General features: G+C 32.1%; 3 protein-coding genes across 13 annotated transcripts; 2 read left to right on the forward strand and 1 right to left on the reverse strand.

Annotated features, from left to right (window-relative positions):
- Positions 1-8,803: 8,803 nt before the first annotated feature.
- Positions 8,804-18,827, forward strand: LOC123225017 (protein FAR1-RELATED SEQUENCE 3-like). 7 transcript variants are annotated; one of them, XM_044648850.1, is made up of 6 exons: positions 8,804-11,667; positions 11,742-11,831; positions 12,141-12,290; positions 14,488-14,604; positions 18,163-18,228; positions 18,582-18,827. In XM_044648850.1, exons 1-5 carry the CDS (start codon positions 9,421-9,423, stop codon positions 18,205-18,207), a joined length of 2,649 nt encoding a protein of 882 aa, XP_044504785.1. In that variant the 5' UTR covers positions 8,804-9,420; the 3' UTR covers positions 18,208-18,228; positions 18,582-18,827. The 7 variants fall into 7 exon arrangements, with proteins under 7 accessions (XP_044504785.1, XP_044504786.1, XP_044504787.1 ...); XM_044648851.1 differs by lacking the exon at positions 18,582-18,827 and adding an exon at positions 18,440-18,483; XM_044648852.1 differs by lacking the exon at positions 18,582-18,827 and having other exon boundaries at positions 8,804-9,037; positions 9,434-11,667; positions 18,163-18,483.
- A 176-nt stretch (positions 18,828-19,003) lies between these two features.
- Positions 19,004-30,602, reverse strand: LOC123225019 (ABSCISIC ACID-INSENSITIVE 5-like protein 2). Its single transcript, XM_044648857.1, has 4 exons — positions 30,506-30,602; positions 29,585-30,190; positions 29,434-29,505; positions 19,004-19,415 (listed from the first exon to the last, which is right to left on the reverse strand). Exons 2-4 carry the CDS (start codon positions 30,161-30,163, stop codon positions 19,335-19,337), a joined length of 732 nt encoding a protein of 243 aa, XP_044504792.1. The 5' UTR covers positions 30,164-30,190; positions 30,506-30,602; the 3' UTR covers positions 19,004-19,334.
- A 10,411-nt stretch (positions 30,603-41,013) lies between these two features.
- On the forward strand, positions 41,014-54,307 carry LOC123225777 (la-related protein 1A-like). Of its 5 annotated transcripts, XR_006504187.1 has the most exons (16): positions 41,014-41,517; positions 41,603-42,110; positions 42,935-43,097; positions 43,347-43,437; positions 43,608-43,679; positions 44,093-44,628; positions 45,955-46,024; positions 47,871-47,984; positions 48,108-48,445; positions 48,669-48,812; positions 48,892-48,955; positions 49,602-49,747; positions 49,910-50,014; positions 52,709-52,857; positions 52,975-53,283; positions 53,763-54,006. XR_006504187.1 is itself a non-coding variant. In XM_044650015.1 (14 exons), exons 1-14 carry the CDS (start codon positions 41,332-41,334, stop codon positions 53,911-53,913), a joined length of 2,685 nt encoding a protein of 894 aa, XP_044505950.1. In that variant the 5' UTR covers positions 41,015-41,331; the 3' UTR covers positions 53,914-54,307. The 5 variants fall into 5 exon arrangements, 3 of the variants coding, with proteins under 3 accessions (XP_044505950.1, XP_044505951.1, XP_044505949.1); XR_006504186.1 differs by having other exon boundaries at positions 52,709-53,283; XM_044650015.1 differs by lacking the exons at positions 52,709-52,857; positions 52,975-53,283 and having other exon boundaries at positions 41,015-41,517; positions 41,606-42,110; positions 53,763-54,307.
- The last annotated feature ends 17,782 nt before the right edge of the window (positions 54,308-72,089 follow it).

Below are 72,089 nucleotides of genomic sequence, written 5' to 3' on the forward strand. Positions count from 1 at the left end.
ATTTCACTTTTTATGAGATCTCACCAGAGAAGAAATTATTGATATTGTCTATTGCAAAAGTGAAGATCAAGTTGATGACAAATTTACAAAGGCCCTCAAACTGGATGCATTTCAGAAACTTAGGAAGTTACTTGGAGTTTGTCCAATTAAAATTTTAATTTAAGGGAGGGTTTGTTATGTTGAATTAAACATCAGTTTAAGGGAGAGATTGTTGGATAATAATTTAATAATTAATAGGTAGTTAATGTGTGCCAATAAAGTGTGTATTATGTGCTAAAATGTGGGTAAAATGTCCTAATTTTTAGGGAGTTATTTTTATATCTTTTAATAGTTTCAAAATTTTTCATAACCATCTCTCCATGTTTAAAATAGTAGGTTAGTTGCTATTTAAAGTTATTTACGTTTGTATAAAGTAGTGGGTTAGTGGCTATTTAAGGTTGTTTAAGGTAATAGGTTAGCTGTTCTTAAATTCTTGTCCATATTTTAGTATCAATTATAGTACAACCTATTTAAAGGCTTTTAGTTGATGAATAAATAATACATAAATTTTCTCTACTTTCTCCCATGTATTTTTTATTTTGGCTAACATTATTTGCTGAAAGTACAATTTTAAAATTTTAGTAGCATGTCATGTATCTTTTATTTTCTAAAAGTAAAGAAGAAAATAAGATCATGGGTGCATAAAAACCACTTACCCAAAGACTCGAAGTTGCTTGTTTGAGAAATGGGTTGAATCTCCCTTACAAATTCAATTTAAAACTAGAGTTTATTGATAGGAAATTAATTAAAATGTGTTTTCTAAATAGGAAGTTTGGGATTTATGATAAATATTTGAATTTTAATTAGTATATTAAAAGTTTTTTTAAGTAAAAATTAATTGTTAGATAATAAAAAATTATTTTTTCTTAGTTTATTAATTAATTAATTAAAATGAAACAACAATTTTGGTAGAAAATAAGACAATTACTACTTCTCACGTGTAATTATTGTACTAATTATTGTTCAATACATATTTTGGAGTTGGAGATTTTCGATGAAACGTAATCCTGCCTACTCATTATTTGTGACGCTTGTGTGAAGAATTGTTCTATCACATATTTTGGAGTTGGATATTTACAGTAAAACATAACTTTTTTATGGGAAATTAAATTAATTACCCATTTTGTCTCTTATTAAGCAAAAATGCATACTTTTCTTATTTTTAAGCAAAATACCTTAAATATTTTTTAAAATACCAAAACTATCTTTCACCACATCTGTATAAACACTCTTACTCTTACTCTCATTACATATATTTCTTGTATCACTCAAACACTCACTCTCACTCTCATTTTTACTTAATATCAATTACGACGGGTTCGTTCAAAAGGAAGAAGTTTATATTTTTGAATTTGAATCGAAAAAGGTTGATTTGTGAGAAAAAAGTATTTATTCGAATCATAACTCAAAACTTAATTTTATTTATTAAATCTAGTTTGTATATCATGTAAAGAGAGCATTTTGATATTTGATAATAATTTAGGGGCTAAATGAAATATTAGAAAAATATGGAGACATTTTGATATTACACAATGTATAAAGGATTTAAATAAAATGCTAGAAATTGATAAATATATTTTGATACAAGACAATATATGAGAGTGTTAAATGAAATACTAGATAATTATAGGGGTTAAATGAAATGTTAGAAAAATATGGAGGTATTTTGATATTAAACATTGTAAGAAGGTTTTTAATTAAATATTATGAATAGATATATGCATTTTGATACAGACAACATATAAATGTATTAAATGAAATGTTAGATTATTATAGAGAGTTAAATGAAATGTTAAAAAAATATAGGAGATATTTTGTTATTAAACATTGTAAGATGATTTTAAATGATATATTAAGAGTAGATAGATGTATTTCCATATAAGACAACATGTGTAGGTGTTAAATGAAATGTTAGATAATTATAGAGGGTTAAAGAACTATTAAAAAAAATATGGGGGTATTTTGATATTAAACATTGTAAGATGGTTTTAAATGACATGTTGAAGTATATAAATGCATTTCCATACAAGAAAACATATGAGAGTGTTAAATAAAATATTAGATAATTATATGGGGATAAATGAAATGTTAGAAAAATATGAGAGCATTTTGATATTAAACACTGTAACACAGTTTTAAATGATATGTTAAGAATAGATAGATACATTTACATACAAGACAACATATGAAGATGTTAAATGAAATGCTAGATTATTATAAAGGGTTAAATAAAATATTAAAAAAATATGAGAGCATTTTGATTTAAACATTGTAAGACGATTTTAAATTATATGTTAACAGTAGATAGATGTATTTTCATACAATACAATATGTAAAGGTGTTTAATGAAATGTTAGACAATTATAGGGGTTAAATGAAGTGTTAGAAAAATATGAGAGTATTTTGATATTAAACATTGTAAGACGGTTTTAAATGACATGTTAGGAGTGCATAGATGTATTTCCACACTAGACAATTTGTGAGGATGTTAAATGAAATGTTAGATAATTATAAGGGGATAAAAAAATATTGAGAAAATATTGAGGTATTTTGATATTAAACATTTTTAGACGATTAAATGATATGTTGGAAATAAGTAGAGACATTTTGAGAAATTAGAGGTGATATATATATATATATATATATATATATATATATATATATATATATATATATATATATATATATATATCAATAAATGGTTATTGTGGATTTTTTTCTTATAAATGTTCTATTTTCCCCAAAAAATTGGTCATTATAGGATTGATAATTAAAATGACTAGTTATGTATCTGTTCGTTTCCAAGGAGAATAGATTCAATGCGATGACAACATAATGAAGTATGTTGGATGATATAAACAATTGATTAGAATTCCCTCCGGAATAACATTTGAGGGATTTATTCAACTTTTGAGTGAGTATTGCGATCTTGATCTAATTAGAAATTACCTTCAACTATATATGAAACCAAGAAAAATTGAGTTCGACTGTTCGGTTCAGATCCAAAATGATAAAGATGTTCATGATCTTATTGACATGTCTCAATACTTCAAGGAATGCATTCCTATTTTTGTTATATGTACCCCGATAGAAGGACAAGAAGAAGAAGAAGAAGAAAGAATTTAAAAAGTGAAAAAAGAATATGATTTAGAAAACTTGATTGATTTTAGTAACGATATATTGTATATTTCAAATGAATAGGTTCTTAGAGAGAAAGATAGGATTCCTAACTGGGGTGACTTTGAAGGGATTGAGATGTTGATATTCTTGTTGATGAGGCAGATTTCAAGGATATGTCATCTGTTATCGAAGGCATAAATGGTATGCAACTTAAAAATCCTCTTATGGGTGACAGAAATTATTCATGGCCATTTTTTGACAATGTCCCCACTGATCCATTTAGGTGGCTTCCTTATTTTTCCCCATAGTCATTAACATTATCAAGTGGTACAGAATCGATCTGAGAGAGGAATACTGTAAAACTTCGTGATATTTTCCATAACAAACAACACTTGAAAGATGTTGTAAACCAATTTGTCCTAAAGAAAGGATTTTAATACAAGGTACAAAAGTCCTACCCAAGCGATGCAAGATTAGGTGTTATGATGAAAAATGCTACGAGTATCTATCTGCCACCCAACCCAAATCCAGTGAAGTCTTCCAAATCGATAAAATGAATTCAATCCATACATATTCAATTGATCAAATAATGGCATATCATCGACAAGCTAGGGCCTAGGCTTTAGGTTAATTAATGAGGTCAAAGTTTGTGTTGATTGATTGAATTTATCGGCCTGAAGAGATAATTGTCAACGTCACCACATAATTGACATTTTATATTCACAGGTTTGGCAGACAAAAAATTAGTTTTTAAATTCATTGAGGGGCTCATCAGAAGAATCATTTATACTTTTACTAGATTATTGCTATAATTTAAAGTATGCTAATCTGAGAACCGTGACCGCTATTGAAACGGACGATAAACATTGATTTAAGTATTTTTTCATAGCATTGGGATGTTTTGTTTGTGCATTTAGATAATATATTTGACATGTTATTTGCATTGACGTTGCTTTCCTTAAAGGTCGATATCTTGGTTATTTATTCCTTGTAGTGGGCCTCGATAGTAATAACCAGTTATACCCACTTGTTTTCAGTGTCGATAAAAAAAAAAAATCACGACATGTGGTGTTGGTTTCTAAGGAAGGTTAAGGAATACATCAATAAAATCCCCAAGTTGGTGATAATCTCGAATCGATATCATGTTATATACTCTGTAATGATTAAAGTCTTTCCAGATATCTATTATGGGTGTTGTTGCCATTATCTTCCGTGTAACATGTGATGAAAGTACAAACGCGACTCAAAGGTAACGTATTTAAATATGTATAAAATTTTTATTCTGTTTAACATTTTATAAATTTTGGTAATAAAGTTCTCATATTATTTATAACGTTGTAGGGTGTTTGTTCATATTGGAAAACCACAAAATCATATACAGAAGCAGATTTTGAGGCTATGATGAGATCTTTGGATGCGATGAATCCTCAAACTGGGGCTTACCTACATGAGGTGGGATTTCAGCGATGGAGTAAGACACATTTTTCGAGGCATTGATATGACATAATGATCACTAATATTGCGTAGTCATTTAATGCTCATGTCAGACATGCACAGGATAGAATGAGTGATGTAGTTAGTGGACACTCCTATAGGGCAGGATCGATATCATGGTCTTAAACCTTTGAAACGTGTGTGGTCTCGATGGCTGGGGTCTGAACAATAGGAAGACATAAAGGATGTTCTGTAACAGAGGGCTAAATAGACTCTTCAGATGTCTCAAGACTACCGATCGATAAATCTATAGGTAGCATCGTTGGAGAAACTCTATCTCTCATCGGGGGACAAAGATAATGAGGAGGAATATTGATCCGACATACCCGTGTATAGAATAATGTCTATATGCCATAGTCTAGCCTCCTTAATCGGTGACGGATGGAATGGGAAAATGACATCATCCTATTCATTCAAATATATAATTTAACATATTTGCAATAATCAAGGTATCAATTAACTTATTAATTAACGATTACATACTTTATCACCTATAAAAATAATACCCATATAACTCCAAGTAGGTACATCTTGCATACGCCACTTGAAAATTCGTGGAGACATATGGACATCAACCAAATCTATCCAATCATACAGGGTGTCTATCGTCTCATATATCCAATACTACAATATAAACTGTAATGGTTAAATTAAATCAATTTATGTTTTTGCCAATTAATATAGATAATCAAGAAATATAAACTTACCTGAAATGCAATGGGAAATCCGCATATGTCATATTTACGCATTTCGGGCATCTAACTAGAGCAAACTCTATCACTCGCCTAGGACATCGACTCATACGTCATCTGCCACACTAAAACACCTAGGAATAATAATTAAACTCACTCAAATGATCAACCAACTAGAGGTACTTTGTAGATATCTTATTTCGTCAGTCATTCCCTAACAACACCATATGAAGGCAATACAACAAGGCTATTTTCATAGCGTCGATATCGTCATCCCCTCATGGCCGAGCCAAGAAAACACACTCAATATCGTGATATTGCACTTTCTGACAACCCTAAAAGTAGGTATCTCTAATCTTATGTCTAGATGCATGGGGAATATATAATAAAAGTGTAGAGCCGGCTAAATGGTAACCTGTTATCAAAGTAAACTCAAATGGGCTGAATCTCACATCAACCCCATTAACCTTGAACCAAAACTCATCTCTGCTTAAACCCTGATATAACTGTTGTAGCAAAAATTAGTACATCAACACTCTAGAGAACTAGATATCTAGTAATTGAAAGAGATACCTGAAACAAATCCTCTCAAACAATCGAAGCTATTTTGGCATCAGTGTTGACCTAATCTTTAACATGGTGATGCGATGGACATGACATATCACCTCTGCTTAGAAGTGTCGTGACTCATTTGAGATTCGTAACTTGCCATCGACATGTTCTCTTTTATGAGAAGTATTCTGTAAAAAAATTTGAAAGTTTATGAGAATTTCATCAAAAATAGATATATAAACAAATATGAAAATGACAAATATAGAAAAAAACAGAGCTAAAATGCGAAAACTACATATTGGAATACTCTAGAAAGATGAAAACTAAAAACACGAAAAAACAGAACTGAAATTTGAAATCTATATGTTGAAATACCTTAAAATGTTAAAAACCGAAAAATCATGTGAAAATATAAAAATACGAATTGACATATCCTAAAATGACGAAAATAAAAAAAACAACCCTGAATTGTTAAAACTAACCACTAAAATACCTAAAATGACAAAAACTAAAAAATCGAACTGAAATTTGAAAATTACATGTCGAAATATCCAAAAATAATAACAATAAAAAAAATGAAATAAAATTTGAAAATGACATGTCTAAAAACCTAGAAATGAAAAATATTAAAAAAACAAAACTAAAATTCGAAATCTATACATTCAAATATCCTAGAATGTGAAAAATCAAAAAATCATTTGAAAATATAAAAAGTACAAGAAGAAATATCCCAAAATAACAATAATAAAAAAACTAAACAAAAATTTTTAAAATACACGTCCAAAAACCTAGAAATGGAAAATATTCAAAAACAAAACCAAATTTCGAAATCTACACGGTGAAATAACCTAGAATATCAAAAATCGAAAAATCGCTTGAAAATCTAAAAAGTACGAGTTGAAATATCCCAAATAATAACAATAAAAAAATTGGATGAAAATTTTAAAACTACATATTCAAAAACCTTAAAATGACAAAAATAAAAAAACAGAAATATAATTCAAATTTTATACATTGAAATACCCTAAAATGTCATCAATGGTGGCAATGGGGAGGGTGGAGGAGAGGATGTGGGAGGCAAGAACGTGAAAGAGGCGATGATGGTGTTGACAGAGGTTGAAAGGTCGTTAGAGAGCCTACTAAAGGACTTGGCAGCGGCGATCTGACATGGGAGAATCCCCGGGGTGGTCTTAATGAGGTATTTTGAACTTGAAAAGTCTGGGTTGTTTTGTTGGTTAATGCACTTTGGTGGGTTTAAAGAGAGGTTATTGGCTGATGATCTTTTCCTGGCTAATGTTTTTATTGAGTGTGGTGTTGGGATCTTCGCCAAGGTTTGTTTTCTTTTTTTCAACTTTATTGGTTGGGTGATTGTGGTTTTCAGACAATGCATGTTTGTTTGTGTTTTTGAATGAAATGGTTGTAAAGTCTTGGTTTATTATGAACTTGTATTGATGAAGGAATGAAATTTGTCATGGGTATTATAAACAAAGGATATTGGATGAAAATATGAAAAGTATGAGTCGATATATTCTAAAATGACCAAAAATAAAAAAAACGGATCTGAATTTCAAAAACTAAATATTGAAATAGCTTAAAAACGAAAAAACCGAACTATCAAACTGAAATTAGGAAATTACATAAGAAAACAACCATAGAAGCACAAAAATAATAAAACAGATATGAAATTCGAAAACGACATATCTAAGAACCCTAAATCAGGAAAAACATATATGACATTCAAAAACTGAACATTTAATTAGTTTAATATGACAAAAATCAAAAAATTGATTTGAAATTTCATAATTACAGCGTAAAACGGGCCTACAGAAGCACAAAAATCAAGAAACAACATTAAATTTGAAAACTACATATCAAAAAACCTTAAAACAGGAAAAAAAGATATGAAATTCGAAAACTACACGTCTAAAAACCTTATGTGTAGAAAATATAAATTTACCCTTTATAAATTTTCTCTTTATAAATTTTCTCTTCTCAATCAGATCCAATATTTTTCCTTTGCCCCTTTATCAATTTTCTATCTCCTACAACCCTTATAATTTAAAAAAAGTCAATTTCCTCCTAAACCCCTAGAGTCCCCGTCTTTCACAGATCAACCCAGGGGTTAATGTAAAATTTCCAACTAGCCCCCGTGGATTTGCCCTTCTTCTCCTAGGCCCTAATATTTCAAAAAAGCTTAATTTCTCCCCCATCTGATGGGCGATCGTTCCAGCCTATGATAGGTTTATTTTTCCCAGGGAATCCAAAGTCCCCTGTGACGGATCTCCAACCAATCTAACCCATTTTTCAACCAAAAATCATCATTGCAACCTCTAATTTTAACACAAATCAAATCTACACATCTTATAACACAATAACCCTAAAAAATTTCAAGCAAAACAACTAAGAATCAAAATATTTATACATTGTTCAAAATTAAAACCCTAAACATTCAACCTCAAAATCTTCATCAAATCTTTATGATCCTAATAATAAATTGATTCAAACAAGATTAGAGTTGATATATTAATTTTCTTTACTATTTTTGGTCGTCAAAAAATGTGAAAAGTTGACTAAAAAGACGAAAATTGCTACACCTGTAGGAGCCCATGATTTTCTTTGAATTTCAACAGTGTACCAAGAGAAATGTGGGAAGAGATAGGTAAAATTCTCTTGGTTTTTTTATAAGGGTAGTTTGGTCATTTCACAAAAAAGGTATTTTTGCGCAATCCTTATATTTTTGGATAATTTCATTTAACCCTTTTTGTTCTAAACAATTAATTTAATTTCCCTTTTGTTTATTATTTCAATTTAATTTATAGAGTGAGTTAATTAGTGGGAATTAAATTATTTTATTTTAATTAATTAATTAAAATTATTATTTATGTTCGTAAATTTAGAAAGTTAAAACTGCCAAAGTTAGGGTTTCTGAAAATTCTCTCGAAAATTAATGTGATCAAACCCTCACTTTCACTCTAATGCCTGCTGTTTGTACCACTGTGTGTTCCTTTCTAATGCCATATAATCCTACTTCAATACATCCCCAATAGGCACTCTCCCTCTGTTTCTCTACACTTGTTCATTTCACAGTGAATTAGATTTTTACATTCGGTTCAGCTTTACATGTGCCATTCACATATATGGTATTAGTTCGATTCCATAATCTCCAATTATTTTGTTGTAATTTTCATCTCAGTTCTATTTGCTTTGGTGACACAGTAGGGGAATTTTGGACATGCATCATGGAAAATGGATTGTGTTTCTTTTTGTATTTTCGTTTGGTGTTGGAATATAAACGCTTGGTTCTGTTCGCTGGAACAATTTAAGTTGATGAAATCAAATTGATTTTTTTTTCAAACTTGCCTTATTTTTCTAAGTAAGCTTCTGGTTGCTAATTTATAATTGTATTGCTTCATAACTAAAGTAGTTAATACTATTTTCAAACTGCACCAGTGGGAGTATAAAACATGTTTATTTTTAATTAATCGGTTCTCTATATGGTAATAAATTTAAAGACAGTCTTCATATGGATATTGAAGTAACTGAAGTTGAAGGTGAAATGGGTCCTCGTGGAGTGCCAGATGATGGCGATGGTGAACCCGATGAAGTTGGTGAAGCAAATACTTCAGAGAATTCCTCTGCTTGTGGTGATGATGATGGAATTATGGAGCCATATGTGGGGATGGAATTTGATACTGAAGATGCTGCCAAGACATTTTATGATCAGTATGCTAGACGTTTGGGCTTTAGTTCTAATGTCAGTCAACATAGCCATTCTATAGGTAATGGGTCAAATGTCGCCCGGGAGTTTGTATGTGGCAGAGAGGGTTTGAAAAGAGGGCATGCTGATAGTTGTGAAGCAATGCTTAGGATAGACTTAAAGGGTGAAGATAAATGGGTGGTTACAAAATTTATAAAGGATCATACCCATTCTATGGTGAGCCCTGGTAAAGTACATTACCTTCGGCCACGCAGACATTTTGCTGGTGCTGGAAAAACCATGCCTGAAGTTTATCAAGGAGTTGGAATTGTTCCTAGTGGTGTAATGTATGTGTCCATGGATGCAAACCGAGCTGTAGAAACAAATAATTGTGGATCTAGGGCTGCTCCTGCCATTGAGTCAAATTGCTCCATCAAAAATATTGGGGCAATGAATTATGTTGTCCGGCCTGCTAATAGAAAAAGGACATTAGGGAGAGATGCTCAAAACCTACTTGACTATTTCAAGAAAATGCAAGCTGAAAACCCTGGTTTCTTTTATGCAATACAACTTGATGATGATAATCGCATGGCTAATGTATTTTGGGCTGATTCAAGGTCAAGAGCAGCTTACAGCCATTTTGGTGATGCAGTTACACTGGAGACATTGTACAGAGTATATCAATATAAAGTACCTTTTGCTCCATTTACAGGAGTAAATCATCACGGTCAGCCTATCTTGTTTGGATGTGCTTTACTACTAGATGATTCTGAAGCTTCTTTTGTTTGGCTTTTTAAGACGTTTCTTGCAGCGATGAATGATCAGCAACCTGTCTCTATAACTACTGATCAAGACAAAGCCATACAGACGGCAGTTTTTCAGGTATTTCCAGAAGCACGCCACTGTATCAGTAAGTGGCATATCTTGAGAGAAGGCCGGGAAAAGCTGGCTCATGTATGTCATGTTCATCCAAGTCTTGAGGTAGAGCTTTACAATTGCATCAATATGACTGAAACTATAGAGGAGTTTGAATTGTCTTGGAATTCAATCCTTGATAAATATGATCTCAGGAGACATGATTGGCTTAATTCAATATATAATGCTCGTGCACTATGGGTACCTGTGTATTTTCGGGATTCCTTTTTGGCTGCTGTATCAATGAATCCAGGATATGAAGTTTCCTTCTTTGATGGTTATGTGAATCAACAGATGACAATTCCAATGTTCTTTAGGCACTATGAAAGAGCTTTAGAAAACTCATTTGAGAGAGAGATAGAAGCAGATTTTGATACAATTTGCACAACACCAGTCTTGAGGACACCATCACCTATGGAGATACAGGCTGCAAATTTTTATACAAGGGAAATATTTGCTAAATTTCAGGAAGAACTGGTGGAAACTTTTGTATATACTGCAAATAGAATTGAAGGTGATGCAACTATCAGCACATTCAGGGTTGCAAAATTTGAAGATGACAACAAGGCATACATTGTTACATTTAATCATCCTGAAATGAGAGCTAACTGTAGCTGGCAAATGTTTGAGTATTCCGGTATTCTTTGTAGACATGTTTTGACAGTTTTCACTGTCACAAATGTACTTACATTACCATCTCATTATATCTTGAGACGGTGGACAAGAAATGCAAAGACTGGGGCTGGAATAGATGGACTTAGTGGTGAACTACATGGCCAGGAGTCACTGACAATGCGGTACAACAATTTGTGTCGGGAGGCCATCAAATATGCAGAGGATGGGGCAATTGCTTTAGAGACCTATAATGTTGCAATGGCTACTCTTAGAGAAGGTGGGAAGAAGATTGCTGTTGTGAAGAAGAGTGTTGCCAAAGTTTCACCACCCAGTTCACATGTCAGTGGCACTGGTTATGAGGACAGGGGGACTGCTACATCAGCTTCAGACACTACTCCTTTGTTATGGCCTCGGCAAGATGAAATGACAAAACGGTTTAATCTGAATGATACTAGTCCTCAAATTCAACCTGCTTCTGATTTGAATTTGCCACGTTTGGCACCTGTGTCCCTTCACCGTGATGATGCTCCTTCTGATAACATGGTAAATTTTTTAAATCCTTGTTGTGCTTGTTTGTCTTATCTATTTATCATTTACATTTTAACTCTTTTGTGTAGGTGGTTCTTCCTTGTCTAAAGTCAATGACTTGGGTGATGGAGAATAAGAATTCATCACCAGGGAATAGTTTTGCAGTGATCAACCTGAAGGTATGTATAGAATGTTCTTAAATATTATAATAGCAAGTGGGAGTTTTGAGTTGTTGAGTCATGAGCCATCTCTAATTGGGAAGTGATTTATGTGACAATCAACAAAAACCAAGAGTTGCTATTTAAATATGCTGAAACTTTAATATATGTTAAAGTGATTGTTTGAACAAGCTCTTTTTGGTCTGACCACTCATACAATTTTCATTTGAACACTGGGTCACTGGAATGCCTTGATTGTTGTAATTCTCTTGCCATTGTTAGTTAAATGAGTGACTTGTATACATATATGTTTCTTTATCACCTCTGCAGTTGCAAGATTACAGCAAGACTCCATCTGCAGAATTGGAGGTTAAGTTTCAGCTCTCTCAGGTTACACTCAAACCCATGTTGAGATCTATGGCCTATATTAGTGAGCAGCTTTCAACCCCAGCTAATAGAGTTGCTGTCATCAATTTGAAGGTAAGAAATTGAGACATGAAGTTGACCTTTTTCATGCTGGATCTTCTACACTGCTATTCTTATTAACTTTTGTCTGGAAAATGGAAGAAAATGTATGGAATGCTTTAAATCTATGGAAACAAAATTAATACAAAATCATCACTCACACACATATGTATAATATCAACAAAATCTGCATACCTTGTTTTAAATGAGCAACTGGAAAGAACAAAATATTCTTGGACTTGACTCAGGGCCACCCCTGTCCAGCAGTCTTATATGTTTTCTTTCCTTTGATGTACTATCACAGTGGTAGTGCTTATGAAAATAAGAGTGGGATGGCATCTTGGGTTACTTTCAGGTGTTGAACACTTTATTCTTGCATCTTCATTTTATCTCTGTGTTTGATTTTACTGGAGGTATATTTTTATAAAATTTTCAATAACAGTGAGCAGAGAGGAGGTGTAGTAGTGACATTTTGAGATGATTCAGAACATATTGTTGTGCAAGCATTTCTGAGAAAGTTGTTGTTTGGTTTTGAATGGGACCTAATACTTTTAATTTTCACTTTCAATGTTCTGGAGATCTTCATGTTTGATGAATTAGATATTTTCTTCAAAATTCCCCTTGTTGCCTTTCTGTTTAGATCTGCCTTATAAATTCTTTTTTTTTTTCTACCCTTTTGAGACTAGGTGGTCCACAGTTTGGATTATCAAGAATGTTGGATAGAGGAATTTGTGCTTGTGCAATTGTGAATTTGTACACATTGAAGTAAAAATTATATCTCAAGATGATATATATATATTCTTATTTTAGGCTGTATATTAAGTGTCTCACAATTTCTAACATTTAGGATCAACTCTGTACTATTATGCATTTTTATTTCGTTTTTGTTCTTTTTTTTTGTTTTTCTTAAGTTTTAATTTCTGCAAATATTGTCATTGTTTTCATTTTTCTCCTTCCCCATGTGTAGAAGACAAATCAATAGATATTTTTATTAGCAACCATGAAAATATAAGTTGTGCTTCAATATATACACACAATGTGACATTTGATAAGAATGGAAGATCTGTGAGGTGGGGCACTGAGTGGTAGATCAGAATTAAAAGGACTTAAAAGTGGGTGAAGTAGGAATATGGTAGCTGATGGGAGTAGCATATTAGGCATGGTATTATGACTTGTGGATAGAGAAGGTGAAACTGAAATTACTGCATAGAACTCTATGTATTGTGACATTAAGCTAAATGAAATATTGATGATCATATTATAGTATGAGTTGAAAAGAGATGATTCAGGAGTAGGACTGGGAGGAAAAAACTAGTTACACTCTCCTTGTTAATCTGTTTCTCTAATCTCTGTTAAATCCTGTTTTGTTATAGCACTCAATTTGTTAATGACTAAATTAGTTTATGTTTCCTATTCTTTTGTAGTTATCTTGATATAGCCAAGGGATAATGTGAAATTGATTAATATTCATCTGTCAGTATTAATAGGTCTCTTACTATAGCTCCTCTGTACATGGGATAATATGAAAATGTTTTGTATATGTCAGTCAGTATTAGTAAATATTCTCTTTAACCTTTTCTTATCGATCAATACGAGCCTGTAATATGACCTAGGAAACAGTTGCAATTAATAGACTTAGCCATCTGATGTTTTTTTTCCCTGGTATTATGAACATTTAAGCTATTTCTTTGCTTTAATGCTTCTTCTTTTTTCTGTTTCTGGGAGTGTAAATAAATGACCATTATTCCTTGTAAGACAGGACGTTAGCTCTTGCTCCTTGTAAATTCACCTTGACTCTTCTTCTTCTCATCATTTCCTGAAAAGTAAACAAATGACTGTTGTTCTGTGTAAATCGAACACGGGATGTCATCCCTTGCTCCTTGTAATTTCACCTTGGATTGTTCAACAAAAATGAAGCAAGATTATAGATACTTTTTGCAAGTTATGGAGCTTCAGCATCAGGCACCATATCTGGCTTACGTTTTAGATGCCTCTGATTTGAAACTTCTATTCGTTATCAATTCTTTGACTTGAATAGGTTTAAAAATACGAATCATGAAATAACAATAAGGTTAAAAGAAGATAATTGTTTATATATATCACATCTCTCAGATATGGGCAGTTGCCATGCTGATGCCTTGTTTACTCTCTCTCATTTCTTTTCTTTTTATGTTTTTTTAATTTTTGGGAATATATATTTTTGTTTTTTCAGCTTCAAGACACTGAGACAACTTCTGGAGAGTCGGAGGTTAAATTTCAAGTTTCAAGAGATACTTTAGGTGCTATGTTGAGATCAATGGCTTACATCCGGGAGCAGCTTTCCAATGCTGTAAGCATTGTCTCTTTACCCTTGTTTTTGCTTTTGCTGTTGCATGACTGTTAGGATTTCACCCAAAACAGCCAACAACTGACAAATATATTTACATGGATAAAACTGATCAATTTGAGGAGCTGGAGCCTCTCAATTCAGGTCATTTGAGGCATCGGAGGCTCCCACAATCAGCCCTAAGGCTTCCCGCAACCCTATCATTACACAAAATTCCTAATTCTTCTCTCCACTTTTTTGTTCTGTGCTGAAATTGGGATATACTGTCATCTATCTTCTAATGTATTTTCTATTGTAAGTTCTTAGTAATACTGAAAGATTATTTTCTTCACATGATCTTGTCATCAAATCTAGTCTATAAATGTGAAAATGAAACTTACTTAGTGGATGATAGGGTTGACACTTCTTATGTTGCTCACTTGAAACATAATATCAAAGTAATTTCCATGCAGCTAAAACATGTCTGGTTCCTTTATTGGTTTTCATGGCTTTGCTTGTAAGTTTCTTTTTTCAAGGCAACATCTTGATCTTAGAAATAATATTGCTCTTATAGGGAAAAGATAATTGTTTTGAATTACATTTATTATAACTAGCTTTTTGCAGAGATGAAAAGCAGAGCTCAATTTAGTAAATGATTTAGTTGTTTCATAGAAAGGATTTTCCCTGGAATATTGATTATGCCTCAGTTATATTGATATGTTGAGAGATGAAAAATGCTATTTTGAGTTTGTCCAGTAGGTGAACCCTGCATTGTGCTTTTGTGGTTTGAACACAACTTTTTGAAAGCTTAGAACGAAACTTCTTGTGCACAATTTGATTGCATGCTGTTTGGGCTGGTAATTATGTTGAAACATAATCACTTTGAATGGGTTGAATGGTATTATGCTCAATTTCTAACCACTTTTAGTTAGAGGACCTAATGCTTTTGGGGCCACCTATCCTGGATATTATGCTCTATTGATTTTCTGACCACTAAAAGCTGTAGGGTCTGATTGAGTACCCATTTCAAATCCAGGGTTAGACTAGTGAAGTTGATGGATTTTTGGGTAATAAAGGAGAGGAAGAAGGCAAGATCATGTCAAAAACATGTATCATTTCTCATTCCTGAAGATTGTACTCAGAGAGTTTATGAGTGAACTAGGTGTTGGCATTCCTTGAGATTCTATCTGTTTTGGTAAAAGAGATTTGAGAGATAGTATAGGAAGATTCTTTGGCAGATTTATAAGATACAGATTAGGGGAAATTAGCAATTGTTAGACAATTGGAACGGGAAGCCTTTTAACCCATAACTTCTGTAGATCAACTACTGTACATATATCCGCTTCTTCCCCATGTTTCAGTTCCATGTGTTTAACCTGTGCAAAATTTACCCCCATTGGTGTTTTATGTGCAAAACTAATGCAACATCATATGACCATTTGTTTCTTCATTGTCCAATGGCTTCTTGGTTATGGGCTATAGTTTTAGAGAAACCCTATCATCAGTGGATTTTCTTAGACCTTGTTTTGATTCACCTAGGGAAAATTTGTGAATTTCTTTGGTGAAGGGACAGAGGCAAAGACTCTTAGAAAATGCATGGTTCATGCTCATTTGTGGGTGATTTTGGGTGGAATAAATAAAATTACATTTGAAGATGATGAAGGAGAAGAAATTGGTGTAAATAGAATGAAATCTACTTTTTGGCATCTCCTTAGGTTTGTTACTCATAAACCTTTAAATAAGCTTGTTTTCCTTTCATCCATCTTTAATTGGTTATTTTGGGTTTTTTTTTCTTGGGGTGGTTCAAGTTTTTGTAATCTCTCTTTTTTATTTGTTCTTTCTAATCCATGTTAGGTGGGTTCTTTTTGTTGTAGTGGATAATTATCTAATGTTGGTGTTTGTTTGTTTGATATCTTTACAGTATTACATACTTTTGTGTTTCCTATAAGAAATTCAAACAGATAAACCAGGTCAGAACATCACCTTAGCTGGGATTAGGCTTTAGGCTAATTTTGTCCGGTTTGCTTATTTTGGATCTGGGAATGCAATACTATGTTTGGTAGATTTTTTTCATTTCGTATAGAATTATGTTCCCCTTCTCTATTTTTTTTGGCTGTGTTTGTGACTGCCTAAGCCACTAATGTATCTATCTCAACCTCTCTTTAATATAGGTTAGCAGTTTCTTATTTTAAAAAAAAAAAAAAACATTTCAGAAGAGAAAAAGGAATGATATTCACGATGTTAAAATATGATGATAAATTCTTTTTAATAAATAATAAAGGAAAACAGATGGTTTCTTTGCTTTTGAAGTTCAGGCTTTCTTTTTGGCTTGGAGTGTTTTTGAAGATTGAATTAAAGAACCATCCCAATTTTAATCCATTGCCCAAAGAAGAATTAGTAAGATGGTATTCACTAAGAAGTGATCAGATTTTATTTTAGATCATCGCTTGTTGCAAAATTCATAGATGATTTGGTTAAGAAGGCAATCATATTTAATCCAAGATCCATTGCTCGTAGTAATATTACTAAGGATATTTTCTTTAAGAAGGTAATCAGATTTTCTAGTGGAGCTTTCGTTCCTCTGTGAAGTAAATTAAGCTCAGCCACTAAGTACTTACCGAGAAGAAATATTCTTTGATGTGGAGTTCAAAAATCCAGTTGATGATGAAAGATTTGACAGCCTTGACACTTTAGCTTGAACTTTGTCCTTACCCTGTGCTTTCTGGTTCTGCCTGAAAAATTGCAGGGCAATGATGTTAATTTGCTTGTTTAGGTATGTTTGTTTCCTTCAACCATTGTTATTACCATTATGTTTTTACCTCTGTTTGACTGCAAGAGTATTTTTACCATTAAAAAGCGAGCCCTTAATATATTTTGAGAAAAACCTCCAGCTCATTGAAAGCACTTCATATATATTTTCTTCCAATTAATTCATTTGCTCCATATTATTATTTTATTTTTCAAGATTGTTGCCCTGAATGCTTGGGCCAAATGGTTTAAGGATAGATGTTTCCAGAACAATTTTTGTTTTTCCATTTCTAAAATTTCTTATTCTGCTGTGCAATTTAGATTTTGGCATCATGCTCTAGATATTGCTGTATACTCTTATTAGGTGTGTATTATTGACAATAGCGGCTTCAGTTTGAAGTTTCCAATTGAACAAAGCACCAGTCATCAATGTTTTTTCTTATAGTAGGTACTGCTAACCGTTGATTCATTCTGCTTTATGAAAAGAGAAGAGCCATAAATTGGCCTACTCATAAGTTTTTTTTTTTTTTTTTTTAAAGCATTCTTCTAAATATTCATTAATGTGTAAATCAAATATAATCATGAGTAGAACCATGTTGCTTCTTTTCTATTTGATGTAGCCAGGTTGAACACTGCCCTTTTGACTGCAGTTGCTATTTTTGTGGCAACTTTGGAATTATAATCGATGTTACAATCATAGTTACTGTTTGTGTTCATTATCATCATATCAAATTTTAGCAACTGTAAACTTAGTATGATGGAGTTCTATGCTGCTAGAATTAACTATTGGATTTTAAAGTATTGTCTGCTCACTGGAAATTTATGTTTTGGCAGGCTGAACCCCATTCAGAGCCTCTGCAAAAGAAGCAGCGAAAGTAAACACATTAGTTTGTAATTCAGGTGTGTTCACTTGACTTGTTTCTGTGTATTAAATGCTTGTTCACCAAATTTTTGGTCACCACTCTCAATTAGCTGGAATCCTTTGTTTAGCTCTGACATAAATTAGCCTTCTTTTTTTCCAAATTTATATATATTCCTTTTTCTTTCATTTATTTGCCTTGACTTTGTGTAAGTTTGCTGTATACCATATATGTACATGTACTATATCCAGATTCAGAAATTGAAGGCATCAAAGAGCTTTGTTTGAAGGTTTAATCTGGTCCTCTGTTGATACTGTTTAGTTCATATCATTTCTGGCTTGTCGTTCATAGTAATTGTTCAAATATTCAATTTATTCTAATTGTTTTGAATAGGGTGAAATGAGACTGTTAGGATTTCATCTGTTGGTTTGAGCATACCAGGCCACTCTTTGAAGACATCGGGTAGTTTTGATCTCGGAATTATAGGATAGGTAGTCTTTATAAGGGAATCATAGAGTACGTTTGGTGCAACATATCAGAATGTACTATTTTTTATTTTTTCTTTTTGTTTGTGATTAGATGGAATTAGATTGTATTAAATATAATTGTCAGTGTATAAAAAATATGATTAAATAAATAAATCTTTAATATTTAATAAAAATAAAGAAGTTTGAAATTATAAATAAAAAACAATATATGGTGCATCTACAGATAGAATGGGCATTGATCTACTAGACAAAACGAGACCCATTGGCTATTTCTAAAACATTTTTAGTAACATTTAAATAAATTTGTTAAGATTAAAATAGTGGCCGTTACTCTAAACCCAGACATTTATTCATATATCACGACTTGTATAAACACTTGCTACACAAGGTGAAACTTTTAGAGTGCTTCAATTTAACCCTTTCTTGATCATGTTTTCCAGGAAACAAACAGTACCTAAGTTTATAAACATGGCACAATTGGTGCTGTTTGTGTTTGCTTTCCAACATCAACTAATCATAAATTTACATATGAACCATAACCTAATGGTTACAAGGGAAGAAGCACATCAGCAGCAGAAGCAACAAGCAGCTCACTTATATATCCAAGCACTGTAGTCTAACATTTAACAAACTACTAAGCTGTAATGCCAAATTCACATCAGAATAAAGATGAGCTCGTCCTCCGCAGTTGGCATTTTGGTTGGTTTAATGATTCAGATCCAAGCATATTATCAAATTCCTACAAACAAAAAATTTGCAAGAACATTGTTATGGGGAATAGTTTGAAGAGTAAGGATCTGCGGTTTGAACAATATAGAATGCACACTGTCGAAATATCGACTAATAATCGCTAAAAGTTATTTGTTCATTGCCAAAACAAGATGCATCACCACGCATACACTAGTTAAATTTTGATCACCCTGATACTGCCCCAATAAGATAAATGTGAATCTACTGACAACTGAAGAGATGTTACACAATAGTAAACTTTTCAATGACAACTTTATTCAGTTTTTATCTCATAATTGGCCCTGAATTAAGATTACAAAACAATGATTACACAAAAATGTGGTAAAATACTTAAAAGAGCTTATTTAACAACCCATAAGTTTGTTCTTAACTTGCAATCAACAACAGCAAAATTCTTGCAAAGAGCTTTTAACAGTGAAAGTTCTATTTACCACTAAATGAGCCATCTGATGGCACTTAACCAATTCAATGGTTTCACATCATGTTACATGTCTGTTGATTATTTTCGGAACCCGATCACAATCCAACAAAAAGTGAACTCTTGTTGCACTAGAGTGGTGAAATACAATTCAGCTCTTTTTAAAATATTCACTTTTTAACATGTTCAGCCTTGAAAAAAACTAACCAATAGTGGAAATGCCCCCAAGATGAAGTAACAAATTCCAGGAAGGACCTATGAATTCCTACCACACTACCCCACTGCAAAGGGATCCTAGGCCAATTGTAGGGGCTAGGACTGGGTGGGAAACTTTACCCCTGGTCCCAATGGTGGGGGAGGGGTTTCCCCTTGCAACCCCCAGGACCTGCACCGTGTTTTATGAATTGTTAATTTATTTATTTTATTTTTATTTAGACTTTATTCAACCTAGCAGCCCAATGCCTCAAAAACTATAAAATACCTGATGAATCATTAAAAGTAAAGCCCAGTGTTGATATCTTATGAGCCAAAATGAAACCTATATATATATATATATATATTAAACAGTGTGGAGAGGACCAGGTGCAGGGATGGGTTGTATTTCACTGTTTCCCCAGAGGAAATTACCTGCCCCCACCCAAGAAAATCTGTATTGGGGCAACAGTGAATATATTGCTCTGGACCAGAGTTAAGAGATGGCCCGGAGACTGCCAAATGAATCTAAATTTACCCAATTCATTAGTAACTGATTGCAACCGAATTGGCTTAAGCCCTTTTTTGCCTTTTTAATGCTTTGGACTATACAAGAAACAACATAAAACATTCTTTCACATCATGGAGACACTTTAAGCATGGAACATAACCATTACAAACCACTTGAGCTCAAAATGCAGTCAACCTGGCCAATAGAGGCAAGTTTTAACAAGCAAGTTGATTGGGACAATGCCCAAAAACTGGGCAGGTAAGATAATGCAGAAGGTGAATGACGGGACATATTAAATTCCTAGATTACAGGATATGATTTCAATATCAGTTTATGTAACTAATTAATTAAAATCTAACAATTAAGAGTGATAGAACGAATAAGAATGACACAAGGCCCTACAATATAAGAGGAAGAGATGACATTGGCAGAAGTCCCAATATGGGATTGAAGATAGATCAAACCCTTTGATTTAGGCCACTGAAAAAAAAAAGATTATATTGTACATCCATAGTTTGGTAAACAAAAACTAAGACAAACCCTTGCTTAAACAGACAGACAATATTTTGGGAATAAGTTTCCTAGTAGTTTATTCCGTCATTGATATACAAATTAAATAGTTATATCAAGCCATATACCTAATTTATAGTTATTGATGGACTAGGAGGTATTTGGACTCCATTTGATCTTCTCTAGATCCATAATAGTCATTAGGGCTGAATTAGAGTAATTATTAGCTAATCCTCAAATCTTACCACTAGATAAAGTGATTGAATCTGTATACCATCTATCTTTTTATTTAATATAGTTTTCAAGGATAATAAAACAATAAATTAAAAGTTTTAAGAAGTATGGAACCATGATTGTTCTTCCTCTAATTCTTCTTTTATATCCTTCTTCTATCTTCGTTTCTTATTCTTCTCCTTCAAGTTCATCTTATTGACATTCTGCCACATCTACTGTTTCAAGTTAGAGAATCTGATTCTTTGCAAACAATATCTCATTGAACGAATCCTTCATCAAACACAAACTACAAACAAAATCCATAATTTATCTGCTTCCTCTTAATAACTACCGAATCCTCATAACAAACCCACAAACATTGTTCTTACTCATTGAAACTTGAAATGAAAGCCTTTTTCCTCACTGCCAACTAATCTCTCCATTTATTATCACTTATTTCTTTCAAATAAACTACTTATTGTTTCATCCCCCATGAGATCAATGAAATATGAAATGCATCCACTTCCCCACCATACCTACACCCCCCATACCCCTACCCCATTATATCAAAAACCAGTAAAAGTATCAAACACCTCCCTATAAAATTTTCAAAAAATCCCTGATAAGGGGTGGTATGACTTAATTTTTTGTTACCTAGAAGAGGAAAGATTGAGAGGACAGATGGCACAAACAAGGGAAGAAGGACCACTAAACACGTGAAAATAAAAGGCAAGTAGTTAAAAATGAGAGAATATAAAGGAAGCAGTACCGAGGGCGGGGGCAAGAAATATCAGTGAAATATTGGCGATTGGGTTTTGGGGCAATTTTTGGCTAGAAGGGAGGTTTCCGACTCGAATTGCCAAAATTATCCATCTGTAGATTTTTTTGGTAGGGAGAAATTTGATTATAGTAGTGTCTAAATTGCTATCATGCTATAAATAAATCAAATATTTATTCATCATTTCCTCTGCTTTGTGTGCATTTAATTGTGGGTGGATTGTGTTATTATTGTGTATGATTGAGAATTGCAAATAATTTTTGACAAATTTGTATTAGCACAGTTACGATCTTTGAAAGTGGGAAGGATTGATTTAGCTAAGGATGAGATCAAGGAGAGTATACTTGTTTGGCAATTCACAAAAGAAGAAATTCAAATCTTTGACTATATTGGTAAAATGCGAGGACGGATTGGATGATGGCAACATCTTGATCAAAAGTAGGGTTTCGAGAAAGAATGATGTAGATAAGGATCCCTCTCTTACGAATGGAGAATCTTCAGCTGAGAACTAATGTGTTGGAAGCTTGATGATGGCCCAAAATGGTAAATCATAAGATTTTAATGACATCCCAAACTCAATTTTAGTCCAAAATATGGAACATAATTGTCCATCTCATGTGTTTACTTAAAATATTCATACTATAATACAAAGACATTTCTTTTTTCAATTTATATTAGAAACTTGTTAAGGACACTTGCAAATCCGTGGCCTTGACCTTGTCCCGGTGCCTTGACTATGCGTTTATGACCTATATTGGAAAGCTGAAGAAAAACATATAGCAATGTTTGCTAATAAGCAGTAAGAAATAATTAAGTGATGGTGAAGCCTACTTTATTCAATATCTTGCAACCATTAAATAGACTTGCAAACCAACAGCCCAATGAGAGAAAATTAAAAACCCACACCTGGGAATCATGGTTGGCCTAGTCTAAAGGAAAAAGATAATTTGAATGAAAACTAACTAAATAAAATAATAACTGAATGAGACCAAGTCTTTAGCCTAAATATCAAGAAAGTGATACCAAGTCTTCAGTGATAAATTCTAAGAGCAAAATACTACGTCCTCATGCATGCAGTCCACGTATGAGATCCCCCCCCCCCCCCCCCCCCCTTTTTAAGGAAGCCTTGTCCTCATGGCAATGGAAATGTGGGGTACTCGGGGTTGAATTCCTGTCAAGAAATCCAACAAACTTCAGATGGATCGCAACCTTGCCACTGGATTACCAAACTTTGTTTCCTTCTGCTGCCTCGAGTAGCTAAAATTGCTTCTAGTTGTTTGGGATTGTTGGATAATTCAATGCCAACTTCAAGGAGATTAGGAGTGACTTTTGTTCTGGCACCTAAATGTTGTTTGAGTAAGGATACATTAAAGATGCAATGGATGTGACTAAGTAACAATAGCTCTAGCTCGTATAAAACTTTGCCAATTTTTCCGATTACCTTGAAAGGACCATAGAAGCAAGCAGCAAGCTTTTGTGAGGTGCGTAAAATTACCGAAGCTTGTCATTAAGGCTTTAGCTTTACATAAACAAAGTCCACAACTTGAAATTCTCAGTCCACATATCAACAGTCGTAAACTTGTTTCATCTAGTTATGCACTTAATGAAGGTGATGTTAAAGCTCTTTAAGGATAACATCACGTTGAAAGAGTGAATCCTCTACTGCTTGTACTTTGGCAGTCCCTGGAGCATACAAAAGAATAGTAGGTGGAGGCCTTCCGTAGACTACTTCAAAGGGAGTAGTTTGGATCAAAGAATGTATGCTTGTATTGTAACAATATTGTACTCATGCTACCCATTTTGTCCATTCTTTTGGTCTTTTACTCGTGAAGCAATGGAGATTCATCTCGATAATATGATTCACCACTTTGGTTTGCCCATCCGTTTGGAGGTGATAGGCAAAACTAAAGTTAAAATGAGTCCCTTACAATTTGAAGGGCTCACACCAAAATGCACTTGTAAAAATGGGGTCCCTATCACAGACAATTGACTAGGGCATGTCATGTAACTTGAAAATATTATCAAAGAATACTTGAGTGACGATTATGGTTGTATAAAGATAAGATATATAAGTGAAATGTGTATACTTAGAGAGGCAGTCCACCACTACAATGAAAGTGGTTTTTCCTTTTGAAACTAGTAGACCATGAACCAAGTCCATGGAAATATTTGTTCACGCTTGTGTAGGAATTGGGAGGGGTTGTAGAAGTACGATTGGTCCTTGTAAATTAGCTTTGTGCCTTGGGCAAACATCGCATTCTTTGATATATTGTCGAATGGCATCTTTGATCCTTTTCCTATAAAAGACCTTTGGAAGACAAAGCAATGTCTTGAAGTAACCCTTATGGTTGCCGTTGTAAATTTCCCATGAGATGAGAGGAATTTAAGGGGAGTCGCCAAGGAGATAAAGTCTCCTTTTAAAGAATAGTATTTCATCCTTCAATTCCCAAGGTCCCATAACTTCATTGTCTTGTACTAAATGGTAGAGACTTTGGAGTTCATGGTTGTTTTAATTCTCCTCTCAGATGGACTCTAGCCATTGGGGAATGGGAGATGAGAGCTAGAATTTGTGAACTTTTTCAAGATAAGGCATCGGTTGCTAAGTTGGTTATTCCTAGCTTATATTCAATGTTCAAATCATACTCAAAAAGCTAGATAAGCCATTTCTATTGGGCCTCAGTTGATATCTTCTGTTCTCACAAATATTTGAGTCTGTGGTGATCAATTCTAACAATAAAGTGTCGTCCAAGGAGATAAGCACGCCTTTTTTGTACTGCCAAAATTAAAGTCATTAACTCCTTTTCATAAGTGGATAAGGTTGGAGCTAAAGTATGTAATGGATTGTTTGTTTGCATAAGGATTACACCAATGCTCGTATCTGAGGCGTCACACTCTACAATGAAAGGAATGTTAAAATTTGGTAAGACAAGGACTAGGGCTTTAGTCATAGACTCCTAGAGTTGATGGAAGGTTTTTTCTGCGGCTTCGCTCCATTGAAATGCATTCTTTTTCAACATGCCAGTCAATGGTCGGGCAATGATGTTAAATTCTGCTATGAACTAATAGTAGCAACAGATTATGCCGAGAAATCCCTTTTAACTCTTTCATGTTTTTAGGTTTTGGCTAGCTTGTCATAGTCTCAATCTTGTCCGAATCTGCCATTGCCCCATGAGCTCCAATCAAATGCTCCAAATAGTTAATTTGTTTTTTTAGTAAAATGACATTTTTCTTTCTTCACCACTAGCTAATTTTCTTTTAGAATTGATAAAACAATTTAGGCATGATTCAGATGCTCCTTCTACCCCTGACTATATATCAAAATATTGTCCAAGAATACTAGAATAAATTTGTCAAAGTATCTTTGAAAATTTGAATTAATAAGTGCTTGAAATGTCGAAAGGGAATTTGAGAGTCCAAAGGGCATTACCATGAATTCAAAGTGTCTATGGTGTGTTCGAAAGGTAGTTTTCGAAATGTCATCCTCATTCATTCGGATTTGGTGGTAAACAAATCGTAGATCAGGTTTAGTAAACTATTTGGCTCCATGCAGTTCATCTAAGAGTTCTTCAATTGCCAATATAAAAAATTGGCCTTTTATTGTGACTTGGTTAAGAGTCTGATGGTCGACATAAAATCACCAAGATCCATCATGTTTTTTTACTAAAAGGACAAGTGATGAAAAAAGGCTTCGACTTAGCCTAATAATCCCTTGCTCCAGCATGTTGGAAACTCATCACTCAATTTCGTGTTTTTGGAAATGCGGGTAGTGAAAAGGGTGAACACTTACTATACACTTCCGGGTTGAAGAGGTATGTGGTGGTCTTGTTTTCAGTGGGGTGACAAGCCTTTGGCAGCCTTGAAAACTTCAAGGAATTCTTGTTGAAGTTGTGCCCGTTCAATCGTCTCTAATTGTTCTTTTTGTGTTCTCACTTACTAGAGAAATTTGTAAAAGAATCCCACGACCACCATGTTGTAGAAAAGCTTTTTTGAAGGCTTTTTCTTTGATTAATTGAGCTTCGAGAGTCCCAATTTCTTGCAAAGTCACCACACCTTTATCTATTTTAAATTTCATAGTCATACTTTTTAAGTCCCATAGGATAGGTCCCAATGTTTGAAGCCATTGGGCCCCTAAGATAGCATCACATCCTTCCAAAACCAAGAGCAAAAAGCCTACAGAAAATGAGCTATCATGGAGAATAAGGGGTACGTCAAAGCATATTCATTTACTATTTAATGTCTCGTGCAATAAGTTATGGGTAGATCTCGAGTCCACTAGCACTGTGATGCTCATTCTGGCAACCTTGGCTCGAATGCACATCATCTGCAATGTAGGGACACTAACAAGAGCGTAGAGTGAAATTTCAATAGTTTTTGTCTCTTCAGCAACTAATGCCACTACTAGATCTTCATCATCGTCGGTATCAACAACTTTATTTGGGTTTAACTCAATTAAGAAAAGTTTTTTATAGTTATGCTTTGGTGTGAATGGTTCGTTGCAATAGAAGCAAAGGCCACAATGACACCTCTCTTGTAGCGTTGCTAGAGTAAAACGTTGGATAGTCGTGGTTGGTGCAAATGGTGGTGTGTTTGGGTTATTTAGGAAGCGCCTCCAAGGAAAAACGTTGTCACGAGCCTAGTCATTAAAGCTCCTTTGCTGAGGTTGAAATTGTCCTCCCACTTACGAGTTTAACTCCTTGCTAAATCGAGTATTATAAACCTTGGCTAAGCCAATTGCTTCATTTAAGTTACGAGGTCTATGAGCTTGAACATCTACACATAAGTGTTATTTCAATCCACTGAGATAAGCTCTAACCTCCTAAGCATCAGTGAGTGTCCCGGCTTTGGTGAATAGACGATCGAACTGGGTTTGGTATTCTTGGAGAGTGTCGGTTTGTTAAAATTACAAAGATCAACAGAAGCATTTTCAAATTCAAACGTGCCAAACCACTTGATCAATCCATCCTTTAGATCTTCCCATGCTAAGTTTTTGGCTATTTAACGAAATTGCTGAAACCATAGTTGAACATCTCCCTCTATGTGATATGCCGCCAATCATATCTGATCATCGAGTGAAGTATCTTTGAAATCAAAGAATTGCTTAGCGCGACAAATCCAAAGGGTTGGATCTTCTGAGCCGTTGTATTTTTGAAAGTCCAATTTCACCAACTTGGAGGCGACACTTTTAGTTATTATTTCCCCCTTTAAACCCCTTTGAACAGGCTTGTACCTGCTTGTTGAAGGTTCTTCTCTAATGTGGGACATTTCGGCCACCTGTTTCATAACCAGTTCTAGTCCAACACTCAAGCTTGCAATTTGTTGTTCCAGTTGGTGGAAATCAAAATTACGTTGGTTATCGGCCATGCTTGGCTCTGATACCAACCTATTAAGAGCACTAGCGGATCCATGACCTTGACCTTGACCTTGTCTTGATGCCTTGACTGTGCGTTTGCAAGCTATCTTAGAAAGCTAAAGAAAAACAAATGGCAAGGTTTGCTAATAAGCAATACGAAATAATTAAGTGATGGTGAATGGGAATCATGGTTGGCCTAGTCTAAAGGAAAATAATAATCTAAATGAAAACTAAATAAATAAAATAACAACTGAATGAGGCCAAGTTTTTGGCTTCAATATCAAGAAAGTGAGACCAAGTCTTCAATGAAAAATTCTGAGAGGAAAGAGCTAAGTCCTCATGCATGCAATCCACATTGAGATATTTGGATCGTAACAAAACTTTTGTATGATTATCCTCATTCGTTAACATATTTAAATGTGCACACGGATCTTAGGACACAAGCTAGCTTTCTTATATGGCAAAAAGAGATGCAGTGGCAATGCTTTAATTTTCTCAAGCAACACCTAGGTAAAAGGGTTTGTATATCACTTTTTCAACATCATATTGTCAAGACTAATGCACATTCGATACACAAAATATCAATGTCATAACCAAGGTCCATTCATGTTCATAGGTAAAGTTATTCAAATGCACAAGAACATAATTAAAAAAAATATAAGAATAGAAAATTATATTAAAAAAAAAAAAGCAACAGAAAGTGGAAAGGTATAATCCTTCTTTTGTAGAGACAGAACTCAAAAAGAATTACTATTTTATATTCATTCGCCACTTATACAAGAAATGACAACACAGCAACATAAACAGCGTTTTTTGCTCTAAAATCAAGAATGTATGTACAACTAACATTTTTAACAATTTGCTGAGTCTATAGCCAACTCAACTAAACTAAGCCTCATACTAAGAAATCAACTAGATCTACAAGTATCTTTCGGCTAACTCACTCTATGCAGAGCTATAAACGCTGCAACATTCTAGGCAACTTATCTTTGTAACTTCAACTCAATCATATTATTAATTAGGTAGGCCTGTAAGCACTAAACAAAAGATTAACTTGGAGCTATAACATCCAGTTTTTACACAAGGGAAAAAAAATCTTGCTTACCTAGGTTTAACATGAGATTATCGAATGATAATAGTTCACTGATTAAGCCTCATCTTGAAAAGACAAAGAATAACTTTAAAACTTTAAGACTTCCATACCCTCCAGGAGGGGAGCCTAAGCCATATATAATCATAAAAAAGGCTTTTGCTCTTTTCTCAGATTCTGGTAAGTCCAAATCAGAGAATGATTTCACTAGCTAACATAAGCTAATTACTTGAGGTAAGATCATTAGAATGGACTAAATATCTGTCTCACCTTATGAAGATTTTTCTTCCTTCAAAAAATACTACAATTTCGATGAAATCAAAAAATGGATCACCAAATTAACATTTACACAAAAATTTGTCTAACAGCAATAGGACATCAAGCAATGATTTCACTAACATACTAATTTTCTAAAATATTTCATTAACGTGTTAATAAAAAATCACTATCACTTTTGGGTTAGCTGAAACAAGTCCAAAACTCTTATGAGAATCGCACAAAATCACTGATCATCAAACTGCTCACAAGTATCATAGCACCAAAGTAAGTATGGTAACTTTTCAAGTTTACCTTCCTCGCATCAAAGTCCCATCATCAAAATTTAAAAATAAATACTGTAAACTAGTCAAGGAATTGTCAGGTATGTTCTATTTCTTGCTCATGCTATTCACAAATATGTCTCATTTTGATAAACCATTGGCCTGAACAAAAGCTTCTAGATGTTGTGTTATTTATAACCCACCCACAATTTTCACCAAAGTAAATAGCATATCACAAAAGAAGAAATGCATTCTACAAGTTGATCATTTAAAAAGCACAGATGCATCACAAAGGATTAAGTAACACATGTCAAAAAAGAAACAAACAACACGGACAAAAAATGCATTGCTTAATAGGAAAGAATAATATACTCAAGCATGAAAAACAAAGATCAAATATTTCTACCTTCTCTTTCTTGAGCTTTATATTGCTTTCTTCAAGACGTGAAACCTTGCTGACAAGCTCATTATGATAGGCCTGCACATTTACTCCAAGATTATTAGCTATCGTATGTAGACAAATCATTTTCAACAGAAAGGCATGGTAAAATTTAAACCTGTTTTCTAGCTCGTGAACGAGCAGCAGATTCCCTGTTTTTGATCTTCCGTCTCAGCCTCCTCTCAATACTCTTCTCAATTGCATTAGCATCAGCCTCTCGCTTTCGGGTTGGTGTTATTGTGTTTGACAAGGTAGGAATTGAAGGTGTCATAGCCATTGGTTGCGGAGAATCCAATTCCATGGAAGGACTAACTGTTGCTGCCTGTATCAAGAAATCCTCCAAAGTAACTTCCCCAAGTGACGGTTCCCTTTGACGACCAAACCTCTTCTCATAACCTTGTTGAATTTCTTTCCAAACTTGATCCACTGTCTTCCCACTCAACGCCCTTGCCAACATCATGCTCGTCTGACGTTGTTGCAAACAAGATGGTGATGAAGTGTTCTCAATTTCATCAGACTCAGAGGTCCATACATTCTTAAGAAGCTCATCCATATTCATACTTCCCAAGGGTTTCTCTAAAATCCCTAATTGATTCTCAACTTCATTCAATGTTAAATTATACCATGAGTTTTGTCTAGAGGGCTGTAGATGTGACTGTTGCCCATTACTTTGACTTCCCATTGTTTGAATCCCCATTCATCCAAATATAATGATCTCAAACCCCTAAAAAGAACAAGTCAATTAAAATCAAATCCGATCAGCTCAACTCAGCCCTAAATTACCATTCCACTATAGTCAAACTCGAAATCCATCAAGAGCCTCACTAGAAACCCCAATTGCTTTGAATCATTGATATTAAAACCAAAACAGACCGGCCAAATTCAGAAATAAGACATTTTAATAAACAAAATGAAAAGATCAAGATTATCATCGTCATAAAAAAAAAATTAAAATGTTGAAAATGCAGCTGAAAATGTAAAGTTCCATACAGAAGGAAAAAGACATTCGAACTGTATTTATATATAAAAATAATATTACCTGAAGGAATATGATCGGACCTTGAATCGAGAAATAGAAAGAAAGAAAATAATTTTTTTAATTTGAGCGATTTGCTGTTGCTGCAACAAGGTTCCACGTATTTAGTACAAAAACAGCGTTTTTTTCACGGGAAACTAACTATTTCCCACCCAAATTTTAGCCCACTTTCAAGTCCACACCCACGGGAGATGAAAAACCTAAACTTCGACCCATGGCCAAACTTCTGTTAATTTTTTCTTTTAAAGAAAGAGGTAAAATAGTTATTTTACTATTTATATTAAAAGTTATAAAGTTTATTTTTTTCACCCCCAAGTTTTAGAAACTAATATTTCACTTTTATCTAAAGTTTTTAAACTTTAAGAAGTAATATTTTCACCTCTAAAGCTAGGGTTTTCATTTTTTTAAAACTCAGTCGCCCCTCATAACTTTCAAAAATAACAGTTTTACTTTCACTCTTCAGTTTCATCTTTCGATGTCGTCTCCGACCTCCTACTTCTACTAGTACGATATGGTGGTGCGACAAAAAAATATTCATCTCTTCATCGCACAGTGCGATGAAGAAACGAAGATCTTTTTGTCGCATAACCCAAATGACGAAGGATGACTCATGGCTCATCGCATTATCCAAATGCAACAACGAAGCGTCGTCCTTCATCTACTCTTCCAGATTTGGACGACGCTTCGTCGTCCAAATCTGGGTGATGAAGATTCATCCTTTGTAGCAAAGAAGGGAGATCGATGGAAAGAGTCGATCATTGGTGGTAGTCGAGGAAGAAAGCAAACTCTAGAGGTGAAATCTAAAATTTTTAAACTTTGAGAATAGGTTAAAGTATTAGTTTTTAAAACTTAGAGAAGAAAATGTAAAAATTTTAAAGTTTTAAAATTTATAAATAAAATAACGATTTTACCCTTTTCTCTAACTAAAAATTTAGACAACAGTTTAGCTATAGACAAAAGTTTAAATTTTTCATCTTCCATAGACGTGACTTGAGATTGGGTTAAAATTTGGGTGAAAAATACTCCCTTTCCCTTTTTTCCCGTCTCAAAATCAAACCCCAAATGTTTAAATTATTTTATTTAATTATTTGATAATAAAACTTAATTGGTTGTTGGTTGGGACCACCCAAGAGTTTGCCGACTTGGCCCATAGGCGTTTATTGTTGAAGGCTTAATTTTTTGCACCGTGAAATAGAATCCAGCACTGGATTATCCTCCAATTATGGCCTTTCTTTATTTTTTATTTTTTAATTTTTGGAAGAAATATATATATATATTTTAAGGGGTTTCAGACCCGCAAATTCAACCTTGAAAGTCCTTTTTGTAACCAAAAAATAATATTTTATATATATATATAAATAAAATATAAATTTATATATAAATAATAATATATCATTAAATAATTAGATATTATTTTATTTCTAATTCAAAATCACTCAATTATATAGTAACATATTATTATTTATATTTATTATTTGTACATATAATTTTATTAGATGATAAAATATAGAAGGTACCCCTCACACCCCCTTTTCGTGAGGGCTTATAATTTTGAATCTTGACAATCTAAGAGAAGTAAAATATCAAGAACACAATTTTTTTTTTTGTCTCAATCGCACGTAACAAAAGATGAAAGGAAAGATCGAAATACTTCTTTTAAAGATAGATTAAATTAAAATAAAAAAATATTCCAACACTCTGACATATATACACAACCAAACAAGACATTCTATAATAGAGTTGACAATTTTTTACATGGTTTGTTAACTTGATATGTAAAAGATCATGTTTGGTTTAGAGTTGACAATTTTTGACATGTAAAAGATTAGTTTGGACTTAATATTTTTTTGATATAGATTCTAATTTAGGACATATTTGAATCAACTTGTCTACGAATTAGATAGTATTCGGGTTGACTCTTCCTAACTTGAACACAATTTGTATGTTTTAAAGAAGTTAAATATTCATCATCTACAAGTGAGTAACCGAAAATCTAAATTCCTAATACACACACATGCACAACGCACATATCCAATCTCAACTACTTTTAGCCCTAACCCTAGCGACCATCAGTTGACCACCAAATTGTTCTTCCTCTAGCTTGTTCTCTTCAAAATTTTATCAATTCGAAAACTTTTTGAATTTTTGCTTTCATCAAACATCATCACTAATATGAACTTTTCTTCTTTTGATTTTCTCAAATATCGCCTCTAAAAACTTCTAATCGTCTAACAACACTCATCCTTAACTTTTAGTTTATTCTATTCTAAATTTTATCAATTTGCAATTTGTTGATCATTACATCTTTTTCTTCTATATTTTAACCTTAATTATATCTTTCTTTTAATGTGGGCACATGATACTTCGAAGGTAAATGCAATTGTAGAGGAGATTTCGTTGGATGATAACTATTTGTTTGGGTATAACTTGTATGTGGGACTTTGGATATTTGTTTGATTGATGAGTAGTCAAAGGGAAATGGATTTTACAATGTTTATGTTGGATTGGACATTGACCTTCTAGGTTTTTGTTCTAAAAGGCTCATGATAGTATCAATATTTTAATATTAACTATGATCACAGTTTTATATTAATTAATCTAGAAATTACTTCATAAAGTAATTCAAGTAAAATGGGTTGTGTTTTGACACTGTTACAATAATAGTTGTATCTCTAATTTAGGCCTAATTTATGCTCTAATTTAGTGATTATAATTAACTCTAATGTAGACTTGATTTTAGATATTGTAATTAACATTAATCTAGGCTCTAATTTTGTGATTGTAATTAGCTCTAATTTAGGTTTTATATTAGTGATTGATTTTATTTCTTAATATGTATATTTCTTTAGGGTATAAATACTAGGTTGTATATTGATGTAAATACACAATACAAAACATATAATTAGGGATGACAACGGAGAGGGGCAAGGAGGGGATATAAATCCCTGTAGGAGATATCAATCCTCGTCCTCGGCCTATGCCCATGCCAAGATAACAAAGAATCATCATCCCTTCCCAGCAAAGAAAAATCCCTTCTTCATCTTTTCCCTGTCCTCATAGGAAAAAATCCTCTTCTCATCCCCTCCCTGTCCCCATTGGCAAAAATCTTCTTCCCATCCCCATTCTCATACATACAGGGAAAAATCTCCTCCCTATACCCACAAATATAAATTTCAATTTTTTTTTTCAATAGATAAAATAAATCATATTTTTTGAAAATATCACTTACTATAAGAGCTATAAAATATTCATTTGTTACTTTAGTTCAAATACAAAGTTTTATTTAAAAAAAAAATCAATAGCATTCACAAAATTTAACAATATGTAATAATCAATCTCTTCATTAGTAGCTCTTTATGTTGATATCTTCATTAATTATTCATGTTAATACAAAACAATATTTTAAAAACTAACATGTAATAATCAATTTCAAAAGAAAAATTAATTTAAAAGCAGTATATATAGGAAATACCAACGAATTGTAATTAAAAATATAAAACTAATTGAAATATACTGAAAAATTGAAATCCACTTACATGCCAAACATTAAAGTTGGACAATAAAACCAAGTCTACATCACCGATTATCAGCTACAACACATGCAAAAATAGATAATAAATTCTTACAATATTTTTAAAGCCAATGCTAAAATTAATTATTTAATTTGATTAAAGAAATTGATGAAAATATTTACTATCTTTTGAATTATTATTATCATAGATTGTCGAACAAAACTCTTAACCTTTCAAAAAAATTAAAAAAAAATTAAAAACTAACAAAATTTAATAATTATTAACTTTATATTAAAGTAGATAAAAATTTATTTTATTATCTTTTAGGTCAATCTATAACTAATTTTTGAAAATACATCAATGCATCCATTGTATCTGAATGAAGTCTATTGCAATGTGGACTTACTACCTTTTTAGTAATGCTAAAAGCAAAGTCAAAAGCAATAGTAAAGACTAGAATAATAAGAATATTTTAAGCAATCCTCTGCAAAGTTGGATATTTAGACCCATTTAACTTCCACCAAGTCAATATATCAAAGTCTTAACTCCTAGGTAAAAGTTGCTCCTCTAAATAACATTTCAATTCTAATTTTCTTAGAATATTACTTTATTCTTATTCAATAAACATATCAAAATCTATTAGGTATTCCTCATTACCATAAAAACTGGATTGAGAAGAAGATGAAGCAAACAAAGTTTAATTGTATTACTTATATGCTCAGGTTAATATTCATAAAGCAAATCACAACAATATTGTTGAATTCTGATTATTTTGTCTTTGTCATTATTTCCATATATCAAAGGAAATAAATAATCTAACAATTTCATTTTAAATCTAGGACCTAAAACAATGACTACCCCCATAACTCCATGAATCACACTCTAATACTTGTTAAGATTTTCAATCATTTGTGCAATTATTTTCTTTATCATGACATTCTCACTTATGAGTCATTTTGTCACATGAATTTTGATTTGACAAATTTTAGAAAAATATTCATTTGTAGTATAAATTTTAGTGCTAGAGAATAATAGAATGATATTATAAAATATTTCCAATTTCTCATAAATATCTTGGGTCAAATCCCACGTTTTCTCTATTGGTAAACATTTATAGTGTGGTTCACAAAGCTTTAACCAAAACAAAAGACCTTTTTGTTAATCAAAGCAATATTAAGTATAACATAAGTTAAGTTCCAATGAGTTTTACAATCAAAAGACAAACTTCTCTATACTTTGAATGCCCATTTGATTGACTGTTTTATCAAAATTTTGCTCCCTTTTAGGTGATGCTCTCCAAAAGGCAACACTCTCTCAAATCTTTGCAATTTCATCACTAATTACAAATAAACCATCTTGAATAATTAAATTGAGAATGTGAGCACAAAAACGCATATGAAACAATGAACCATAAAGTATAAGTGATGAATGTGATAATTTATTCAAGATATCATCAATAATTGCATCATTAGTGAAACAATTATCCACAGTCAATGTGGACAACTTTCTATCAATATTCTACTCATTCATATATAAATATATATATATGTATTAACAAAATATATCAACAGATATTAAACATAAAAAAAAAATTACCTCATAAATCTATTTTGTAACTCTCATTTGTTATTGATGAAGTGGGCAATAATAGTTATATACCCTTTTTTTTGGTTGTTTGCAGTCTATAAATCACAAGGGATTGCAATTTTTCCCAAATTTTTGTTCAACAACTTTATTGTCTTGCCCTTTTCAACATCATAAATATTCATTATGTCCTTCTTAATGATGTTCCTAGAGACCATCTTAAACAAAGGTTGAATAGTGTTACAAAATCTCCTAAACCCACAATAATTTACTATGCTTAAAGGATGTTCATATAGTATAATCATATTTGTAAGATTTTTTTTACATGCCTCTTGATCAAATTGACAAGTGGATAATGTTAATTTAATATTCTCTCTATGGGACTCTACAAGCAACTTCTGTGCTACATCATGATATTTTTTTTCAGACAAATTTTATGATAATCATGTAAATATCTAGTGTCATTTTTTCCCCCACTTACTAATTGTTTGTGGCAATAGTTACACTCTACCTTGTCTTTTCCATCATACTTTACTTTTTTGAAATGTTGTCATACAATTGATTTATACCTTCCAACAGGACCAATAACAAAAAAGTCGTTAGGTGCATTCTGAAGAGGGCTTAAACAAGGACTTCGCATCTCCTGACTTAATGTATTACTTTTATCAACAAGTAATTGCATTTGATTACTTCCTACCAGAGTTGTAGTATGATGACCACTTTCAGAAGATGTTAATTTTTTAAAGGATTGAGAATTTTGAATGTTAACATCTTCAATGTTTTTTCTTTTATTAACCAATGAGTTTTCAACAGATATCCCTATCAAATAGTCCAAAATTTATAATACAAATTACTATTAACACAAATATTAAAACCCATAATGCAAATCACAATCAATAAACTAATTTCACCATCACAAAATAAAACATGAACCATTATAATCCCAAAATAATTATCTTTAATTAAGTTTGATTATGTCAAAATCAAAAACTCAAAAGTGGCATATTCTTCAAAAACTCAAAAGTGGCATATTCTTCTGTTGAATTCTAACGAGAGCAGAAAATGTAGTTACATTGTTGCAACTAGAATATCTTCACCCTAATATTTTCTCAGGCTTATATGGTTAAGCATATTCTTCATTTCATCATGTCTAAACAAGTAAAATATTGAAATTACCTGAAGAAGAATGCTCTATTGGAATGCACAATTGAAATCTTGAACAAGAATCTATATTAGAAAAAATAAAATAATAATTTTTAAGAGGGAGAGAATTTATATTTTTATTATTAGAAACGTGTATGAGATTATAAAAATAAGAACTATTCTATTAAATTCAAGGGTGACATATATGCATCAATGGTTAATTAAGAAACTAAATTTTTGAGTTTCTTTTAAAAGCCAATCAGTTAATGTGCAAATAATTAGAGCTAATCTAACACCATGCACTTCGTCAAATGAAAGTCAAAATTATTGTCGATACTCTTCGCTTTTTAATGACATTAAAGACTGCAATAGACAAAAGTATTAATACAATAGCTTAAGTGTACAACAACATCAATTAATCTAACATAAACTAACATAAGCTTTTTTGCACAATCTAACATTAGGTAATAACAACATCATATATTGTTATAACTAATCTAACATCAGCTTTCTATACAATTAGTAAACAATACAAAAACATTAATAACATGAACACAAAAGCTTAAGTGTAAACATGTGAGGTGCAAGGTAATCGTATTGAGGTAGACTTACGAAAGTAAACTTTACACTAGCCAACTCAAAATCAAGAAGACGGTGAATCTACTAATGATTAGAGAAAATATAAATAGATGATGGCTAGGTGTGTGGCAGTGGAGTGGAGTGAAGTGGAATATGCAAGAAAAAAAAGAATTAGATTTAGGGTTAAAAGATGGGTGACAGTTTTGTAATAAAAATTATTAACCGTATAGTTTTTAGTAAATATATATTTGATTTAGGGTAATTTTGTAATAACCTTAAACATTTATAATATATTAGATTTATAGGGTAGAAATTGGAGGGGCAGGGCGGGGTGAGAACATATATATCCCCATTCCTGACTCATCCCCAACTATAAAGATTTTTTTTATCTCTGTCCTCTTTAGGGTTGGGGCCCCTAAATATAAGATATTATAAATGTATCTTCATTTCTATTTATATTAGAGAATCTTCTCCCCTTTAAGGTCGGGGCCCCAAAATTTAGGTCGAAATTGTCATCTCTACATATAATTTCTTTTTTTATTCAATCTTTGTTATCAAAATTATCATGATCGAGGCCTCTAAATTCAGGCCGAATTATCATCTCTACATATAATTTCTTTTTTTATTCAATCTTTGTTATCAAAATTATCATGATATATGAGCCTATGTAAAACCACTTCAACCTTTGGTTCTACACAATTTTTTTTTTTCCTTTTAGCAATCATTTCATTCATTTACCATTTTTGCGTCATCTCATTTTTTTTTCTCGTCCCTACTTAATTTTCCTAATTTCTCTTATCCTTGAAATCATGTCTGCTATTAAAGGACAATCTAAAATATCTAGACCATGTGATATTCTTTTGAATAACACAAATTATGTCACTTGGTCCTAAGCTATGTCTAGCTTTCTAAAACGCTCAAAATTGTGGAGAATTGTTACTAGCGATATCAAAGCCCCAAATCGAGATAGAGAGGAAACTGATGTTAGATATGGGGAACATCTTGAAGATTAGGATTACAAAAACCATCAAATCATTACTCAGTTTCGAAATACGTTAATTCCCATAATTTATAAAGAATTAGATTATTATAAATCTACAAAGAAAATTTGGGACATGTTAAAAAAGCATAATGTCACAGGTGATTTAACTTTTTTATATCACTTACAAAGTATTCTACATCGCATGACTCAAGAGCCAGGTCAATCTATCCAAGATTCTTATGCTCAAATGCATTTTATTGGGATCAAATTGTTATGTTAGAGCCTATTTCAAACAAAACTAAAGATATACAAAAATTTCAAAAATACAGAAAGGAAGACCGATTGATTCAATTTTTAATGGCTTTATGAAATGAATTTAAGCATACACGAGCCTTCTTGTTGCACATGGTACCATTACTGACTCTTAATCAAACAGTTACTCAATTAGTTTTAGAAGAAACTTGTCTTGGATTCCTATGTTTCCAACATGGTGACATAGTTATGGTAGTTTCTAATGTTCATTCTAATCCAATAGTTGCTGCAGCTACACTTGTACCTAAGGTTGGATCTAATAACTTCAATGAACGTTGTTATTATAAAAAACCCGATCATCATATTTTAGAGTGTCGAAAATTGGCTCGAAAACAATCTTTCAATTCTACCACTTTTCAATCTAGATCTTTACAGTTTTGAAATACTCCACGTTTTACTACTTCTAGTACTGTTATTACCAATTATGATGCTCTTGTTTTATCCACTGTTGCTACTACTTTTCAATTCACACTTCGTGTAATCATAAGCCATGAAAATATTTAATGCATTCCCACATCAAACTTGTTTACGTGGTGGAAAATCCACCTTATATATAACAGTAACATAGCTTTTGCATTCAATTTTGATTAATATATTGTAACTCCATCTATCAAATCATTAGATGCACTTCAATAAATTGACTCATGTAAGGTACAACTACTTCATCCTAACAATATACTTTGTTATTAGCTATACAAATTTTATTTTATTATAGGCCAAATGACTATTTCCCACTGAAGGTTTAATGTGAAAACAAACACATACCCATGAGATTTCAAAAACCAAAATACCCACCCAAGATTTAGTCCATTTCCACACACCCAAGAATTTTCTATTAGGTTAAAGATAAAATTATCATTTTATTAATAATATTAAAACAAATAAAATTATATTTCATTTCCCCCTTTAGTTTGGAAAAAAAAACAATTTTTTCTCAAGATTATGTTTTGAAAAATTCACTTTTCCCCCTAAGATTTGGTAAACAAATCTGGTGAACAATAACCTCCCTTTTCGGTATTTCTCTCTCTCGATGATCTCTCCTAATGTGTCTTTCTTCGATGACGATGAAGGACAAAATCTTTGTTTGGATGACGCTTTGTTGTCCAAATTTGGACAATGAATGTTGTCCCTTCATTTGGACTCGATGTCGATGATCTCTCCTAACGTGTCTTTCTCTGATGACGATGAAGGACAAAACTTTTGTTTGGATGACGCTTTGTTGTCCAAATTTGGACAATGAATGTTGTCCCTTCATTTGGACTCGATGACACGACAGGAGAAGAGAGAGATGACAATGAAGATGGTGGTCGGGTTTAGGGTGGAAAGTGGCAGTCACCGGTGGTTGGAGAGGTAAAGAAAAAAACCTAGGCTTGGGGGGAAATATGACTTTTCAAAATTTGAAAACTTTAGGTAGGGGTAAAATTATTAGTTTTTAAAACCTAGGAAGGAAATAAGATAAAATTATATATTTTTAATAATATTATTAAAATAACGATTTTATCCTTATATTTAACAGTAATTTTAACAAAAGTTTAGGGATGATTGAGTGTTTAAATTTTTGAAATCTCACAAGTATATATTTATCTTTACATCAAACTTTGAGTGAGAAATAGTCCTTTTGCTTTTATTATATATTATATTTAAGTGTTCCGTATTAGGTATAAATCCTCTATATTACATATATTTTTGTTGATAATGATTGCAATCTCAATCTTGGTTTTAGTCAAATTACAAGATTTAATGATGGAAGTATAACAACAATCACAAATAATGACAATAAGCAAACTAAACTTAATTAACAAATGTTACATGTTCTTGATTAAAAAATTTTGCTCCTCACACATAAAAAGGGTTCAATTTTGACATAAAAGAACAAGCTAAATATAATTATCACTCTTATTCATTCTAATATGATATAAAAATATATATTAACCCCATATATATATATATATATATATATATATATATATATATATATATATATATATATATATATATATTTCAAATCAAAATAAATTGTAAATCGTTTTAAAAAATTTTTCAACTCAAACTAAATAATTTTCTAATCAAAATCATACCAAACTGTAAAATTTGAACGGTTTGGCTTGGTTTGGTATTAATGTTTGAACTATTTTGTATATGTTCCTATATATTTAATATATGTAATATAATCCTATTATATTCTAATTCATTCCTTAGTATACATTGGTATTTTCTTTCCATCAAAGGCGGAAACTAGAGATTGCCTAAATTGATCATGGGTAAGTGGGAAAATATCACTCCTAGATCTTTAGGAGAAAGATGTTTCTGAGCCGGGCCGAAGAGTAATTTAAGTGGTGGGTGGGCTGGAAGGAATGCTAGTAATAGGTGTTAATGAAAACTCTAGGTTTTACATTTCTGTGGGATTATTTGGTGCGAGCAGAATGACTCCACTTACCACTCCTACCCGAAAGCAAAACCCAATGCCACCTGTTTCACTCTTCACTTTACTCTTTCTCTCTCCTTCCCCACGAACACCGTCGTTTTCTTCCGCCTAAACAAGTACAAACACAAACACAAACACAAACAGACTTCCCACTTGCACGATTCTGCGGCTATTCTCCCTTTTCCACACTATCAAACTCACTCTTTCTTTCTAAGTAAACCCTAATCTCCCAACATTCTATTCGTGTTTGAATTAATAGATAAATTAATTATTATAGAGTATTTTTATTGTTATGGTGATGACCAATAATGAAGGAGGAGACGATCATAACGAGATGATGGTGAGTGGGGCCAAGTCTCCATGGAAGACGACTCAGGTTATGATGGATGCTCCTGTCATCAGCGCCGACTCTTGGCCTGCTCTAGCCGACGCTCAACACCGCTCCCCTAAACCACCAGCTGATCCGCCACTTGTCCAGGTCTTTCTCTTTATCTTCAAATTTTTTAGTATTTTTACTTTTAATTGCGTTCGTATGGTGATTCCAATTGTTGTTTGTGCAACAGAAGACTCTTAGTTCAGGAAATCCTAATCATAATCCATCACATAAACATTCGCACTTGCGTAATCAGAAGTCAGGGTCTAGACGTCACACGAATGCTGCACCAGCGTTTCCTGTAACTTTTTCTAACCATCAGCCAGCTCCTATGTTTCATTCAATGGTGCCTCCTCCGCACATTGGCTATGCGGCTTACCAGCCATACCCTGGACACTTTTTTGTTGAGAATCAGACTGGTTTTGTTCCCGCACCAGTTCATGCTGTTGATGCTGCTCGGAATGTTCAGCCACCTCCACCTCATCCTCGGGGTGGAGGAGATCCCAGTGCTTCTGCGGCTAACGTGAATGTGAATTTCTCTAGTAGAAGACTTCCTAATATGCAAGCACCTGCTTGGCCTCATCATAGACCATATAATCCCCGTGACAGTATTCCTCTTGGACCCCGGCCTTTAGTAAGGACTGCATTTATTGGTCATACTCCCAGTCCTGGATATATGGTTGGTCCAAGCTTTACCGGTAATACTTGGGTACCCAGCATAATATTTTCTGCATTTTTAATTGTGGTGTGTCTACTTTGGCCTTTCAAATCAACGACATTGAAATATGAAAAATAAAAGCAAATAAATTATACATTTTATACCTTTCAGATCAACAAATTTCGATTTTATTAAAATTTGAAAGTTAAAAGCAAATGCTAAAATGTAAATGATTGTCAGAGCTTTGAGGACTCAAATCAATCTTTTTAGATAATAGTGATATTAAACGTTTAACAACAGATAATAAATATTCAATCAATAGAAATAGAATAAATGATGCACTGAAACTGAATTCAAACATGAACTGCCAGTAGTTGAAGTTTGTATATATTACAATAAAAATTTAAGATTAAACATGTAAACTGTTAGTTCTTAAAGTTTGTTTATGTTACAATGCAAATAGAAGAATGAACATGTAAAATTATAGGGTCTTAAAGTTTGTTTATATTACAATGAACGTAAAAAATATTCAGGTGGAAGTGTTTGTTTATATTGCAATGAAAGCGAATGAATAAACATGCGAAAAGTGTTAGTTCTCAAAGTTTGTTTATATTACAATGAAAGTAGAAGAATAAACATGTGAAAAGTGTCAGTTCTAAAAGTTTTTTCATATTACAATGAAAATAAAAGATAAAATATGTTAAAGCATTAGTTCTTAGCAATATCGACTTAATTGATTATATAATCTTGGAGTGCTTGTTAGCAATGATATTGCTGACTATTTTTAATTTGACTTAATTGTTTTGATAATCTTGGAGCGTTTGATAGAATAATTGCTAATTACTTGTGAATGGGTTACCACAGGACCTGCAGTTTGCTATGTGTCTGTACCACCTCCAGGCTCTGTTAGGGGACCTCATCCTCCCCTCTTTGTTCAATACCCTGTACTGCCAGGTGCTGCCATGCTACCTCCAGAGATGCTGGCATTGAAGGCTAGCATTGTAAAACAAATAGATTATTATTTCAGGTAGTGATTGATGTATTGTTTGTGTAATAGTTTTGATTGATGACTGCAATTTGATAGATGATTGCACTGCTTTGCATTTGATATTTAAAACAAATCTGTATTAGTTATTTGGTATAAAAAAAAAAAAAAAAACCTAAGCTATCCAATAGGACAAGAAAAATTACTAAAAGCAACTGTAGAATTATCTGCTTATAATACAACATGACTTTGTTTGCTGTCTACATAATGACATGCCTTCTTTTTTGCCAGCGATGAAAATCTTCAGAATGACCATTACTTAATTTCTTTGATGGATGCCCAAGGATGGGTTCCCATATCCTCCATTGCTGAATTTAAAAGGGTATGTTTTAATTGAGCAACGCTGCATATTATTATAACTTATATATGTGCATGCAATTTCTAATATGTGAATATCCTGAATTGTGTGATTGTGATATTTTCATTTTTGGATTGTAGGTAATGAGATTTGAAATTATATTCAATTGTGATTTTTTCATTTTTGTGTTGCAGGTAAAGAGAATGAGTACAGATATACTGTTTATACTTGATGCAATGCACAGTTCTAGTACTGTAGAAGTGCAGGTTAGGTTTTTCCTTTGATATATTTGCTCTGTTTGCTCTGTATACAAATTTTTCCTCATATATAATTTTATGGTGATAAATCTTGAATCTTAATATGATGTTCAAATGCTACTTTTCTCTCGCTTCTTTTGATTCTTTATTTGTCATGAAACCCAAAAATGTTTAAATAGCCCGAATAGCAGTTGATTTGTTTAATCAAAAGTTGTCTGTTTTGATTGCTTTAGTTCTTCTGAACTTATAGAATTCTCAAATTAACTGTCAGATTGGGAAAAATAAATACGATATACTGCTTAATTTAGCCTCTCTATTAGTCTTTATACTAGTTTTTGACAGGCCTATAATTTGGACTGTTTTTTGGTGGCTTTATTCTTATTATTCTAATTTTTAACCTTCTTATGGTGTTATTTATTTAGGGTAATATGATTCGAAGACGTGATGAATGGTCCAAGTGGATTCCAGCCTCTTCTGAACCTAAGCTTACCCACCCAAGCCAACAGTTAGACAGCTCAATTGATCCAATTGAGAAGGGTGATACCAATGAAGATGATACAAGGAAAACTTGTGAAGAAAATACTGAAATACGGCCTGACAGGGATGGTTCAGATATAACACATACTGGTCTCACTGAGCAGAGTGGCAGGTTTGTTATTGATGGTGGAAAACAAGCATTCTGTGCTGAAAATGGTGTGTTGACAACATCAATTTTTTATTCAGACAAGTTGTCAGGCATTGAGAACAGTGACCATAGCTCCTGTCGAAACCAGTTACAAAGAAATGAGCATGCGGGATCTGATGACCACAAGGCTGAAAGCTTGGAGTCCACTTCAAATATGGCTGTACAGCATCTTAGTGACCTGTCAAATGATTTTGCAAACACATTTATGCTTGATGAGGAGCTAGAGGTTGTGCAGAAAACAACAAAAAAGGATGAGCTTAACACGGGCAGAAGGTACTGCATGCTTGGTTTTCTATTGGTTTTCTTTTAAATCCCAATTTTCTTTTGTGCTAGGTTGGTTAATTATTGAGAATGTAGATGTAACTCGAAAGTATAAAAAATATTGAAATTGGTTGAACTTGTAGTTTAAAGGTATGCCCATTACATGTCATTTGTACTGGTTACATGGAGATTAACATGTATACATCATTAATTAAATTATAAATTACTCTTGTTTTTTTTAGAATTTACAATAAATAGCTTGTGATTTGGTACCAATAAAAAGATTTTTTTTGATGCTTTTGATCAATTTATCTAAGTCATTGATGGTTCAAAAGTTTTGGCTAAATAAGTTTTACACATTGATGTGCTGTAATAAATCTTGATAATTATTGGTTTTTATTTGGTCCATTTAACGGATGGCTAAAATATCCCAGGCCTTACCACAGGCTGAAAGGTACTGCCCTGGCCTGGGTTTATAACATAAAATGATATAAGAATATATTATATTTTATATAAAACACGTATGCGTAATATTATACTTAATTCTTTACCAATAATTAATGCTTTAATTGTATTTTATTAACAATGATGTTGCAAATATACTTTTATAATTTAGTTAAAAATTAAACCCTGGTCTGGGACTGGGGTGGCTAGGGCAAGGGCCCAAGAATCCCGTCTTAAACCTGGCTTGAGGCTTGCCCTTTCTTGAGGGGACAAAAGTGTACAACTATGTTTAGCTATCTAATCATAGTAGACTTAGAATTTTTTCTCTATTGTGAAAACTCCAAAAATGCATTTAGGTTACAACCCTGTCCCAGTTGAGCAGAATGTAGAGAAAAGTTAAGAATTCTGAAATTTCAATAGAGATGCTTGGAAAAGAGTCTGCTCCCCAGAAAGTATAGGTAATTGTGGTCAGAGTGGTTAAGGCCTCTGAAGATGTTGTTGTGCTAGAAAAGCTAATGAAGATCAAAGAGGTTTTCTTGTGCTAAATTGCATATGCTCTTGTGTTTCTTTTGATATATCTGGGTATTTCATTCATAAATTTAGTTTCTACTGCTATAAGTTTAATTCTTTGTTAGCATAAGTTTGCTTTTTAGACTATTCCTGAATTGCTTGAATGAACTCTTTTTAAAAATAATCTTTAACAGAACTCTTGATTTTGCAATTTTTTTCTTAATTTTGGTTTTGGAATAAATAATACTGGCAGCTGATTCAATTTCAATCTTAGTATACACATTTCTCTCTGCTGTTCCACTACTGTTCATGTGCCTGCTAAGTAACGTTTCTGTAAATGCTGTCTGTAATCTTGAATTTCTAAGTCGCTTGTTTTGTCCCCAGGATTGATGATGAAGATGATGAGATTCTTGTCAATGACCATGATGTTCAGAGACTTGTAATTGTCACACAGGTATGATGAGATTCTTGAATTTCAGCACTAGATTTCTTTAAACCTTTTTTGTCTTTGTGAGATTGAAACTTTTTACTACGCTATTCTTTAAAAAATGGTTATCATAAAGCTGTGATCTGATTCTGCGTTTTTGTTTTTTTAATCTATATTATGCTGAAAAGTCTTGAAAAATAAAATTAAGGAAGCTACAAGCATTAAAGGTGCGTTTGGTTTGGGTAATGTTTTATTATCAAAATAGAAAGATTCCCTTGAAAATAGATTACTTAAAAGATTACTGGGTATAAATGATTACTATATTTGATAAAATTTGATAGGTATAAATAATTATTGTGTTTGGTTAAAGGTAATAAAAAATTACTAGTAAATTATTTTTCTTAAATGCCCTTGAATATAATTATTTTTAAATATTTTTCATATTATTTGTCATATTAATTAAAAATAAATTTATTTTTGTCTCAAAAAATTAATAAATACTAATATAATTATAATAAAATCAAGATTACCTTGGTAATCTTTAAATACCTAAGATGAAAGTGGTAATCAGATTACCTCCTATATTACCTGCCACGTTAGCATAGGTAATGGAAGATTACTGTAATTTTTTATTACTGACAAACCAAACAAGGGAATAAAAGATAGATTACCAAGATAATCTTTAAAACCTATAACCAAACGGCCCCTAAGGGTATGCATATGTGCATGTATTATACTATTATTTATATATTTACTTCTATAAGTTTGCATTAGATATTATTTTATTTTTTGTTTTACTTAAGTTGATTGCTACAGAGGACTTGTGTCCTTAATTCTTGAGAGTGAGGAGAAAGTGCATTCTTCACACATCATGAAGTTTATCATATTGGTAAGATGGAAAGTTATTATTTTATCGACTTCTTGAGGTCCGGGCAGACATAATAAATCATTTTTACCCTTGAATATTCAGTTCTAGAGTCCATTTCATGTGGAGATCATTTTAATTTAGTCTCTGATCCCCACCTTTATGATGGTTTCAATTTATAGAGTTGAAAGTTTATGGCACTCTGGATTGGGTCTGTCGAGGATGTTGTCAACATCTTTAGTCATGTAAAAAGCTTTTTAAGCAAACAGGTTTGGTTATATTGTTAACTAATAGAAAGAAAATATTTCCAATATGAAATGGAGAATCTCTTTTTTTTATTGTTACTTTTTCTTTGTAAATTTTCCTTGTTCTTTTGAATTTCAAAGACTTCTGCATTTCTCTTTCCTATATAAGAGTTGCTTGATATGCTTTTTATTGGAAAGTTTTTACTGACGTCTGTTAATCATTCTATATTTTCATATAGAATGTTCATTTTCTTAATCTTGTGGATGGAAATTCAGAAATTTAGTTTTTGAAATCTGCTCTTATTTTCATTTCGAAATTTAGTTTATAATTATGATAAAAGTACATTTTGGAATATTCCTTCTCTATGATAATAGGTTATTGATATAATTCTTTATTAGCCAGTGTAAGTTTTGGGTTATTTTAATTGTTTTCAAAAAATTTACTCATCAAAAGCATAAAGCGATTTTGATAAGTTTGCTAATTTTACACTTTTGATTAAAAGTTTGAAATCTTTAATAATGCATTTCTTTATCTATTTTAGCAAACAGTGTCTGATTTTATTTTAAGAAAATAATAGGCATCCTAAATTTTGAAAATGCAAATCTGGTTTTTATTTTTTGTTAAATTCAAAAGAAGATACCAAACAACCTCTTATATCCTTAAAAGAAGCTTTCTGTAGCAGCCAAGAAAAATGTAGTATGAAATTCCTCTTTCAAATTTGTTAAAAATTTATTGGCTCACTCTTCTGTGTCTCCTATGCAGAATAGTTGGCCAGTTGAAGGATCTAAAACTGATGGAGAAGGATTGAAAGGATTTAAATATATTTCTAATGAGCTTGCTTCTGCAATAAACGATGGTCTTTATTTCTATGAGCAGGTTGAGATATGCACCATCTGCTGGTTCTTTTATTATGAGCTCAAGTTTTGCACAATTCACTTTCACTTCCCTTTGAAGTTTCTTAACCATATTTAATTATTTTAATATAATTACCATGGGCAGGAGCTTAAAACTAAAAGATTATATCATAGGAAGAATAACTCTTATGAGAACAAAGGTGGAAACCCCAGGTCTTCAGTTTGTGCACCAGGGGTACCAAATTCAGTGGCAGATGACAATTCTGCTGCAAGCATTGGTCATGAAGAGTCTGGAATTGCCAGTTCCCGCTGTAAGCAGAATAAAGGTTTCCACAGGCAGCAATCTTCCCACAAGCAGCGATTTTTCTCCAGCAATTTTAGAAATCATGTAACTGGTCAGAATTCTCTTGCCATTGTATCAGAAAGTCCACCAAGTAATTCAGTTGGATATTTCTTTGGTTCAACCCCTCCGGAAAATCATGGGTCAGTTGAAAGTGACTGTTGCTTGTCAGTTGACATTATGGATTATTTATACTACTGAAGTACTTTTGGCCAGCATTATATTATTGCTATTACTTGCTTTTGGGGTAATAATTATTGAAATGCAAAATTTTTCCATCCAATAGGCTGTCCAGATGATGTGCTTAGCTGATGTAATACTTTTGGGGTTGACTATGCTAAGACACTTAATGATTTAATCTTACAGCTCAAGGCCTTCAAAATTGAGTGTTTCACCCCATGGGTTTCTCTCTGGTGGTAGTCCCCCTGTGGGTTCCACGCCAAAATCATTTCCTCCATTCCAGCATCCAAGTCATCAAATGTTAGAAGAAAATGGCTTCAAACAGCAGAAGTAAGGAGATGGTGATTGATTTTATCTATATTTATGCCTCTATATGAAAGTTGTCTGATCACGCTGTTGTTGTCTTAAGGTACTTGAAGTTTCGTAAGCGATGCTTAAATGAGAGGAAGAAGTTGGGAGTTGGCTGCAGTGAGGTGGATGTTGACTCTATACTTTCTGTTTAGATGTTTTAACTGTGTTTCAGAAAAATGGAGAAAGGAATTCTGAGTCTCCTAAGTTTCATCGTTTTTATTGTTGAGAAATCTATATGACGCAATTTTTTCATAATTGATTAATCTAATTCAGAATCTTATAGTCTTACTCATCTTCTTATTGTTTTCCTTTTTTTTTTGTTTTCGCACAAGAAATGCATGGTTGACTCTATTACTTTATTTTCCTTCTCTATTCTGGTGATTCAGTAAATACAAAGAATAATTTAATTCCTTGCACATGTTGTGAAGTGTTAAAACTATAGTAAATGAAAACCAATTCAGTGCATTTAGCTATAGGATGGTGGCAGATTTGGTGTTGCTAGTATTGGTTTATAGTGTTTGATCTTCTATGATTCTCTGCTCTGAAAATCAGTTCTTTAATATTATTTTACATCTGGCTGCTTACTTCATTTTTACAAGCTATGCATTAGAAGTGGAAATTTCGAAATATCTGACCTTATGTTTTCATGTATGTACAAGAACATACAATTGTTGGAGTATTTTGGTGTCTGCTTTTCTTAAATTGTAAATCTCAATCGGTTCACTTTATATAATGTTATAATATGGCCTTCTGTCATTTTATATGTAGGAAATGAATACCCTGTACAGATTTTGGTCATATTTCATGAGAGACAAGTTCATCCCTTCAATGTATAATGATTTTCAGAAGTTTGCACTTGAAGATGCAGCTGCTAATTATAATTATGGGATAGAGTGCCTTTTCAGGTTTTATAGGTATGCTTGAAAATTATGCTCTCTTTGTTCTGTCATTATCTTATAGTGTTTTAAGCCACAGTTCAAGTTCCTGGCTTGGCTTTTTCTTTTGTCTTTTTATAAATACTCTTCACTGTTATATGCATATATGTTTTATTTAATCCAGATTCTTTTCCCTTTCAGTTATGGTTTGGAAAAAGAGTTCAGAGGGGACCTTTATAACGACTTTGAACGGCTAACTCTCGATTTCTACCATAGAGGCAATCTTTATGGCCTTGAAAAATACTGGTACCTCCTTTGTTCTCTTTTATTTTTTTTCAAATATACAATGCAAATTTAGATATGGACAGTTCAAATTTTTAACAAAGCTTTCTTGATTGGCCAATTATTTGGTTTTTGATGTTTCATAATGAAGAACTATTTTTCTTTTACTTCAAATTGTGAAAAGGCTACAAATAATAGCTTTAGGAATAATTAGATGAGAAATTGCTAGTATGTGGGAATAATTAAATTAAGGAAAGAACCAAGCCATTGTATAATGCAAGTTATGTATTTTATATGAATCTCAATATTAAGTTTGTTAATGGTATGACTTAATTATTAATTTGTGTCTTTTGATGGAACAATATACGAATGGAAAATTTGAAGACTGGAGTGATGTTTTTGACATCTGAGAAATTTGTGACAGGATGACTCAAAGTAAAGGGGCTAAATGTGATAATTGTCATAAGGAAAGGTTTCTTTTATTTTTGAGAATCAGATGAACTTTGAACTTAAATGTAGGTAATTGATTTTGAATAAAATATTCTAAAAAAAATTTGGAAACTTGAGTTAAAACTCTAACTAAAATTGTCTTACACTGTTTAAGAATTTTACATACACACAACTACACATCATTACGCTTTGCCATGTCATGCCTCGCCACGCCACCTACCGCATCATGCCATATCATCACCCCACATAAGTTATGTCATCCATGTCACCTGTCCTCCCTCTTGTGTTGTGTTTTCAATACCATTATTATTTTCCAACTTACCACCCTTTGTAATAGTTCTCCATTATTCTTTCCCACTAGAATAGAACGGACCCTCAAGTCATCATTGTATAAATTGTGTTTAGGGTAGAACTCGGTCATATTGGCTACATTGGAAGTCTTTGAAATTCCCATATATTCAAGTAAGTCCACCACCTAAGAATTATATTTATAATTAATCTTTCTCAAAATCTTGTAAGACCCGTAATGTTTTTGCCTTAATTTCCATGCGCACTTGTAGGAACCCTATCCTTTCTTAGAAACACCATAACCTCATCTCCCACATCGAATCCTTGTCTTCTTTTATGCTTATCAACGACATCTTTTTAACCAAATTACTATCTTCAAAGGCTAAACATGAAAAAGTAGCTCTCAGCCGATGCAAAAGCTTCTTGACTATTTGCTCTTCCTATGGGCATCTTAACTAAATCCACTACATATTTAGGGATTTTTTAATACATAATAGCAAAAGGACTCTTACCCGATGATTTATTTATGAAATTGTTGTAAGCAAACTCCACTTGTGCTAAGGCAAAGTCCTATTGTCCCTTCTTCATCCCACATATACATCTAATTAAGTTACTCAAAGAATGATTGACCACCTTTGTTTGTCCATCTGTTTGTGGATTAGCAGTACTACTAAATTTCAATTTAGTCCTAAACTCTTTGACAAGATAAGCTCTAATGTTGTCAAAAACTTGTTATCTTAATCGGGAAAATAGATGAGAAACCCCCGAGTAAATGAACCACCTTCTTGAAGAATAACCTTGTCACATGGTGAACATTAGTCGTCTTCCTACAGGGAATGAAATATGACATTTTGGAGAATCTATCCACCATCACAAGCATTGGAATGTGTCATCTTACAAGATGAGGATCATAGCTCAAGGTTTCACTCACACATACAAAATTGACTATGAAGAAACTTGCGCTTCAATGGCCAAGTTAAACTCAATCAGGATTTTGTGTTTTTTTTTTTTTTTGGTAAGTAATTCAAATCGAGGCTTTAGAAATGTGGTAGAGGTTCAAACCTAAGACTTCATCCCGAAAGTTATAATGTTCTATTAGTTTTACTAGTCTCTGATCAGAATTTTGTTGTTGATTACTGCAATATTCAAAAATGATTTCTGTGTTTCTCAAATCTTTATCTATTTTCTCCTATTTCTATAAAATCTATCTTTATTTTTCATCTGCTGCTCTATCAGTTATATTTTAGTCTCTGGCAGTTCTGATTGTGTCGCTAGCCAAACATAATAAATGCCCTTTCTATTTCTTCTTATGAAGTTTATCAGTTGATTTTTTTTTCAGTAATTAGTTGATTTATTTTATTGCCTTGTTAATTTAGAGGTATGACCCTTTTTTTTTTTCCAAGTCCATGGTGATGTGATTCAGGCACTAATTGATCCCCTAATCTGTCTTTCAATGCTTAATGATAGGATTTTGGTGTAATAGCTCCAATATATGTCTCATTATTATCATTTAGTTGTGTGATGATAGATATCATATGTTTCCATTGAATGTATGATGCATGAGTTCCCATACTTTGGGCTTAAGTTTGGGATGTGGGATCACCTGTAATGTTAGAATAGCATTATTCAGCTGTGATGAGTAGATTCAACCAAGCATACAGAGGCAAATGTGTTTCATTGATATTAAAAGAATGTTTCAAATTTATTAGGAGTCACAGGTGCATTTCGAAATGCAAGCTTTTCAACAACATTTATAGGTACCTAAAGAGAACTATATATGTGGTCAAATGAAATGCATGCTCTTTGTGTGTTTATTTGGATCTCAAGTGTAAAGTATGAGACTTGGATCTCACATTGAAAAATATGAGTTTCTAATAGGCTCTCCAATTTCAATAGCTAGCTTTTAAGTTATGGTTCTCTCAAAGTTCAAATCATTTAGTATCAGAGTTATCACCACGTCTCTCAATTGCAATTGTGTAGCACGGGTGGTGACATCGGCATTCTAATGTTCGCTCGGCTCTAGCAGAAGCTAGTGCACAACTAACTCGTGTAGGCGTCGGGGTTGTGGAACATGATGGTATGTTAAGATCTCAAGTGCAAGGTATAAGACTTACATCCCATATTGGAAGGTATGAGCCTCTAATATGAGGTTTATATGGTTTTGGGTTTTCTAATCTTAATAGCTAGTTTTTGAGGTGTAATTCTTCCAAGATTTATATCATTTAGCACACAGTTAGCCTATGTAGGTGTGAAAGTTGCGGAGCGTGATGATATATTAAAATCTCAAGTGTGAAGTATGAGAATTGGATTCCACATTGGAAAGTATAGACTTCTAATATGAGGTTTATATGACTTTGAATCTTAATAACTAACTTTTGAGGCGTGGTTTTTCCAAAGTTCATATCGTCGCGTTTTCCAGTTGCAATTGTGCAACCCAATGGGTGTTGCCGGCATTATAGTGTTTGTCTTGAGCTAGCAGCTAGCTAACGCATACCCAACCCACATAGATGCGAGGGCTACAGAGCATAGTGATATGTTAGGATCCCAAGTACAAGGTATGAGACTTGAATCCCACATTGAAAAGTATGAGCTTCTAATGTGAGATTTATATGGTTTGAACTTTCCAATCTCAATTATTAGCTTTTGAGATATAGTTTTCTTAAGGTTCATATCAGTGTTCAGTTTGTTTTTCTGTTTTCTTTTTTTTTTTTCTCTTTATCAGAAAGAGAAATAGATGCTGCGGAGTTGGCAATCTGTCTTAAAGAAACCTGAAACTTAATTCTGATATTTCGGCCCACACTGATAATTTTGTTGTTGGAATTAGGTTTGTATTATAAATTTGGAATCACTTTTTAAGTGGGATGCAGTTAGAATCCTATATATTTTACTAAAATTTTATGGCTATTTCTGTTCCCTTTCGTCAAGTCTAATTGTCACTGGACCAAGGTTGTATGAGGACCATGATTTGCTTCTTCTGCGGACTAGTTTTTCATAAATTGTAACTGGGCACTTTGTTTTACTTATTGTATGGCAGGGCATTCCATCACTATCGAGGGCTACATGGGCAGAAGGAGCCCCTTAAGAAACATCCAGAGTTGGAAAGGTTGCTTAGGGAAGAATATCGAAGCATAGAGGACTTCCCCACGAAAGAAAGAAGTAATGGTACAAAAGAAGACATCCATTAGCCTTGAGTAATTACTTTGCTTTCTGGTGACATTGAAATAACATCCCAATTTTGAAAGTGAATCCTGACAATTAATCGAAGGGCATTCGAGATAGTGGCCGATAGTTGGTTTTGATGCTAGTGGAATTTTTTTGTATATTGTATATTTGGGGGATGGTTTACTTGTGAGGGCTGCTCATTTCTGAGGTTTTGATATGGTTCTATTGCCTGAGCTTTTCTGGCTCCCTGGGATTTTCATGTTGTAATTTCTGAGTTGTCTGCAGGCCAGGAGTTGTAGAAGTGCTTGTGTTTTTTGATTTGGTCATTTCACTTACCCCCGAATTGTAACTTGTACATAAAGGAAAACGGAAAAATCCAAAAACATTAAAAAAAAAAAAATTATCATTTTTATGTGATGCTTGATGAGTGATAATTATTGAATTGGAAGTCATTTATTTTTTTTCTTCCTGAAGAGTGAAAGGTAAGATGTAGAGTTGTAAAACTCAGAGCTGTTTAATTATTGAGTCGAGCTTAAGTGATGTTGATCTTGAGCTTGTTATTCTGTTAGGTGATTTCGTGAGTTTATGATTTAGTTTAAGTAAAATATTAATATATCTATAAAATTTTGAAATTCTGTATTTATATTTTTAAGATTTTATTTATTTTAAATATTAAAGTAATCAACAGATATATAAATAATGCGATTAATTGTAATTTCTGAATATCAGTATTTTGGAGCTAGAAGTTTTTTAACTTGGTGAGCTCAAACTGCTTACATTTTGTTTTAGAGTGAGGGTGGAGTTTAAGCCAAGCAACACTGTTCGGCTTGGCTCAATCACCCCTTCTGATGTGTATTTTTCTGCTACATTTTCTTGCCTGTAGCATCAAATTCATGAAAACCTGATGCCTAGTTAGTATCTAATACATGGCAAGATTTGATACGAGGAAATTTTTTAATTGAATAATAGGGTTTTAATTTTCACCCTATAAGGTATTAAATAACAATAATTTCCACTATAAATATAAAAATAATAATAAATATAAATATAATTATCTCATGAGAAAAATTCAACAGTAAGAAGATTTCTTTTATTTTATTTATAAGAGAATTTTGATAATGTTGATGCCATTTCTTCACATTATATGATATATACAATTTTAAGTCTTACATAGAATGAATAAAGTTAATAGTGATTAAAATATAAAAAATATTTTGGTATATCTATTAGAGTATGATATGAAACTAATAAAACTAAAAAATATAATTTTTTTAATATCGCTCGATCTAATATTTGGAATGTCTACATTTATGTATAGTTATCAGATGATTTGTATTGTGTAAAAAATACAAAATGACTATGTTTTGTCTCTATTTGAGCCTCTTCTCCCCCTTCTCTCATATAAATAATCTTATATATTTATGTAATTATTGAGATAGTTCTAATAATGCATTACATTTTCAGCTAAACTGAAAAAAGAAAAAAACAACAAAATCAAAAATATCTTAATTAGAAAGGTAAAAATATATATTATTGTTATTATGCATGTAAACAAGAGAATATTTATTTGTTATCTATTAGTAAATATTTGTTTGTTATCTCGAATTGAAGAGTTTTCTTATTTCCACTATTGAATATCCAATATGAAACATGTAAATTATTAATCGGCAAACTACGAACGATTCATTGTAGTGAAATATATTATTTTGTATGCACAAATTATACACTTTGTGATCATAATATTTAAAAAATTATCTGAGTGACCTTTGGCAAAAATCAGTGACATACTACACCTTATATCATTTGTATTTTTTATACTTCCGGTATAAGTGAATAGTTGGACTACAATAGCATTTTGCAACTGGTAACAATCAATGGCAAATGGTTCACTGTATAAACAACCATTCTTCTTCATTTGAGAGGCAAAAAGAATATTGTTTATTTTTTAAGTTTCTCAGTAACACCCACAACTATCTCATAAGGTCAGTTTCGTCAATTTATAGTTGATATATGTTTATGAAATGAGAAAATGGTTATGTAAATCAAAATGATAAACCTTTCTAATAATATCATATAAGTGATAATTGTATGTCACTGAACAAGATCATGGTTAAAATAATGACGTAGAATTAATGGAGATAGTATTTTTATTATTGTAATATGGGTAAAGGTTTTGATGGTTCGATCTGGAGTATACACTAATGTTGATGCATGTAATTCTTGAATTTGAAATTACCAAAATATTTTATGTATCAATTGACCTAGTTTAACATTAGCCTAATGTAATCTTTTTTTAAGGATTATCACAACGATTGTGGTTGGATATGTTGAGAAATGTTGTGAGACTGTGATGGATCAATAAATGATTTATCACTCTTAGGTATATAAGTAGATATTTCATTATATCATTTGGTTATGACAACGTACTAAACATATGTGGTTACAGTAGGAACGAATTGGTAATTGTTATTGACTATTGTTATACTAACCAAATATTAATATTAAGGATAACTTGAGGTAGACACTACTTATATGTCTTAGTTTTGATGATATATTAGTTAATAAAATGATTCGATTGCATGAGAATTATATCATTGAAAGGTTACATCAATTATTATGAATTTCTAGTATATGAATAAATCAACATTAACTTATGTGACCTTTAGCAAGAGATGATTAACTGTAGTTTAATCGCAATTTTTATTCACTGTTAGTATATTAGAGAACCTAAGGGTCACATACACATGTGGTTGTTTGTTATGATTTGAAATATTAGAGTGTAATGCTAAAGAGTGAGTCACCTCCGATTATCCTAAAGTTGGTGAATATATATCTATGAAGCATGGTTTTAAAAATTGGACCGGACCGGCCGGTCCAACCAGTTGGTTCGTGAACCGGTACTGTAGTCAGGTTCGGTTGAAGACAAAACCGTTTTAGAATAAAAATCGGATTGGACCGCAGTTGAACTGCCGGTTCTCTCCTAAACCGCGGTCCAACCCGGTCCATGCAGAAACCAGTTCAAGGCTGCATATAAAACTTTTTTGCGTAAAACACTGTTTTTCGTTCTACGCCTCTTCCTTGCAGTGCACGCAGACGCAGTCCTCAGTTGCTCACAATTACTAATTCTGGACGTTGTTATCTAGTAATAACATTCACAAACTTTCCTGCCTCAGTAACTGCTTACACCGCTAGCGACCTGATATATATTATTGAAGTTCTTGGCTCTCCTTTGTCTTTACCTTGCTAGGTTGTTGCTCTTGTCGCTGCTTCGTTGGGCACGTCTTCAGTTTTTGCAGACAACTTGCCAGACCTTTAAAAGGTAGAATTCACTGAACTTTGCTCAACTCTTTTTGTTTAACTTTGATTCTTGCTCCCCTTCCTCAACTCCATAAATACCTTTTTATCTAATATATAAAATTTTCCATTTTTCTTTATATATATGTTGCCTTGGCGGGCTCTATATTATAATCAACTTGTTCTTCGTTTGTATTCACTGCAACATATACATGCAAATTTTATGATCAAATTATAATTCGACCGGTTCAAACGGTTCAACCGACCGGTTCAAACGGTTTAACCGGTCCGACCGAAACTAATACTTAAAACAGTTTTTATCCCGATCCGGTTTTGAAAACCTTGCTATGAAGTAATGTTTTGAAATATTTAAAAATAAATGTTTAAACATATATATAGATCAATTAATATAAATTAAGGAATTGAGGTAATTATGCAAATACCTATAGACATGGGGTGGAGTATATAAAAGAGGTTTATTAGCCTTATGATATCATAACTCTAGTAATCTTTTTCTCCTTAGCCAATTTCATCAAAAGGAGAGATGTTTTTTTCTTAATTTTTTATTTTCTAATTTCCTTTCACATACTGAATTTCATACCATAGGCTAACACTTGTATGTCTTTGTCATCATAAAACCTTAGTGATGATGAGTAAGGTTTCATTGGAGTAATAAATAATTCATTTTTCATCCAAGGCGGATTTAAGATGAATTCAAAAAGAAGAAGCTGTTAAACACATGTATTAAGGTTTCTAGCTCCCTTATTGTATATATAATAACCCCTTGATCCAAAGGGCAAATGTTTTTCATGGTAATTTTTAAATTATTTTATTGTTATTAATATTAGTGGTATTTTTTTTATGCATAAAAAAAGCTACATTAACTTCTTGTCTTATTTTGTATAACTCTTTAAAATAGTTATTTTAATAAATTACCCATAAATAACCAATTGTTTGTAGATGTACTAAAAAAAAATTTCAAAGTTCAATTTTTAATTAAAAGATCCACTTAAATTTTTATCATTTATTTTTAATTAATTATTTATTGCATTTTCTATTGAACTTTCTAGAGGCTATTCAACTTTTTTTTTTAAATTTTCCTGTGTGCAATTCTTGTGATGTGAGGTAGGCGAGACATGGGTTTAGATAATAGAAATGCATTTTATTCCACTAATAGTCAAAATTAGGATATTTGTTTGGTGAGATAAAAGAAAATTAATTAAAGAAGATGGCTAAGTAAACAACAGTTAACCAGAAATTTAAAACCAATCAAATATTATAATTATATAAGATTTGTAACATTCATATTGAAAATATGTTTGACCTAGTCTTACATTAATATTTCCTCCTAATTTCAAGATTCAAAAGTAATAAATATTTGGATATAATTCATGCAATGTAGTCTCTTTTTAGGATTCCTCTTGTTATTGTGATTGTTGGCTTCCTTTTTAATGTCAGCCACCCAACTTTTTATTCACATATTTTTTTCCCTTTTTTGGAAAATTAATTAGAATAAACAAATATGTTTCCGTTTTTACGTTTTTACGCCAACTATCATACTTTTTATCTTTATAAACAAACCTATATTTTTATTCCAATAATACTCATTTTTCACTTCACTTAACTAGTTTACTTTCATAGTTTTCATCTTATTTTCGCCATTATCTTTTTTCTCAACACTCTTCTACTATCAACACTCCAACATTAAAACATTTCAGTTGTTTTCTTTGTCATTCATCATCATTATATAACAAATAAGTTTCTTTTAAGTTTCCTTTATATAAATAACAATTTGTATTAAAAAAAACTGTGACGCTAATAACTTTTCTAAAGATAAAAAGTTAAAAACTTTAATAATGATCTCTGAGTGCTTGAATTTTTTTTATAAATACTTACATTATTTGTACATTCAATAGTTTTGATGCCCAGATCTAAGTAAAAAGGGAAATCATAGTATTTTTCTGGTAAATTGCGGGTTTATGTTTGCGTGGTTTCGGTGTTTCCTTTAGTGTCTTTCTTTGTTTCTGGCTGTTCTGTTTATGGGTTACTCAATTATTTAAAATTTTGTGTGTGCAGGCAAAATAGGAAAGCTAATATCTTTGCTTGAATATGGTGGATATTGGGTTAACGAAAGTGCTAACAGTTTAAAATATGTTGGTGGAGTTCAAACATTTATATCAATTAGTAAGAAAATTAATTATAATGGATTTGTGGAAACAGTGTGTTCTCGTTTGTGCATTAATCGAAGTTGCAATATTGTAAAAATTTATATGCAAAATCCGACTACCTACAGTGATGTACCATATTTGTTAAAGGATGATTGTGATATTCAGATTATGATAAGGTTATCAAAGACACATAAAAGAGATCTGTTATTTCTTATAGTGTTTACAAGGCCTACAGAAGTCAGAACCAATATGCAACAACAGCGAACTAAACCACAATCAGGAGTTCAATCATTGGAAGTCATGGATGATGCGATTAACTCTTTGGATAACATATATGGTGAGACACAACCAGAAAGTATGCCCGAAGGTGATGGTGTTAAGGTTAGGGTAACATGATAAAATAGGAAAGTAGCAAGACCTTTCTAGGGTGCACCAGAGAGATGTTATGAGATGAGTAATATTCCAATAGATAATTTCTAATTGAATGAGGAAGAATATGATGGTTATGATAATTGGGATGATGATGTTGGTGATGACGAGGGTGATGATATTAGTGATTATGGAAACGGTAGTGACAATGGTGGTGATGATGAATGTGATGATATCAGTGATAATGATGCTGAAAATAGATGTGATAATGGGGGTGGTCATGAAACAGAGGTTGGTCCAAATGGGTTAGCTAGGGGAAGTTCATTTCATAACACTCCAACAATGCATAGGGGACACATTCCTATTAACATACAAGTTCCAAATCCTTTTTTTAGTGGTCCATATATTTATAAGGACATAGAAAATGAAGGGTATTGCATTACATTCAGCTCCACCTTGAGATGGGAGAATTAAAGTGAATAATCAATTTACATGTAAATAGGTGTTGATAGATACGATGTATAGGGATGTTTTGGAAAAAGGTTATTAGTTCAAGGTGGCAAGTTCAAACAAAAAAAGATGGGATATCAAATGTGCACATGCTCAATGTAAATGGAAGGTAAGAGGAGTAAAATTACAAAACACAGACATTTTTGTCTTACGAAAATTGGAAACTCATACTTGCCCTTGGGATGCCTCACCAGAGATAGATAGGTAAATAGGTACTTGGAAAAATATTTTAGTTTGTGTTGATCGCTACTGACCATATCTATATGTCGAAAGATATCATAACAAACATTGCAGATAGGTACAAAATAGATATCTCCTATACTCAAGCTTAGCGTGCTAAGAATTGGGTGTTGAATGAGATTAGAAGTTCTCCTGAGAAGTCATTCAAACAATTACCGATATATTGTTACAATTTGGAATAAAAAAACCCTGCCACTATTACACACATTGACATCAATATAGATAATCGATTTCATTTTGTCTTTATGGCTTTAGGTTACTCAATTAGAGCATTTCAAGAATATTATCGTACTGTCATTTGTATTGATGGATTTTTTTTAAAAGGATGATACTGGGAATACACTGTTTGTTGTTATTGGTAAAGATGGAGACAACCAAATTTATCTTTTGACATTTGGTGTGGAGGGAAAGGAAGAAACAATGACTTGGATCCTTTTTTTGAGAGCGTTACATAGGTGTATAGGTGATCTTTCAGATTTGGCCATCATTTCAAATAGATACCATGTTATCATTCACTCTGTGCGAAAAGTATTTTCAAATGTACACCACGGTTGGTGTAACCATCATATAAAAGGTAATATATGCAGTAAGTATAAACAAATAAAGCATATAGATAGGTTGTTTTGGAGAGCAGCGAAAGCTTATCGAATACTAGATTTTGAAGAGGCAATACGCATGATTCATGATGAAAATCCATCAGCAGGTGCTTATTTACTGGGTATAGACTATTGACGTTGGGCCCGTGCTTACTTCTCTAATCTCCGAAATAATATAATAACAACAAACATTATAGAGTTGTTTAATGCCTTGACACGAGACGCGTAAAAATTATCAGTTATGATGTTCTTGAGTTTTTGTGTTCCATCATGCAAAAATGGTTTTACTCCCAATACAATATGGTAGGTTCGTATAATTTTTCTACGCATGATGTTAAATTATACACTTATAATATTTTTTTGATTATGCAGAGGCTTCTAGTAATCAACTCATTTTGTGGTTAGAGGAGAAAATAACAAGTTATATCTTTAAACCAGCTAACATGGTTGTCAAACAATTACTATGCACAAATATGAAGTGCACGGTGTGAGCCAATCGGTCACTATAGTGGATCTATGTATGAGGGAGTGCAGTTGTAAGAAATTTCAATTGTCACATATTCCATGTACACACGCTGTAGTCGTGGCTAGGTTCTAGAATCTTTCTAATTGTTATCAATTGGTGAGTAAGTACTATTCAACAGAATATTGATAAGCGGTATATAGAGAGAGTGTTGAACCATTGAAAGATCCTTCTGAATGGGTATATTCGGAAGATCTTCCTATGGTCCTGCTACCTCCAATGCAACATTGACGTTCAGGTTGAACATCAGAACACAATAAGAAACCATCGTAGGGGAAGAAAGTACATCAACTTGTTTATAGTCAATGTCACAAGCGTGGGCATACTCGAATTACTTGTACGAACCTTCTATCTGAGACAAGTAGAGGATGAAAGACATCACGTGCTGGTTTTCCATAGTCTTTCAAGTATCAAATTATTATACATTACATTTGCAATTAAGGTGTTTTTAAACTTATATTTTATTTGTGTTGTTGTAGGTGTTTAGGGTGTGCGAGGCTAGGTGGATTTATTATCCAGTGTTGTTGTGAGGTGTTGAACTGTGACAAATTTCATTTTTTTTTTTTTTGTATTATAAACTTGTTAAACATTCAATGGTTATTGTACTGTATTTTAATATTTTAAAAAAAATTCGGTATAGTCTCTCTTATATTATTTCTATTATCCATATCTTCTTCCTATTTTTACATTTTATCCAAAAATACACTCCTATATATATATATTCAATCCACCAAAACTTCGTTCCAAAGCTAAATAATATAAAACAATAAAATAATAACATAATAATCAACAAAATAAATATACATTCACCATTCACCATGCAACAAAAAAATTAATAAATATACATCAACCATGAAATAATATCAATCATTGTGTCTGTAAACAAAAATCTTAGATGCGATCATCTTGCACAAACAAATAGTGTCAAAGGCTACATAGTCAAATGGGAGCTCGGTGGCTAAGTACTCTATCATCACAAGTGTGAAGACTCTATAATCACCCGAGGTTGTGCCCTGTTGCAAAACATCAGTATATTGCACAAGCTTGAACAACTCCATGTTAGGGTCATCACCCCTAACCTCCCAATAGCTAGTAGCACTAATGATAGACGAAAGGTGTTGATAATGCACCAACATCTCAACGAACCTATTCGTGGAAGTTATGGAGTTAACTGAAGAATCGTATACAGTCAGAGTCAACGTTTTGAGGTTAATTTCACCGCACGCCTAATGCTGACAATCATAATTGATAGGAATGTATACCTATAAAAACAATAACCAAAAGTTAGTATAAAATAATCATAATTGAAAATGTGTTACCTTTTATAAAATTTTGAACATATTTACTACTTTGTCAACTTTCACCCATGAGATGTATCCCATATCTCTTGTTTGATCTGACAGTTGTGGACTTATCTCTTCAATGAGATTTAGAAATAGTTAAGGCCATTGAAAGTTTTCATGAGTAGTCGCATCTTGATCCCATAAAATACGTGGCCAACCATCCCAAAATATATCAACACATGTCCAATTAGCAGTGGGGTACGAATGATGCAATATAACTAAGTAATTATCCATATGTTGAAAATACAACAAAAACATAGATTATAATTACATTATTTATAATAACAACACTGCATAAATATAATATAAGTTGATAACTTAGTCACTTCATCCGTTAGACATTTGTTTTCTGTGCAAAGTTGTCCCACCAGTCAAGCTTTTTGCAAGGGCCATGCAAATAAGTTAATATTGTTGTCATTATTGTCAGCGTTATCATACCACTGCCTAAAATCAATATTCATTCATTGGTTTCCTTCTCGTGACCGGCGTTGTCTCATAGGATCAGTAAACGGGTTGAGTAATGCTGCCCTTTCTTGTTAATTCTGCCTTGTAATGTACTTTGGGTACTTGATCGAGGCTGTATTGGTGTTTCCATAAGTCTGCACTCAGTGACCACCTCATAATCATCACGTGGACATACATCATCATCTTGGGCCACCTCAATAATGACTCAGTTGACTCATACTGTGTTATCATGAAAGATTATTATCATTATCATTGTTGCATTTTAAACATTAAAAATATGTTTTTTTTTTTACCCTAATCTCATCTTTAGGGGTGGTATAAAACATACGTTGCATCTCTACAACCTTTGTTTCAATCAATGTTTATCGCTCTTCAAATTGTCTAAAATGTTGTTCTAATATTTTCATAAACCCACGTAGCATTTCCTCAAAATGAACATTTTCAGCAGTAGATATGGGTCCAGTATGTGTGACATCAAGAGATCTTCTACCAGTCTATCACGAGGACATCGATAATCAATATGTGGACCGATGCTCAGACATAGTAATCGATGGTGTAGTCTATCTAAACACGATTGGACTGTGCACAAGTGTGTTTTAATATGCATGGTAAGGAGATCGGATTGCACCGCTTGATTAAATAGGGCTACGGTCATCATCAGATTCTTCTGTGTACCCTATGTAATGCACAACCTCTCTATACCACACTGATTGCTTCTCCTCGACAGATGGAATCAACACAGGAGTGACAACATCCTAATAAATGTTTCAATAAATGTATCAATTTTTACGATATAATAAATTTACTTGTTTTTTATGTTAAAAATAAATTAACGTACCTGAGAAGCCCCGAATATGTTGTTAACAAGATCTCGCCCTGGTTGCTTAAGTGACTTCCATTTCAATATGCGAGGGATCCTATCTTTGGACTTGTAAGCTGCGAAACCCCCCAAGTTACTGAGAGTTTTATATATCCATAATTGCATCCCATAAAAAAAAAATTGTAAGATAAATAACATAAGCAAACCAAAAAAATAAAAGTAATATAAATCTAATTTAATCTCATATTTATTTTTAAGGTTACCTGAAATGTAACTATAAATCCTATTAATGCATAAGTTTGCACTAGAATATCCGGATCGTATGCTTGATGCTCATTCATAATTTCTTCATATCGTTTCTCCACTACTTGGCTTATTGATTCCGCTGTCAACTTCCAAACCATAGTCTCACATGGAAATTTATTAAAACTATTCGATTCATCTACTAACTATAATATATATTCTGATATCACTTTTCGATTATTTGCTCCCAATAATCCATAATGTATCAGATACAATACAACTATTTTGACAACATCTTCATCATTATTTCCTCATGCCTTAGACATTAAACTTTTATTGAGATTACAATGAGTCACAAATTTACCACTTGGAAAGTACTTGTTTCTAAAATTCGATGAATCTATTATTATGTATTCAATTATTTCCGCTTCTCTACTAAACCTCAATCCAGTAATCATAGCAAACTCAATCGAACTAAACCTAAAATCAACCCCATTTAATCTAAACCAAAACACCTCTCCCAACTCATCGTTATCTACTTGTCGAAATAATACATTATGTAATAGAGTCAAACTATATCGATACACTTCAAGATTTAAAAAATGTCCGAAACATATTTGTCTAAACAATATCTTTTGCTCTGAACTTAATTTTGCTCTTATATGTTTCATCATTTCTTTATGAGTACGAATATTGATTATAACTCTAAAGTCATGAGCATCATAAAATCGCATCTCCCCCACTTGATCATTAATTGGAAATTTCTACAAAAACACATTTAAAATGAAATGTTATGAGTTTCATTCAAAAAAGTTTAAATTTAAATTTAAACTAGGTAAAATTCATAGGTACAAAGCAAATATTGCATTTTGTGAAGAGTGTCATTGGGCGATATTGCACAATGCATGATTGTGCAATTGCGCGATTGTGTGACATTATGTAATCAACGCAGTTGGCAGGACATTGCAAGGTTTGTGCTAGCACAATAACACAGTTGGAGCGATTTGTGCGATTTGCACAGTTAGCGTTGTTCTTGCAAATTTGCGCCATTTTCGTCTTTTTGATGGCTACACTTTTAGACATCTATTAACATCGACACTACATCTCTATATACCATTCAAATACATAAGTTGACAAATTTAGGGTTCGACTCTAAAAACCCTAACCGCCACAGTAACCACCACAACCGACCTAAATTCTTTAAAAATATTATTTCATTCAATCAATAACACTCAACAATCAATACCCACATACCCACAATAGATTATTTACACCCGTTCGATAAAAATGACATAAACAAAGTGGCAAATGGTAACTAACCAGTGAAGCCATTGTCGATATATTGTCGTTTCTATATGTTTTGTTGATTGCCCCACATTACTTATAAGATATTGGTCGGTGATTTCTAGTTTGTATTTTTCGATTTCTGATTTTGGCTTTTTCTTTTCCATTTTCGATAAAAGTAACTTTTGCGTTTTCAATTTTATATTTTTAACTTGTATTTTCAACATAAGGGTAAAATGGATAAAAAATTTATTGTTTGCTTAGCTAGGTTAAACCTTTGTATGTTAGCCAAAAAACGTATAAACGGAAATATTTTTACTCATTTTAATTAATTTCTCTTTTTTATTTAGGGAAAGGGATTATTTTCTACCTAAATTTTTGTGTAATCTCAAAATCATGTTCATAATAGATAAAAAAATTTAAACACCCATTCATAAATTAATTGTCGTCTAAATTTTCAACTAGAGAAAGGGGTAAAATTGTTATTTTACCTATAAACCCTAAAACTTTAAAATTTATATCATTTTTCCCCAAATTTTATAAACTAACATTTCAACTCATTCTCAAAGTTTGAAAATTTAGATTTCACCTCTAGAGTTTGTTTCCTTCTCTGGTCGCTATCATTTCAACTGACGACTGACTCTTTCTACCCATCTTTAAAATCTGACCACAAAAGATGACGAAGGATAGCCGTTTAGACGTAACAATGAAGAGTCATCCTTCATTGTTTAGAAGACTCGATGAAGGATGACTCTTCGTCGTCCTTCAATGCAACGTCGTTGTCATGTCATCCAGAAGATGAAAGACAATGCTTTGCTGTCTAGTTTAGACAATGCGACGAAGGATGATGTCGTCTCTTCTTCCCAGTTTGGATGACACTTTGTCATCTAGAAGAGTCATCTTTTATCAGAGAAGACCTTTGCTTATTCTTGATCATCGATCAATTTCCTAAGCCATCGGAGATTAAACCTAGAAAAGAGGAAAAGTGAATTTTTCAAAATTTAATCATGGGAGTAAATGTGAGTTTTCTAAACTAGGGGAAAATGATATAATTTTTTTTTTATTTTAGAGTTTATAGGTAAAATAACAATTTTACCTATGCTTTTAACTAAAAATTTGGACGATAATTAGTCTATAGATAGGCATTTGGATTTTTCATCTATCGTAGGTAAGATTTTGAATTTGAACTAAAACTTGGGTGGGAAATTGCCCTTTTCCCTTTTATTTAATATTTCAAATATCAAGTGGGCACATAACGTCTAGTATGGTGGGTAAGATTCCTCAAACTTTTTCTTAGCTTTTCATTAAAAAAAAAAAGCAATGTTTCGTCTATAAATAATATGTATAATTTTATACACAAATAATAATATGTCACCATATGATTGAATAATTTTAAATTAAAAATAAAATAACATTTAATCACATAATATTAATTTATTTTTTATCAGAAACATATTCAAGGTGAATTTATAAAGAAGAAGTTGTCAAACACATGTATTGAGGTTTCTAACTCCCTTATAATATATGTAATAACCCCATTGATCCAAAGGGCAAATGTTTTTCTTGCTAATTTTTTAAATTATTTTGTTGTTATTAATATTATTGGTACTTTTTTATGCATAAAGAATGCTATACTAACATCTTGTCTTATTTTGTATAACTCTTTAAAATAGTTATTTTAATAAATTACCTATAAATAACCAATTGTTTGTAGATGCACTAAAAAAAAATTTTCAAAGTTCAATTTTTAATTAAAAGAATCACTTAAATTTTTATCATTTATTTTTAATTAATTATGATTTTCATTTTGTATTGAACTTTCTAGGGGCTATTCAACTTTGTTTTCTTTTTTTGAGTGTGCAATTCTTGTGAGGTAGGGGAGACATGGGTTTAGATAATAACATTGCATTTTATTCCACTAATAGTCAAAATTAGGATATTTGTTTACTGAGATAAAAGAAAATTAATTAAGGAAGATGACAAAGTTAACAACAGTTAAACAGAAATTTAAAACCAATCAAATATTATGATTATATAAGATTTATAGCATTCTTATTGAAAATGTGTTTGACCTAGTCTTACATTAATATTTCCTCCTAATTTCAAGTTCAAAAGTAGTAAATATTTGGATGTGATTGATGCAATGTAATCTCTTTTTAGGATTCCTCTTGTTATTGTGATTGTTGGCTTCTTTTTTAATGTCAGCCACCCAACTATTTATTCACATATTTTATTTAGGGAAAAGGACTATTTCCCACTCAAATTTTAACTTAATTTCAAAATCATACTTACGGTAGATGAAAAATCAAAATAGCTACCTGTGGATTAACTGTCATATAAATTTTTAGTTAGAAGCAGGGATAAAATCATTATTTTATCCATAAACCCTAAAACCTTGAAATTTATATCATTCCCCCTTAGGTTTTAAAAAATAACACTTCAACCCATTCTGAAAGTTTGAAAAGTTTAGATTTCACTTTTAGGGTTTGCTTCTTTCTTCAACCACCATCATTCCAATTGATGATTGATGCTTTTTACCAATCTTCCAAATCTAGCCTCAAAGGATGACCATTCAAAAGCTACGATGAAGAATGACAAAACGTCATTCTTTGCCATCTGGAAGACTTGATGAAGGACAACTTTTCATCGTCCTTCAACGAGACGATGAAAGATGATGAAGTGTCATCCTTTGTCATCTGGAAGACTTGATGAAGGACAACTCTTCATCATCCTTCAACAGGATGACGAAAGACGATAAAGTGTCGTCCTTAGTCATGTCATCCAGACAATGTGACGAAGGACGATAAAATGTCATCCTTCATCTCTTCTTCCCAATCTAGATGACATTTCATTGTCCAAAAGGGTCATCCTTTATTGGAGAAGGCCTTCGCTTCTTCTCGATCATTGGTTCGTTCCCTAAGCCACCAGAGATGAAACCTAGAAAGGGGAAAAAATGAATTTTTCAAAGTTTAATCATTGGGGTAAATGTGAGACTTCTAAACTAAGGGGGGAATAATATAAATTTTTTAAGTTTTATGGTTTATAGGTAAAATAATGATTTTATCTGTGTCTTTAACTGAAAATTTGGACAACAATTAGTCTATAGGTGGATATTTAGATTTTTCATCTATCATGGGTATAATTTTAAATATAAACTAAAATTTGGGGGGGGGGGGGGGGGGGATGGGGGATTGTCCTTTTCCCTTTTATTTAACATTTCGAATATCAAGTGGGCACACAATGTCTAGTGAAGCAATTTCATGCGTTAGGTAATGGTTAGGTAGTGATTACTCGGCTATTTAGTGTGGTGGGTAAGATTCCTCAAACTTTTTCTTAGCTTTTCATTATTTTTTAAAAAAAAAAAAGGAGTAATGTTTCATGTATAAATAATATGTATAATTGTATACATAAATAATGATATATTACCATATGATTGAATAGTTTTAAATTAAATATATATAATATTTAATCATACAATGATATGTCATTATTTATACACAAAATTATGCACACAATTTTATTATAAAAATAAAAACCATAAAAACTTTATTCATATTTTTTAATAATATGTCAAATATTACAATATTAGGGTTGGTTCATGTATTTTTTCATTACAAAAAGTAAAAGGTTATCACTAAGATATATAACTTAAAAAATTACTGAGTATAAATTATCAGTATATTTAATTAAATTGATATTTATATACAATTATTGTAGTTGGTAATAATAAAAAAATACTAAAATAATTTTTTACTTAAAGGTCCTTAAATTAATTGATATTTATAAATAATTGTTATGTTTAATTAGAAATAATAAAAATATGTTAAAATTATATTTTACTTACATACCCTTAAAAATATTACTAGGTATAAATTTATATTTTGTTTAATTATATTAAAATATGTAACGTTTAAAAGTATTTTTTTCTTATATATGTTCTAAAATATTCTTTTTTGTGTGTGTGTTTGTTTATTTTTTTATGTAATCAAAATAATTTTCTGAATTAAGTAATTAAATTTTCTGTATTTTTTATGTGTATTTTAATAATTAAGTAATTAAAATAATTTTCTGAATTCATTATCTTGATTAATTCTCACATTTAATTAATTTCAAAATATACTACAAATTAAACAATGTAAACTGATTAAGTTTTTACCTTACATTTTGTTGTAAGTGTGTTTTCAAACGGTATAAAGAATCAAAATGAAATCATAACTTGGAATCACAATTGAAGCCACAATTTATATAACATTATTTTATGTTTTCTTGAAATCTGAATAAATTCTTGTCCATTTACTTGTCTTTCTATAACAATTCTCTCTAAAAGTACTATCATTCGAAGACATATGTTACTTCACTAAATTAAATAAACATGAATCAACTTAAACTTAAATTGCACATCAGAAACTTCATACAAAATTACTAAAATACCTATAACACATTTAGATATTAGAAGTGTCAAAAGATGTAAAATACTAATAATGTAGTGTGCAGTAAGTCCATACATAAAATAGTCTCTTATTTAGAGCAAAAACAAAAACAAACTTATAAACATAACAAAAATGATAGGAATGCCCTCTTGTAAACTCCACTTGCTTATAGTTGCCACCCTCACCTTTTACTTGAAAAACATAAAAAAGGAAGTGAGTGGCAAGTCATTCAATAAGTAGGAGAGTTTAATCCTACACATATATAACTATCCTTTCCAAACTTAAACTCTTATTATGCCTATACTTGGCCATCTAAAGTTCACTTTCAGACTTCAACCTTCAATGACATAAAATTTTTAATTGGGCTTAGTCATCCTTGGAACACCTTCGATCCCATAACTTGGTTGACATTTACTCGATTAATTAGGATACACCTCTAGAACTTATGTTGTGATGACATTTCATGTGAAATGCATGTAAAACTAGTGGTGAAAATATTTTTCTTTTTAAAAATGTTTTCTAAAAGCTTCTTTTATGTGATAATCAGTTTGGGTTGAAATAGCGATTAGGAACCTTGGTTATGTGACTGCGTAGTCCCTTTAGCCTACACACATATATTGGATTGATGTGCCATAATTATGCCCTACTGTGGGCTTGTGTAGAGAGAATCTTATAGATGTTCTCTCATAACAACCCTCATAAAAATATATCTAAAAGAAAATTGTCATGAGAAACATATTTTCATGGATATTCTAAAAACTAAACCTTTGGAACATGTCCTACACATATACTATAGGTATCCTAGGTCTTCATGTGTCTTATAGGATTTAGTTCCACACATGTATTGTGGATCTTTAGTTTCTTATGTGTCCTATGAGATCAATTCTGCTACACTCTAAATCTAGGAAAATATGCATAAAAATCTAGTCTATGAAAAACTATGTTGGGATATGCTTTCATGAAACTATGTGCCTACTCTTGAGCTACTAAAACATATAACTCAGGCTTATAATTCACTTTCACCTTTAACTCATATTACTTTCATGCCTTAATTCATATGTCACGTACGATCATCTATGACATGCATGATTAGACACAATGAACAATTTTACAAAAGAGTTCATAATCGTTCACAAGTATGAAAAGTTGATTATACCTCTAGGTCAAAGTATAACTGTGACGACAAAGGGAAGAAAATCTCCATGACATAAACATGAATGACTATACAAAAGACAAGTACGATCATGTATAAGGTCACGATAAGAATGATCATGTTGATTAAGTTGTTCATGAAAAGGAATGATGCACACCCATTCACACAAGACATACAATTGTGCATGTATCCGAGTAAAGTTGAATAAACATTTATGAATTATGTTCCTCCATTCATAGTGATGTCCCACTAGTATTTATGGATGAACAAGGTATGCAGAATTATGTAGTGATGTTTATAATCATAATAAGATAAATTAAAAAAGAGTGAGAATTTAAGGCATGTAAAAATGGGGTATTGTGATTAAAAAGATAATCATGGTTTTATGACTTGATGACATAGTCAAAATGGGTCAAGTCAATGGTATTTTTTAGGAATAATTAAAAAGTTAGCACTAGAGTCTTTTACTTAGTAAGTACTTTATCACTCACTCTTCTGCTTTTATATGTGTAGGTATAGATTATCGTGATGATTATAGAGTGAGCAACGGTTAGAGGGCATAAAGCAATAGAGGACATCTTTTGTCACATTTCCAATAGTTTTATTTTAAGGGTATTTCATAATTATAGTTTTATGAGCAAATTATATGTTTTATTTACAAGTTTTAAATGTTTTAAAATACTAGCATGTTCAATTAGTCAATGTAGTGACATCTTCTTCTAGAGGATAATATTTTCAGAATGAGTGTTACATAGGCTAGC

The sequence above is a fragment of the Mangifera indica genome, chromosome 9 (assembly GCF_011075055.1).
Source record: "Mangifera indica cultivar Alphonso chromosome 9, CATAS_Mindica_2.1, whole genome shotgun sequence".
In the NCBI taxonomy this organism is placed as follows: Eukaryota; Viridiplantae; Streptophyta; class Magnoliopsida; order Sapindales; family Anacardiaceae; genus Mangifera; species Mangifera indica.

Coding starts and splice junctions, on each gene's coding strand:
- LOC123225017 (XM_044648850.1), top strand. CDS start 9,421: ATGGATATTGAAGTAACTGAAGTTGAAGGTGAAATGGGTCCTCGTGGA. Junction 12,291..14,487: donor TTGCTGTCATCAATTTGAAG/GTAAGAAATTGA, acceptor TTGTTTTTTCAG/CTTCAAGACACTGAGACAAC. Junction 14,605..18,162: donor GGGAGCAGCTTTCCAATGCT/GTAAGCATTGTC, acceptor ATGTTTTGGCAG/GCTGAACCCCATTCAGAGCC.
- LOC123225019 (XM_044648857.1), bottom strand. CDS start 30,163: ATGGGGATTCAAACAATGGGAAGTCAAAGTAATGGGCAACAGTCACAT. Junction 29,506..29,584: donor GTTCACGAGCTAGAAAACAG/GTTTAAATTTTA, acceptor GTAAATGTGCAG/GCCTATCATAATGAGCTTGT. Junction 19,416..29,433: donor TAAAGCTCAAGAAAGAGAAG/GTAGAAATATTT, acceptor TTTTGTTTGTAG/GAATTTGATAATATGCTTGG.
- LOC123225777 (XM_044650014.1), top strand. CDS start 41,332: ATGGTGATGACCAATAATGAAGGAGGAGACGATCATAACGAGATGATG. Junction 43,438..43,607: donor CCATTGCTGAATTTAAAAGG/GTATGTTTTAAT, acceptor TTTGTGTTGCAG/GTAAAGAGAATGAGTACAGA. Junction 44,629..45,954: donor GAGCTTAACACGGGCAGAAG/GTACTGCATGCT, acceptor TTTTGTCCCCAG/GATTGATGATGAAGATGATG.